This window comes from Callithrix jacchus, chromosome 12 (assembly GCF_049354715.1).
Source record: "Callithrix jacchus isolate 240 chromosome 12, calJac240_pri, whole genome shotgun sequence".
NCBI lineage: Eukaryota > Metazoa > Chordata > Mammalia > Primates > Cebidae > Callithrix > Callithrix jacchus.
Genome location: NC_133513.1, coordinates 92549112 through 92604402, shown reverse-complemented (window position 1 = coordinate 92604402; position 55291 = coordinate 92549112). Strand labels below are relative to the sequence as shown.

General features: G+C 43.0%; 1 protein-coding gene, 1 long non-coding RNA gene and 1 other non-coding gene across 9 annotated transcripts; 1 reads left to right on the top strand and 2 right to left on the bottom strand.

Moving 5' to 3' along the window:
* Positions 1–3014: 3014 nt before the first annotated feature.
* LOC144578723 (uncharacterized) lies at positions 3015–16355 on the bottom strand. The gene is made up of 3 exons (XR_013525061.1): positions 16278–16355; positions 3666–3734; positions 3015–3142 (listed from the first exon to the last, which is right to left on the bottom strand). It is a non-coding gene; the product is annotated as an uncharacterized LOC144578723 (long non-coding RNA).
* A 7838-nt stretch (positions 16356–24193) lies between these two features.
* Positions 24194–35525, top strand: SLC25A28 (solute carrier family 25 member 28). Of its 7 annotated transcripts, none has more exons than XM_078346240.1 (4): positions 24194–25304; positions 31803–32031; positions 33138–33194; positions 34681–35525. In XM_078346240.1, exons 2-4 carry the CDS (start codon positions 31809–31811, stop codon positions 35196–35198), a joined length of 798 nt encoding a protein of 265 aa, XP_078202366.1. In that variant the 5' UTR covers positions 24194–25304; positions 31803–31808; the 3' UTR covers positions 35199–35525. The 7 variants fall into 7 exon arrangements, with proteins under 7 accessions (XP_078202366.1, XP_002756695.2, XP_035124641.1 ...); XM_002756649.6 differs by lacking the exon at positions 24194–25304 and adding an exon at positions 25439–25824; XM_035268749.2 differs by lacking the exon at positions 24194–25304 and adding an exon at positions 26020–26142.
* Positions 35526–44311: 8786 nt separating this feature from the next.
* Positions 44312–44410, bottom strand: LOC118146599 (small nucleolar RNA U13). Its single transcript, XR_004732449.1, has one exon. It is a non-coding gene; the product is annotated as a small nucleolar RNA U13 (small nucleolar RNA).
* Positions 44411–55291: the final 10881 nt, after the last annotated feature.

The window sequence follows — 55291 nt, the reverse complement described above, 5'->3', positions numbered from 1 at the left end:
GGGCCCCTGTCTCCAGACCTATGCCCCTCCTGAGTGCCTCTTGATTCTGTTACCATTGGGAAATCTCATCATCCTACTTCCTGGTTTAAAATACTTCAGTAGTTCCTCTTTTTTAGCCCATCCTATGGTCCCATAGTAGTGTCTTATTCCAACAAGATAGAGTCCAAATTCCTTAGCATGGTCTGGCAGATCCCACTGATAGCCTACTCCAGAAGACAGTACTGTCTCTTTTACCTTGTTAACTTGACAAGTAACCACACTGCTTGTCCATGTGCTTGAAGGGTGCTAGGCTCCAACCTCACTCCCAGTAGGTAAACCGTGATAAGTTTACCTTATCGACCTAGATAAGTCAATCATGGTGGGTCAATACCCTCACAAAATATTGGTTTAAATGGGTATATGGTATAATTTTAGCTAGCAATATGGAAGGGAAGTCAGCTGTTGAGAGTAATGGTCAGGGAGGAGGGGAGACATTTCTAGGCAAAGTTTTCTTCATCTTAAAAAATGATACATTCAGCCGGGTGTGGTGGATCACGCCTGTAATCCCAGCACTTTAGGGGGCCGAGGCAGGTGGATCATAAGGTCAAGAGATCAAGACCATCCTTCCCAACATGGTGAAACCCTGTCTCTACTAAAAATACAAAAATTAGCCAGCCATAGTGGCAGGTGCCTGTAATCTCAGCTACTCAGGAGGTTGAAGCAGGAGAATCACTTGAACCCAGGAGGCAGAGGTTGCAGTGAGCAGAGATTGTGCCACTGTACTCTAGCCTGGGTGACAGAGCAAGACTCCATCTCAAAAAAAAAAAAAAGATACATTCATATCAAAGTTATTGAAAGAAAAAAATCATACAGGTATAAGTCAATGAAAACTTTACATAATGGGGCTGGGTGTGGTGGCATGCAGATGTAATCCCAGCTACTTAGAAAGCTGAGGTAGGAGGATCTCTTGAAGCCAGGAGTTCAAGGTGTTTTTGAGTTGAAGTATAATTCCTATTTTTTCAATAGGACTTAATTTATATGGTTTATGAAATATATTTTAAAAGTTTATTGAAATATCCTCTAATTTACATTTTATAACTACATCTCAAAACAGAAAAAAAAATCTACATTTTTTGTTTTTTTTTTGAGAAGAAGTCTCACTCTGTTCCTCAGGCTGGAGTGCAGTGGTGTAATATCGGCTCACTGCAACCTCCACCTCTCGGGTTCAAGTAATTCTCCTGCCTCCACCTCCCGAGTAGCTGGGATTATAGGCATCCCAACATTTTTAAATTATATTTCCTTTGTAAAATTTTGTCAGACTTATTTTGACAACACGTCCTTCAATAAATTCATATGCCCTCAAGCATTTGTCGAGCATGATTTTTTGCAAAAACCTGCAGTGCTTTATCTGATTATCAGCTCATAAGGCCAAGTTCTGGGGTTTTCAGTCAGCAGGGCAAATTAAAAGTATTGAGACTATTTCCCTATTTCATTTGCTGTAACTCAACATGTTGAAACAAATTATAGAAACCTGTATTTCAAAACAAGTTTTTAACTGCTCTTTAAAGGCTTGCCTTATAATTACATTTGTAATTTTCTCCAGATGTGTGCTATGATTGTGCCTACGAATAGCCACTGGTCTCCAGCCTGTGCAATATAGCAAGATCCCATTGCCTTTTAAAAAAAGTTACATAATGAGAGAGAAAGAAGAAAAGGCCCCCTTTCTACTTCTGGGTGTGATCTTTTTGTTGTCGTTGTTATTGAGGTGACGGGGTCTTACTCTGTTACCTAGGCTGGAGGACAGTGGTGCAATCTTGCCTCACTGCAACATCTGCCTCTTGGGCTCAAGCGATCCTCTCGCCTCCCAAGTAGCTGGGACTCCAGGCACGTGCCACCACACCTGACTAATTTTTTTGTATTTTTGGTAGAGATGGGGTTTCACCATGTTGCCCAGGCTAGCCAGTTGTAATCTTAAAGACATGATCCCTGGAGCTGCTGTAACCATCTTAATCATGAGGAAACAAGCCTGGGGATAACAGAATAGAAATACAGAAGCAAACTGGATTCTTAATAACATCATTAAGCTGCTAAATTAAGACATTGGAGCCATCTTACCTTGGGCTTATTATTTGAAATACTAAATTCCTTATTGTTCTTATTTTAAGTCAGTTGAATCAGGGATTTCTGTTACCTGTAGTCTCCTGATACATGTGGCTTTCAATGCCTGATATGATCTAGCCCCCAACACCTTCTGAGCTCACCAACAGATATTGTAATCTAGAACCCTGACATATTTAAAGTTCTCAGAATTGATTCTACCTTTTCTCACCTCTGAGCCCTTTTATTTGCTGTTAACTCTGCATAACTAACTTTCATTCACTTCTCTACCAAATGAACTCCTACATATCCTTAAAAACTCATCTCAAATATTACCTCCTCCATAAGCCCCCAGTCAGCTTACATGCTTCTTATTCTTTGCTCTTCTAGTACTTTGCCCATATATACTTCTATTAGGGCAAGCTGGCAGCTGTCTGATTGGACCTGATATCAGTGGGCCTGGTAGGAAGACAGAATATCTCTTTTGGACCTTAACAGGTATGTTTGGTCAGAAAAGTTGGGAGTCCTTGGGCTTAATCTAGATGGGAGAAGTTTAGACCAAGAAGATTTAAATTACTCTGCAAAGTAAAATACCGTAATTTTGAGCAATCCCTCTAGAGACTGGGTTTGGGAAGCTCTGGGAAGGAAAAAAAAAGGAGATGAAAGAGGAAGGATCAAGGCAAGATGGCAGGCAAGACTGAAGAGAACAGCCCATGAGAAACTCTCTGTATTACTTATCTATTGCTGCACAGCAAATTACTCCAAAACTTCATGGCTTAAAATAATAACAATAAGCATTATTATCTCTCATGGTTTCTGTGGGTTGGGAGTTTGGTTGCCCCTCAACTCAGGATCTTCTCATGAGGTTGCAATCAAGATGTTAGCTGGGGTTATAGTCTGCTAAAGTCTTAGCTGGAACTAGAGGATATCTTTCCAAGATGGCATGCATGGCTGGAAAGTTGATGCTGGCTATTCGTGGGAGGCCCCAGTTCCTTTTCACATGGTTCTGTCCCAGGGCTGCTTGAGTATCTTCAAGACATGGTAGCTGGCTTCCCCCAGGGTAGTCCTAAAGAGAGTGAGCAAGGTGGAAGCTTTATCCTTTGTATGACCTAGCCTCAGAAGTCAAGTATCTTCACTTCTGCCACATATTATTTGTTAAAAATGAGTCACTAACTCCTAGCATACATTCAAAGGGAGGGAAATTATAATTTTACTTGAGTGTGGATACCCTCCTCATGTGTATCATGTCATTTGAGGATTCTGACTCCACTCCTGGCCCTAAGAATGGCACATGCAAGCCAGGCCTAAAGTAATGGGCAAAATCTTATCCCTTGGTCAGAGCTACTGTTTCAGGAGTGGGCACATGGCCCAATTCTAGAAAAAGACATGTTTTCTGGGACAACACGCTTTTCTTAAAGAGCTTATGAGAGAACATTTCTCAACCACCTTCTGTGTTCTCAGGCCCCCCTGCTTTGTCTTACCAGGACCCCTACCTTGTTCCCTTCTACCTCTCTAGTCAGTCCCTGAAGACCTCTTATCTGGGTAAGAGGTCTTCCCTTGAGCTCCAGTAGGTGGAACCCAATGTTTACCTTCTCTTCCATCTCTGCCCCGACTCCATGCAGCACTTTGAGGAATCAAAAAAGAACCTGCTGTTGTACCTGGGGGGAAAAAAAAGGAAGCTCTTGGTGTACACATATGATAAGATGGCAGAGAAATGTTCATAAGTAAAAACTGACAGTGACAAAAATTCTAACATCACATATAAAAACTAACTTGAAATAGATCATAGTTCTGGATGTAAGAGCTAAAATGATAAAACTTGTAAAAGAAACTAGAGGAGAAAATCTTGGTAGCCTTGGGTTTAGCAAAGATTTCTTAGATTCAACAGCAAAAGCAAGATACATGCACACATAAAAAAAAACTTAATAAATCGGTCTTCATTAAAACTAAGATCTAGGCCAGGGTTGGTGGCTCATGCCTGTGATCTCAGGTCTTTGGGAGGCTGAAGTGAGAGGATTGCTTGAGGCCAGGAGCTCAAGAACAGCCTGAGCAACACAGTCAGACTCCATCTCTAACAACAATTTAAAAATAAAAATATATGCTATGCATGGTGGCATGCACCTCTCATCCTAGCACTCAGGAGGCTGAGGTGAGAGGATCAAGTGAGCCCAGGAGTTTGAGGCTGCAGTGAGCTATGACTGTGCCACTGCACTCCAGCCTGGGTGACAGAGTGAGACCCTGTCTCAAAAAAAAAAAAAGAAAAAAAAGACAACTAAGGTCTACTCCTTTTCAAAACACACTACTAAGAGAATAAAAAGATAAGCCACATGGTGGCTTATCTTATCCACTTAGCATTTCCTCTAACCAGAATAATACAAGGATGCCCATTTTTACCATTCTTATTCAACACAGTACTGGAAGTCTTCACCAGGCCAATCAGGCAAGGAAAAACAAAATAAAAGGCATCCAAATTGGAGAAGTGGAAGTCAAATTATTCCTGTTTGCTGATGATATGATATGATCCCACACAGTGGGTTATCCTTCTGTGGGAGAAAATATTTGCAAATCACATATCTGATAAAGGACTTGTATCTAGAATATGAAAAGAATTCTCAAAATTAAATAATAAGAATGCAAACAACCCAGGTGTAAATAAACGAAATATTTGGGCACTACACCAAAAAATATATACAGATGGCAAATAAGCCATATGTTCAAAAGATGTTCAAAATCATTAGTCACTAGAGAAATGCAAATTAAAACTACAGTAAGAAGATGGCTGACTAGACACAGGTAGTATGTGTCTCTTTCATGGAGAGGAGCCAGAAGAGTAAGTAGATATATTTTAAAGAGATTGTGTAGTAGAGAAGGCTAGGACTCACCAGGGAAGTGATGGGAAGCACCAGAAGTAAGTAAGGAGAGGGTTTGGGGACCAACTGAGAGCCCCGAGAAGCTCCTGGATGCAGGGAAACAATAAGAGAAATCCCTAGGGCTCCACACTCCAAAAAGAGCTTTTATGATCTTGGCTATGTGAGAAAACCCCAACCAACTTAGGACCTCAGGCCTGACCTATGGAGCTGCCTAAAATTGCACAGAGATGTTGCTCCAGAAAAGAAATCCACATGGAATTCTACAGGCATTTGAGACTAGAACAGCCTCAGTCAGGCATCATTTTGCTAGTCTAGATACCAGGGATCTACAGACATGGCTACGGCTATTGCACTGCTCCAAAAAGGGAGAGGGGAGACCAAGTGCTCTCATACACCCCTGGGAAAGTCCCTACTATCCTCCTGTGGGCTACTGTTGAGACTGAGACATGAACCCAGCCAAGGAGGGTTACGAAAACCAGGCTCTTCTATATATATCTAAGACAACACCGCTGTCCTGCAATGGGCTGCTATGTGACTGATATGTGAGCAGATTGCATTTCCCCACAGCTTCTTGCCCACACTGCTTGCCTGGAACGTGCCCCACCCTCTATGGTCCCAGGCCCAGGACACCATTTTGACAGTTTAATGTTGGGCTACATCCTGCCCTCAGGCTGAGTTCAGACTGATGTAGCTACAGCTACTGCCCAGCCAAAAACAGACAGGAAAACCAGGCTCTCCTACACATACCTAGGACAGTACCCGCTGCCCTGTGGGAGTTCAAAACCAGCCTGGACAACATAGTAAGACCCCATTTCTACAGAAAAAATTTAAAAATTTGACGGGCATCGTGATGTGCACCTATAGTCTCAGTTACCCAGGAGACTATGGCAGAAGGACTGCTTGAGCCCAGGAGGTTGAGGCTGTGGTGAGCTGTGATTACACCACTGTATTCCAGCCTGGGTGACAGAGCGAAACCCTGTCTGCAAAGAAAGAAATTAAGATGGAAATATTTTTTTAAAATTTGAAATGAATGAAAATGAAAGCACAACATACCAAAACCTGTGGGCTACAGCAAAAGCAATCCTAAGTGGGAAGTTTATTGCATTAAATATCTATATCAAAAAAGTAGAAAGATTACAAATTAACAACATAATGTCCCATCTCAAGAATAGAACAAGAACAAAGCAAACCCAAATTTAGCAGAAGAAAATATATAATAAAGATTAGATCATAACTAAATTAGAGACCCCCCAAAAAATCAATGAATGAAAAGTTGCTTCTTTGAATATGTAAACAAGATTGATAAGTCACTAGCTAGACCAAGAAAGAATAGAGGCGATCCAAATAAACAATTAGATATGAAAAATGAAAAATTAAAAATGATACCACAGGACTACAAAACATCATCAGAGACTATTATGAATAACTATATGCTCACAAACTAGAATATCTACAGGAAATAGGCAAATTTCTGGAAACACACAGTCTCCTGAGATTCAACCAGGAAGAAATAGAACTGAACAGAAGAACAATACTGAGTAGTGAGATTGAATCAGTAATTAAAAAAATGTCAACAACAACAAAAAAGTCCAGAACCATATGGATTCACAGCCAAATTCTACCAAACATTCAAAGAAAAACAATTATGAATTCTGAAGCTATTTTTAAAAACAGAGGAAGAGGGAAGTCTCCCTAACTCATTCTACAAGGCCAGTATCATCCTGATACGAAAACAAGACAAGGACATGACAAAAATAGAAAACTATAGACCAATATCCCTGATGAATATTGATGCAAAAATCTTTAACAAAATATTAGCAAATAGAATCCAACAACACATCAAAAAGATAATACACCATGACTAGGTTGGGTTTATCCCAGGAATGCAAGGGTGGTTCAATGTATGCAAATCAACAAATGTGATATATCATATAAACAGAATTAAGGACAATAACCTATATGATCATTTTATTAGATACAGACAAAAAATTGATAAAATTCAACATCTCTTCATGATAAAAATCCTCAACAAACTAGGCATAGAAGAAACATACCTTAACATAAATAAAGGTCATATATGACAAACCCACAGCCAACATCACAGTTGGTGGAGAAAAACTGAATACATTCCTTCTAATGGAACAATACAAGGATGCCCACTTTCCCCACTCTTATTCAGTATAGTACTGGAAGTCTTCACCAGGCCAATAAGGCAAGAGAAAAAAATAAAAGGCATCCAAATTGGAAAAGAGGAAGCAAATTATTCCTGTTTGCTGATGATATGATTTTATATCTAGAAGACCCCAAAGTCTTCTCCAAAAAAAACTTTTAGATTTGATAAACGAATGCAGTAGTTTCAGGATACAAAATTAATGTACAGAAATCAGTAGTGTTTCTATACAACAATGACAGTCTATCTGAGGACCAAATCAAGAAGGCAATCCCATTTACAATAGCTACAAAAAAATTTACCAAGGAATATATTTAACATAGGAAGTGAAAAATCTTTATAAGGAGAACTACAAAACATTGATGAAAGAAACTGTAGATAACACAAACAAATGGAAAAACATCCCATACTCATGGATTGGAAGAATCAATATTGTTAAAATGACCATAGTGCCCAAAGTAATCTGTAGATTAAATGCAATCCCTATCAAATTACTAATGTGATTCTTCACAGAATTATAAAAAACAATTCTAAAATTCATATGTAACCAAAAAAGGGACCGAATAGACAGAGCAATCCTAGACAAAAAGAACAAAGCTGGAGGCATCATATTACTGACTTTGAATTATACTATAAGGCTATACTCACCAAAGTATTGTGGTACTGGTATAAATATATACACATAAATCAATGGAATATGCTGGGCACAGTGGGGCACACCTGTAATCCCAGCACTTTGGGAGGGAGAGGGTGGATCACTTGAGGCCAGGAGTTGGAGACCAGCCTGGCCAACATGGTGAAACCTCATCTCTACTAAAAATGAAAAAAAAAAAAAATCAGCTGGGCATGATGGTGCACACTTGTAATCCCAGCTATTTGGGAGGCTGAGGCATGAGAATTGCTTGAGCCTGGGAGGCCAGGGCTACAGTGAGCCGTTACCACTCCACTGCACTCTAGGCTGGGTGACAAAGCAAGACTCTGCCTCAAAAAAAGAAAAAAACAATGGAATGGAATAAATAACCCAGAAATAAAGCCACATACCTATAAGACTGCTCTTTGACAAGCTCAACAAAAATAAACACTGGGAAAAGGACACCCTATTCAACAAATGGTGCTAGGAAAATTGGATTGCCATATGCAAAATAATGAAACTAGACCCATACCTCTCACCATAAACAAAAATTAAATCAAGATGGATTAAAGACCTAAATGTAATGCCTGAAACTATAAAGATCCTCAAAGAAAATCTGGGAAAAATTCTTCTGGACATTGGCCTAGGCAAAGAATTTATAACCAAGTCCTCAAAAGCAAATATAACAAAAACAAAATGGGACTTGATTAAATAAAAAAGCTTCTGCAAAGCAAAAGAAACAATCAACAGAGTAAACAGACACCTTACAGAATGGGAGAAATTATGCATACAACAAAGGACTAATAGCCATAATCTGCAAAGAACTCAAACAACTCAACAAGAAAAAAACAAATAATCCCATTAAAAAGTAGGCAAAGGACATGAACAGTCATTTTTCAAAAGATGACATACAAGTGGCCAAAGAATATATGAAAAAACGTTCAACATCACTAATCTTCAGAGAAATGCAACTGAAAACCACAATGAGATACCATCTTACACCAGTTAGAATGGCTATTATTAAAAAGTCAAAAACAACAAATGTTGGCAACAATGTGGAAAAAACGGAACAAGTATACATTGTTGGTAGGAATGTAAATTAGTACAACCTTTATGGAAAACAGTATGGAGATTTCTCAAATAACTAAAGATAGAAGTTACCATTCAATCTAATAATCCCTCCACTGGGTATATATCTAAATGGAAAGAAATCATTATATCAAAAAGATATCTGCACTATGTCTTTATTGCAGTACTAGTCACAATAACAAAGATATGAAATCAAACTGTGTCCATCAACAGAAGGTTGGATAAAGAAAATGTATTTTATATATACCATGGAATACTACTCAGCCATAAAAAGAATAAAATCATGTATTTTCCAGTGACATTGGTGGAACTTGAAGCTGCTATCCTAAGTGAAATAACTCAGAAAGTCAAATACTGCATGTTCTCACTTATAAATGGGAGCTAAACAAAGGTTACTTATGGATATATAGAGTGGACTATTAGACACTGGAGACTACAGAAGGTGGGAGGGTAGGAAGGGGGTGAGGGCTGAAAAATTACCTGTTGGGTACAATATTCACTATTTGGGTGATGGGTACACTAAAAGCCCAGCTTTTACCACTATGCAATATATGCATGTAAGAAAGTTGCACTTGTATCCCCTAAATATATAAACATTAAAACAAATTTTTAAGAGTAAAAAATAAAACCACAATTAGATACAACTACATATTCTCTAGAATGGATATAATCAAAAGACATAAAATAATTTGGGAGCTCTAGTGTTAGGTGCATGTATGTTTAGGATTGTGATATTTTCCTGATGGACAAGGCCTTTCACCATTATATAATGTTCCTCTTTGTCTCTTTTAACTGCTGTTGTTTTAAAGTTTGTTTTGTCTCATATAAGAATAGCTACCCCTGCTTGTTTTGGGTGTTCATTTGTATGAAATGCCTTTTTCCACCCTTTACTTTAAGTATATGTGAGTCCTTATGTGTTAGGTGAGTCTCCTGAAGGCAGCAGATGGTTGGTGAGTTCTTATGCATTCTGCAGTTCTGTATCTTCTCAGTGGATAAGTTCGATGTCAGTATTGACATGTGAGATACCGTGGCATTCGTTGTGCTATTTGTGGCCTGTGTACCTTGGTTTTTTTGTTTTTTCTTTTTAACTTGTATTTTTGCTTCATAGGTCCTGTGTGATTTATGCTTTAAAGAGGTTCTGTTTTAATGTGTTACTTACTGTACCTTAGGTATGTTAATCTGGCGTAAACAACATTAACTTTAGGAAAGTATATAATGGAACATATTGCAAAAATAAAATTGCTGCTTGGACATAGCCTAAGCCAGCCCTCCAGACTCCGCTTTTCCCTTTTCTTTCACTTCTGCGCACTCTCTCCCTCAGGTTGAACGAGACATCTACATTGGCAGTCTCAGGGACTCCCGCAGGTCGGTAGCCCCCCAGCAGATGTGCTGGACCCCAACATCTGGCACCCGAACAGGGACTGAGGTGCTGATTTAAAAATGAAACATGTTTCTAAGTTTTTAGAGATTGTTTATGAATTGTGCCCGTGGGTCTCTGAGGAGGGATCATTAGATGAATCTACCTGGAGTAAAATAGGAACTAAGATTGAGGAATACGCCGCCACTCATCAATCTTCCCCGCAGGCAGAACTGCTACTTTCGGTTTGGCCACAGTTGCGCCACGCTGTCTGCCTGCCTGCTGCTTCTCTTGCTTCTAATCCCTCTTCTTTCTTTTACAAATCTAATCCTGATGATGGAGGGGGCAGCTGTAATTTGCCACCTTGTGATCCTCGAAACGAGCCCAATTCCACCCTCGGAGTTGGACCTGGAGCCGGAAGTGGAGGAGCTCGGGACGAAGGGATCGGAACCGAAGTAAAAAACAGTGCTTTGGAGAACACGCAGTGTTAGTTTGGGGCAGAGGTCACGTTTGTGTCTTTCCTAGATCTGCCCCCTCACCTATCTGGGTTCCTGACTGCCTGGTCAAGCATGAATTCCCCATCAGGCAGTGCAAACGACCTGCTACCCCGTCTTTGTCATCTCTGGCTGACGCCGCCAGACTCTCCGAGCAGCTCAATCAGCGAACTCCCAGACTCTGCAATGGGACAGCCCCCTGCGCCATCTAACTGCTGAAGCAGCCACCCTGGTCGCATCTTCTGGACAATCCCGTTCCCCTACCTTATGTTACCCGTTAATGTTTCTGGGCCTTGGTATGATGAAAAAGCCCTTCTTATTTTCCAACAAGTTCATGATCTTATGATCCGCCCTAAATGTTTCCTTGGTATTCTCATTGCTAGCATTATTGCTGTTTCAGTTGTGGCCACTGCTGCTACCATGGCTGTTAGTCTTGCTCATAGTGTCCAAAATGCTACTTATGTTAATCACCTTGCAAAGAATATTTCTGTTACAATGGGAACTCAAATAGATATTGATAAGAAAATAGATGAAAAACTTAATGCTTTGGAACAAACTGTTATTATTCTTGGTGATAAACTTTATAATATTCAAAACCACCTGGCCCTTTGTTGCCATGCTGATTATAAATATATTTGTGTTACTAATACTCCTTATAATGACACTAAATGGCAGTGGCCTCTTGTTAAGGCCCATTTACAAGGAATTTGGACTCATGACAATTTATCTCTAGATGTTTTCAAGCTTCAGCAGGAAATTCATGCCATTGATTTTTCTCGTCGAAACCTGCCTGAGGATGACACAATCGCCCATGATATTGTGGACACCTTGTCTTCCTGGGTACGTGGAGTTCATATCCCATCCTTTTCCTCTTTAATTGGTATTGGAGTGGTTTTACTCCTTCTTATAGTCCTTCTCCCAGTACTCTTTCGCCTTGTGTTCTCCTCCCTTCAACAATTGTGGCTCAAGCTTTTTAAGTTGCATCTAAAAACAAAAGGGGGAACTGAGGGATCTGTGGGGATTGCTTCTGTGTGAGGCCCCTAGGAAATGGGCCTCACCACACGGTGAGCTTGAGCCCGGACACAGATCCCCAGTTGGGGGAGTCGAGCTGAGGGAAAGCAGGAACCGAGAGAGGGACTATGCTATTCAAAATAATTAACAGACATTACTTTATGGATTTGAGGACTTGGGAGGCATTGTGTCCACTTTCGGCTCCTTATGGTTTATTGCTTGATTGTGTTCATTTTGGACCCTTGTTACCTTCATTGTAAAATATTAACTTAAGTATTTACACTTGGTAACTTACTTACCGTAACTTACTGGGTGTAACCGTAACTTACTCACCATAACTTACTGGGCGTAACCATAACTTACTTACCGTAACTTACTGGCTGTAACTGACTTACTGGGCGTAACTTAGTGGGCATAACTTGCTTACTGTAACTTAAGTATGTTGATCCGGCGTAAACAACATTAACTTTAGGAAAGTATATAATGGAACATATTGCAAAAATAGAATTGCTGCTTGGACATAGCCTAAGCCAGCCCTCCAGACTCCGCTTTTCTCTTTTCTTTCACTTCCGCGCACTCTCTCCCTCAGGTTGAACGAGACATCTACGTTGGCGGTCTCAGGGACTCCTGCAGGTTGGTAGCCCCCTGGCAGACATGCCGGACCCCAAAACAAAGTGCTGGGATTATAGGCGTGAGCCACTGCGCCCGGCCTTGAATTTCTTTCTTCTACTTGTTCAATTCTATTGCTGAAACTTTCCAGACCATTTTACATTTCTATAAGTGTGTTCAATATTTCCTGAAGTTTTGATTGTTTTTCTTTATGCTATCTATTTCCTTGACTAGTTCTCCCTTCACTTTCTATATCATTTTTTGGATTTCCTTGAATTGGCCGTCACATTTCTCTGGTGCCTCCCTGATTAGCTTAATAACTAATCTCCTCAATTCTTTTCCAGGTAAATCAGGAATTTCTTCTTGGTTTGGATCCATTGCTGGTGAGCTAGTGTGATTTTTTGAGGGTGTAAAAAAGCCTTGTTTTGTCATACTACCAGGCTTGGTTTTCTGGTTCCTTCTCATTTGGTTAGGCCCTGTCAGAGGGAAGGTCTAGGGCTGAAGGCTATTGTTCATCTTTTGTCATGCAGGGGACATTCCCTTGATGTAGTACTCTCCCCCTTTTCCTATGGATGTGGCTTCCTGTGAGCCAAGCCGCAGTGATTGTTATCTCTCTTCTGAGTCTAGCCACACAGCAAGTCTACCTGGCTCCAGGCTGGTACTAGGAGTTTGTGATTACAGAGTCCTAAGATGTGAACTGCCTATTGGTCTCTCAGCCGTGGATAGCAGCACTGTTGCAGTGGAGGTGGCAGGGGGGTGAAAAGGACTCTGTGACGGTTCTTAGCTTTGGTGGTTTAGTGCTCTATTTTTGTGCTGGTTGGTCTCCTGCCAGGTGGTGGTACCTTCCAGAGAGCATCAGCTATAGAGGTATAGAGAGGAACTTGCAGAGAGCAGAGCCCTAGAACTCCCAGGCCCTAGGCTGGGTGCGGTGGCTCACGCCTATAATCCCAGCACTTTGGGAGACCGAGGTGGGTGGATCACAAGGTCAAGAGATCGAGACCATCCTGGTCAACATGGTGAAACCCTATCTCTACTAAAAATACAAAAATTAGCTGGGCATAGTGGCGCGCGCCTGTAGTCCCAGCTACGCGGGAGGCTGAGGCAGGAGAATTGCTTGAACCCAGGAGGCAGAGGTTGCGGTGAGCCAAGATCGTGCCATTGCACTCCAGCCTGGGTAACAAGAGCGAAACTCCATCTCAAAAAAAGAAAAAAAAAAGAACTCCCGGGCCCTAGAAGCTACCAAGGTGGATAGGGAAGGTGCATAGATCTGCCTAGGCTTTTCTTTTCTTTTCTTTTTTAGAGAGGATCTCGCTATGTTGCCCAGGCTGGCGTGCAGTGGCTATTCACAGGCACAGTCCCACTACTGATCAGCACGGGAGTTTTGACCTGCTCCATTTCCGACCTGGGCCGGTTCACCCCTCCTTAGGCAACCTGGTGGTCCCCCACTCCCAGGAGATCACCATATTGATGCTGAACTTAGTGCGGACATTCAATCAGCATAGCACACTATAGCCCAGATCTCCTGGGCTCAAGTGATCCTCCCACCTCAGCCTCCCAAGTAGCTGGAACTACAGGCATGCACCACCGCACCTGCCTTTTTTTTTTTTCTGAAGATGGAACGGAGTCTCCCTCTGTCACCCAGACTAGAGTGCAATGACAGGTGATCTCAGTTCACTGTAACCTCCTGGGTCTCCTGGGTTCAAGCCATTCTCCTGCCTCAGCTTCCCAAGTGGCTGGGATTACAGATGTGTACCACTACACCTGGCTAATTTTTTTGTATTTTTAATAGAGATGGGGTTTCCCCATGTTGGCCAGGCTGGTCTTAAACCCCTGATCTCAGGTGATCCATCCGCCTCAGTCTCCTAAAATGCTGGAATGTGAGTCGTCGCACCTGACCTGCCTAGCCTTTTATATGCTATTCTGTAATGAGTAAGTTGTGAAGGCACGAAAGGCCAAGTAATAAAGAGAAAAGAGCTGATTGATTAAAAGGAGGCAATGAAGAAATTAGCATTGGATAAGGCAGAAGACCAGGTATGAGTGTTGAGGATGTGCCTGTAATAAAAATATAGTAAAAATTTGGAATAGAACCTGGAGAACATCCAGGAAAATTACACACACAGGTAACTTGGGGATTCAAGGCTTATGGGTTTGAGGCCAAGTTTCTTTTTTTTTTTCTTTAGTGAAAATGTTGTTTCAATGTTTGCTGCCTCCATAACTGGCTAGTTGCTTTGATAATGCATCCCATATGTATAAAGGATTCAATACCACAGAGCACTAAAAATATATCCCATCTACTTCCATAAACAATTCGAAATTTATCCCATGCTGATAGCTTATCATTTTTGTATGTCAAGGATGACAGACCATTATGTTATTTGATAACAATTCAAGGAAAGCTTTATAATTCTAGCCCTTTCACTTAAGAATTTAGTCTACTGTTTATGATACGAAGTTCATGCAATAACTAAGGTCACATATGACATAAGCCAGAAGTAAGGATGCTATTGTTAGAAGAAAAGGAGGCTAATTTGTGAGACACCCAAAATTTGGTGCTGTAGTTTAGCAACAAGCTGATTGTCTAAACAAGCAAAAGTTCCTTGCTTGCAGTTGGCCTGAAAAAAAGAAGGGAAAAAAAAAGCAAAAGACAATAACTGTGATAGTTTTGGTTTCCTGCTTGGGAGTTAGGTGATGTGATGCCATTGATTTCTGTGATGGTGGATGGACAGATATAAAGGAAAAAATCAGTAATCTTTTTTGTTTTTTGAGATGGAGTTTCGCTTGCCTCCCGGGTTCAAGCAATTCTCCTGCCTCAGCCTCCTAAGTAGCTGGGATTATAGGCATACACCACCGTGCCTGGCTAATTTTTTTTTTTAGGACGGAGTTTTGCTCTTGTTACCCAGGCTGGAGTGCAATGGCGCGATCTCGGCTCACTGCAACCTCCGCCTCCTGGGTTCAGGCAATTCTCCTGCCTCAGCCTCCTGAGTAGCTGGGATTACAGGCACGCGCCACCATGCCCAGCTAATTTTTTCTTTGTATTTTTAGTAGAGACGGGGTTTCACCATGTTGACCAGGATGGTCTCGATCTCTTGACCTCATGATCCACCTGCCTCGGCCTCCCAAAGTGCTGGGATAACAGGCGTGAGCCACCGTGCCCGGCCAAGTTTTTTGTATTTTTTAGTAGAGATGGGGTTTCACTACGTTGGCCAAGCTGGTCTTGAACTCCTGACCTCAGGTGATCCACCCACCTCGGCCTCCCAAAGTGCTAGGATTACAGGTATGAGCCACTGCATCCAGCCATAATCATTACAATAATAGTAGTAATCCACATTTGTTGAGTTCTAACTATAGTACATAGTGTGCCTAATAGTATACTAAGCATTTAGCATTCTTTTTCTAATTTAATCCTCAAACAATCCAGTGAAGCACAGTTGTCCCTCAGTATCCATGGGGGACTGGTTCCAGGACACACACCCCCACCTCTACAGATACCAAAATCTGCAGATGCTCAAATTAATAATGTAACGTGGCACGGTATTTGCAAATAACCTACACACATCTCATCTACTTTAAATAATCTCTAGATTACTTATAATACCTAATACAGTGTAAATGCTATGTAAATAGTCATTATACTGTATTGTTTAAAAAATAACATACTGAGCATGTTAGGTGCAGATGCATCTTTTCCCATTATTTTCTCTCCCAGTTGGTTGAATTCATGAATGCAGAACCTATGGATACAGAGGGCATTCTCTGCTTGCTCTTAGAGTATTATTACTGCTTTATAGATGAAGAAAGTGAAGCTCAGGTCAAATAAGGGAACTTCAGCTACCCTAGGATACCCTTTCCATTCTCATTTTCTGATGGGGATTCATGGCCAAAGCAAAGATGGGATGAGTCAGAGATGAGGCTTTCTGTTTATAGTTTTTAAAATACCATTTTTACCAACTCTGTTTTGTTAGTTTGTTACCTTGATCTGGAGAGGCAGCAGACTGTATTTAAGAGTTTACACTCTGAAGTCAGGCAGATCAGAACAAGGATTTCTGAGAAAGAAAAATAAATAAAATGTAAAAATAAGATATAATACAAAATAAAATAAATGAAGTCAGGAGACCAGTGTTTGAAATCTGGCTTCACCTTTTACCACCTGCATTACCTCAAGGAAGTTATGTTTCTTATAGCTCATTTCCTTATCTACAAAATATGAATTATTAGCCCAGCTTTTAGGGTTGCTGCCCTCAATCTTTTTTCACAGAAACCAGTGACCTTTTCAAAATGCAAAATTGACCATGTTGCCCAACTTCAACTTAAAATTCCACAATGGAATCCCATTGTTCTTAAAATGTAAAACCAATCTCTTTAACATGACTTGCAAAGCCTCTCAAGGACTGCTCCCTACTTACTTGCCAGGACTCAGACATGCTTCACCTGGCTCCACAAACACTGTTCTTGTCCTATCACCACAGGACTTCTGCTGTTATGTTTCTCTTTGTCCAGAAGGTTCTGCCTCCCTTACTCCTTCCACCACCCCTCCCTCTGATGCAACCTAATTAACTCTTCTTATCTTTAAAATCTTACTTCAAATGTCATTTTCCTTCTGTGACATAATGCCTAGACTAAGTCAAATCCCCTTAACATATGCTGTTAGTATATTATGTGCCTTTCCTTTATCCCACACATCCCAGTTGTAGTTTTACATTTGTGAATCTTTGGTCTATGTTTATCTTCCCCAGAAGACTTTAAGCTCCACTAGAGAAAATACCATACGTGGATTTTTTCATCTTGTATCCCTGGCACTTTGTTTAAGGACTGGCACATATTATTTGAGAGAATAAATGAATTGGCTACCACTATTAAGCTTTGCTGCCCCCTGCTGAGTCATGGCCTTCAGCCTATTAAACTAGCACCAATCTGACATTCACACCTAGTATGATGATATCATAGCAGATCTTTTTCAAAATGTGGTCCAGGGACCACCTGTGTCAGAATGATCTTATAAAATGCATATTCTCATACCTTACTCTAAAAGATGATTTTTAGGCCTATGTTAGGGTTGAAAAGTTGGCGTGGGTTGGGCGCGGTGGCTTACGTCTGTAATCCCAGCACTTTGGAAGGCTGAGACAGGCGGATCACTTGAGGTCAGGAATTCGAGACCAGCCTGGCCAACATAATGAATCCCTGTGTCTACCACAAATATGTTTTAAAAATTTGTCAGGCATGGTGGTGCGTGCCTGTAATCCCAGCTACTCAGGAGGCTGAGGCAGGAGAATCACTTGAACCCAGGAGGTGGAGGTTGCAATGAACCAAGATCCAGCCAGGGTGACAGACAAAAATAGAAGAAATTTGCATGTCTGACAAGCTCCCCTGGATGATTTGAGAGCCACTGATATAAAAGGAAGGAAAGAAGGAAAGAAAGGAAAGAAGGAAAGAAAGGAAAGAAAAGGAAGAAACTGATTTACAGTCTCACTACCCTTTTCTTTTTTGAGATGAGGGTCTTCCTATGGTGCCCAGGCTGGACTTGAACTCCTGGGCTCAAGCAATCCACCCACCTCAGCCTTCCAAAGGACTGGGATTACAGGTGTGAACCACTGTACCTGGCCAAATTAATCATATTAAAGTGGACAATTTGGTGGCATTTAGTACATTCACAATGTTGTACAACCACTACTTCTACCTAGTTCTGACTCATTTCATCACCCTGATAGGAAACCCTATCCCCATTAAGAAATTACTCTTATTCTTCTCTGCCTGGTGCATCTGGTAACCACCAATCTGTGTTCTGTCTCTATACAGCTATCTATTCTGGATATTTAATATAAATGGAATAGTATGTGACCTTTTGCATTTGGCTTCTTTCAAGATTCATTCACATTATAGCATGTATCAGTTCTTTGTTTCTTTCTATGGTTCAATTATATTCATCGTATGTGTACACAATTTGTTTATCCATTATTTGGCTGATGGACATTTAGACTGTTTCTACCTATTGCCTAGTGTGAAAAGTGCTGCTATGACCATGCATGTACTTGCTTGAGTACCTATTTTCAATTCTTTTGAGTATTGTCTTAGTCTATTTTGTGTTGCTATAAAGGAATACCTGAGGTGGGTAATTTATATAGAAAAGAAGTTTATTTGGGTTACGGTTGTGCGGGTTGTACAAGAAGCAGGGAACCAGTATCTGCCCAGCTTCTGGGGAGGGCCTCCGGCTGCTTCTGCAGAGATCACATGACAAGAGATGAGGCAAGGGGTATGGGGTTGGGGGTGGTGCCAGGCTCTTTTTAACAACTAGCTCTCACTGAAACTAATAGAATGAGAATTCACTCACACCTTTCCCCCAAGGAGGGCATTAATCTATTCATGAGGGATCTATTCCCATGACTCAAATACCTCCCAGTAGGCCCACCTGGAACATTGGAGATCATATTTCATCATGAGATTTGGAGGGGATAAACATCTAAACTATAGCAGACATATACCTAGGGGTGGGATTGCTGGGTCATATGGTAATTCTATGTTTAACTTTTTGAGAAACTGCTAAACTGTTTCCCATAGTGGCTGAATGATTTTACATTCTCACCAGCACTGAGGGTTCCAATTTTCTCAATGGTTATTTTCTTGCCAATGGTTGTTATTTTCAACAATGATTTATTTTTGTTAAAGCCATCCTCATAGGTATGAAGTGGCATAGCCAATAATCTTTTGACAAAGAAAAATGAAAATGTTTTTATTGCAAGCCTGAATAAATATTCAAGAAAATATAAAAGACAAATTTGCTTTTGACGTATTTTCCTTTTACTTGATGGCATAATGTTGATCTGTGAAAACATGTGAATATCTACTTTCCTCATCCTTCTAGAAATAATGCAAAATATAATATTGAAACTCAAGTTGAGCATGAGTAAATGAGGACTATTACTCAGCTTTTTCTTGTTTCTGACAAGAAAGGGATCATTTCCCTGTATTACTTTCCAGCATAAAAATAAAAATTATAAATCTTGAATATTGTAGTCCCAAGAGAGATAATCCACAAACCATGCCATGAATGTGCCACCCTGGTTCAAGCCATTCTCATGCCTCCGCCTCCTAAGTAGCTGGGATTACAGGCATGTACACCTTGCCTGGCTAATTTTTGTATTTTTAATACAGATGGGGTTTCACCATGTTGGCCAGGCTGGTCTTGAATTCCTGGCCCTAAGTAATCTGCCCACTGTGGCCTCCCAAAGTACCGGGAGGTGTGAGCCACCATATCCGGCCATAAAATTAAATTTTAAAAAAAAGTTCAAAGAGGAGGATTAAAGAATGAAAGTGACTCATCAGACAGATAAAAGCGGAATAAGAAATCTGGGAAGAAGGACTAACGTTGGCATAGAAAACTGCCCTCTACTACTTGTATTTTCCTCAATAAATGGTAATTACAAATTTTTAAAAAACTGCTCCACTGTACAATATTTATGTACACAGAATATCCCACATGGGCTGATATATCCATTCTTAAAGCCATGTTTTGCCCTTAACTGGAATATATGTGAGTCAGGAAAAGACATGAAGTCTACCGTTGTATCTCAATTGAAGCCCTTGCTAGCACAAGGATTGTTTGAAAACCTAGATGTTTTTATGCACCCAGGGTATAAATGATAATAAGATGAAAAGTGAGCCAGGTCACACTTTTCTTTTGTAAGATGAAAGGATAGATTGAGAATGGGGAAGAAGGAAAGAAGAATTGTCTCAATGGCTTTTTCTGGAAGATTAATTTTAGGAAAGAATTCATCCAGATGAGGAATAGCAAATTGATTCCCTTGAAACAATGTTTCCTAAATACCCCTTGGAAAGTCTTCCTGTGTACATTCTCCAGTTTGAAAACTGCTAAAATAAATAACGGTATCTCCTCATCCTTTCAGTCTTCATTGATTACCCCATCTCTGAATTCCTGCAGCTCTTACATTCTATTTCTTCACCATTTAGGAATCAGTTTCTCTTTAAGTGACTGTAAGGTAAGCAGTCTTATTTTGATGTGTGGCTGCTGGAGTCAATCTCATTTCATACTACACTCATACCTCATGTCAGGTATAATGGCAGTTCAGGGAAGGAGGGTAGTATAAGCTGGAGGCAGCAGTGGGATATGTTTTGAACCTTCAATAATGAGAATTTTTATAAGAACAAAGGGAAAAATGCATTCTAGGGAAGAGCAGTGTCTGCTAAGACATAAATTCAGCTGCTGTAACAAAGATTCTGATTAACAGTAATTGCTTAACAAGCTCTCTCATGCCTGAGCACAAGTGGTCTGAGGTGATAGGATGCCCCGTGGTGTTAAGGACACAGGTTTCTTCTAACTTCTGCCACCTGCTAAGGAACAGGCCTTGTCCTCATGGCCAAAAATAGTTATCTTCCAGGTCTGTGTTCTGATGAGAAGGGAGAAAATGAGCAAGAGGAGAACATTCCCTTTTCTTTTAAAGGCACGCCCCAGGTGTTTCAAACAGCACTTTTACTCACATGCCTCTAGCTAGAACTTAGTCACACAGCCAATGTTAGTTGCCAGGGAAGCTGGGGAAAATATATGGGTTTTAGCTGGGAAGCTGCATGCCCATACTGAAACGTGAGATTTCTATTACTAAAGAAAAAAAAAAAAGGAGAGAGAGAGAGAGACAGAGAGAGAGAGAGAGAGAGAGAGAGAGAGAGAGAGAGAGAGAGAGAGAGAGACTTGATGGTAAGAAAACTAGTGGTCTCATAGAGAGATGTAGAAAATGATGAGATAGAAGAGAGAATGTGAAAAACAATTGTACTGGGAATACAAGAAAATATGATTGACTACAGTACCTGAGCAGCTGCAGGTGCAGGAAACTTTTGAGGGTTTGTGAAGAATATTACCAAGTACTTTGCCTACTATTTTTTTTTTCTTTGAGACAGAGTCACATTCTGTCATCCAGGCTGGAGTGCAGTGTTGCAATCTCAGCTCACTGAAACCTCCGCGTCCCAGTTTCAAGTGATTCTCCCATCTCAGCATCTGAGTAGCTGGGACTATAGGCACATGTCACTATGCCTAGCTAATTTTTGTATTTTTAGTAGAGACAGGGTTTCACCATGTTGGCCAGGCTGATCTCAAACTCCTGACCTCAAGTGATCCACCAGCCTCAACCTCTCAAAGTGCTGGGATTACAAGCATGAGCCACCACACCTGGTCTGCTTACTATTAAATTTTTTTAGAAAGGTTTAGTGCTGATGAGATGTACGATAGTGTGTATGGGTATGTGTGTAGATGTGTTGAAATAGTCAGAATGGGTCAGGTGCTTACTATTCAAAGTGTGGTCCAAGGTCTAGCAGCATCGGCATCATTTAGGAGCTTGTCAAAAATGCAGAATCTAGGTGGGCATGGTGGCTCACAACTGTCATCCCAGCACTTTGGGAGGCTGAGAAAAGAGGATTGCTTGAACCCAGGAGGTCTAAGGCCATTCTGGGCAACACAGTAAGACCCTGTCTCTAAAAAAAGAGAGAGAAAGAAAAAGAGGAAAGGAAGGAAGGAGAGGGAAAAAGGAAAGGAAGAAAGAGAGGAAGAGAGAGAAAGAAATGTGGAATCTTAGGCCCCACCAAGACCTACAGAACTGCAATCTGCATTTTAACAAATTCTTCAGCTAATATCATTTACCATATTTAAGTCTCGGAAGTACTGGGCTAGTTTATGCTATGGTGTGGAATAATCCAGAAAGCGCTGTGTCTTAAAACAACTAAGATTTATTTCTCACTGATGCTGAAAGTCTGCCTGGGAGCAAGCAGGTAGCAAGTAGGGAACTCTGCTTCATATCATCATCGCCAGAGCCCCAAGCTGATGGAGCCTCCACCGTCTGAACAAATAATCACTAGTCATGTGGCAGAGGAGGAAATGTGTGACTCTTCTGCTTCCCTTGTATTTTGCTGGCCAAAAGCAAATCCCATGGCCATGCATATCTTCAAGGAGGTGGGAAAAACATCTATGTACCTGGAAGAAGAATCAAAATACTGCTGAGACTAGGGGATCCTTGAAGCAGGTAGGCCTTTCAAGGGGTTATGACAATACAGATGTAATCAGATTCAGGGAAAGTATATCAATACGAAGGAAAGGGGGAGCATAAACGAAGAAACAGTTCAGAATAATGATGGTTCTGAATGGGCAGTCAAGGAAGACTCCAGCTTTAGAGTCTCATTGACCAGGCAGATAGTGAAGACTTTCATGGAAAATGAAAAGTTTGGAGGAATGGGTTGGGGTGGGGAGTGGAAAGGCTAAGTTTGGAATGGTAATGCTGAGTCGGAAATTAAGGTGGATATTCACCCCTTATCTTTCCAACCGCATGTTTATCCCCTTCCCCCTCACTCCCCATGCTCCAGTCACACTGGCCTTCTTTCCGTTCCTCATGCACCAACCTTGTTCTCACCTTAGGATTGTTGTACCTACTGCTTCTTCTGCTGGCATGCCCTTCACCAAGTCTGTCAATAACTGGCTCCTGCCTGTCATTCAGAACTCACCATACATGTCAACCTCCTTAGAAAGGCCTTCCTTGGCCATAACCATGTAGCCACCTAGTCACACTATATCATACCACCCTATTTCAAAGATCAGTACAGCATCTAGAGCTATTTGACATTTTTTGTGTTTTTCTCTGTCCCACCTCCCACCCCCATCATGAGAACACGGACTCTGTCTGTCCTGTATCCCAGCTTCAAGTTGGTACTCAAACATTACTGAAAGTTAAAAGTATGCAATAATGGAAATATAGGGTTCCAATGAGGGCAACTGGTTTGGAATGGCAAAGTTCTCCAAGGTATTAAAGATGACTAAGAAGCACTAAACTCTTAGGAATGTTCCACTTCAATGGCTAGAGAAGTGTAAGCAACTGAGAAGTCTTAAAGGTAGAACAGAGTGGTTTCTGAAGCTAGGAAAACGTTTCAATGAGGGGGTGGGTCAATAGGGAGCCCAGTGGGGGTGGGGGCAAGTATTATCTCTGTTAAGGAAAATGAGAATAGGAAAAAAAACCGTTGGATTTGGAAAGGTATTTATGACCAATGAATAAAGGAGTAAGAAATGTAAAGAGCTTAAGGAGAGAAAGGACCTAGAGGTGGGTAGGTCATTACTGGAGCAATCTGGCAGTAAAGGGAATTAGTACTCTAGCAGGATTGAATGGGTTTTTGTGACACCTATTCATTTCTCAAGCTAAATATGCTAGAGGAGAGACTGAACATGCTGTGGAGGAGGAGTTCTTTTCGAAAAGTTTTTGAGACAGTCTTGCTTTGTCACTCAGGCTGGAGTGTAGGGGCATGAACATGCTCACTGCAGCCTCGAACTCCCTGGCACAAGCAATCCTCCCCCAAGTAGCTGAGACTACAGGTACACACCACTATACCCAGCTAATTTTTGAATTTTTGTACTTTTTTGTGTTTATTATTATTTTGTAGAGATGGGGTTCTGCCATGTTGTCCAGGCTGGTCTCGAACTCCTGAGCTCAAGCAATTGGCCCACCTCGGCCTCCCAAAGTGCTGGGGTTACAGGCATGAGCCACTGCACCAGGCAGAGAGGTTAGCTAGGTTAATGGACCCTTAGGGTATCCACACAGCACCTTCAGGGTCTCTGAAACACAGAAATGATATGCAGATTTTTGTGTGCACACGGGGAATGGGAGGTGGAAATAGAAGAGAATTTGTAGCTTTATTATTTTCCAAATGGTCGCGACCTAAAGGTTAATAACCACTGCTGAAGAGTACAAAAAGTTTTTAAAAAAAGAAGCCCACACAAGGGCTAAACTTTAGGGGGAAAAAAGGAAAACCTCTTTCCTATCTAAGGAAAAGCTATAAACAGATGGAGAAGTCCATCGTTGCATCATCTGGGTAAAACAGAGAAGACAAGAGCTGGAAACCGCGGGCGGCTTGTGCCAACACGCTCGGGGGAGACGGAAGAAGGAGCCCGTGCTCCCTAGTGCAGGGAGTCCTGAAGCCTGGTAATCGCTGGCCTTGCCTCACAGGACCCGGGCTGACCCGAGGGTAGGAGAGGGCTTCATCACCAGGCGGGGGACCCATCAGCGCGCCGGTTCAGGGACAGGATGCTGATACTTCAGGCTTGGCCAGGCCGTGCCTCCGAGCTTCCACAGAGCCGCTGCACCTCCCTGCTGCCTTTGGGACGCGGCCTCCAGCCCCCGCCTCAACACCGGCAGTCATCTCTGAATCATTCCGCCCATTTCTACGTCTTCCCGTCTCGTCTCCGGCTCTCGGCCTGGCGCAGAGCCCAGTGACAGCCGGGACCTGAGGGACCTCATTCATTCAACACTTGCTGGGTTTACTGGGCGACTTTGGATGCGAGGCTCAGTGCCGGGCGTTGGGACCTAAGGAGCTCTGGGTCCGGCCCGAGACCCCAACACTCCAAACCCGACCAGAGTCTAACGGGCCGTCGCGGTACCCCCGGACGGTGAGGCAGTTCCCCGCTCGCATGTCGCAACGGCTTCCCGGACAGGCTGCGGGTCGCGCCAGAGGATGACCGGCGCAGGCCGACTCCGCCTCACGCCCGCGAAGAGATCCCGCGGGAACACGGCCTCTCGGGGCCAGGGCCGTCAGCTCTCCAGACATGCGTCTCAGAATTTGGGGCGCGCACTCAAGCGCGGGTCGTAACGGCAATCGTCAGCGGTTTGACGTGAAGGCCTGCCACCGCCCCGCCCCCAACGCGATCCAGCGCCCGGGAACGCAGCTCCGCAGTCTCCAGTGAGGGGCCCAAAGTCGGCCCCTAGAGTCCATGGGCGCTTCGTTCTTTCTGTAGCCAATCGGGAACCGACGTGGTGCTGGCCAATGGCTGCGGTCAAAGTATCAAGAGTGGTTGAGCCTATCAAAGTTCAGCCTTAAGTTTCTCCCGCCCTTCTAAAAAGTCAGAGGCGGGTTGATCGCACATGTCGGCCAATCAATGACCAATAAACAAGAAGCTTCCAAGATCAAAGGGGAAGGGGTGGGATCTAGGTGCTAGCAACACCTCAGGGCGGAGGAATGACAGGTGACTTCGCTAATAGTACAGGCTGATTTTTTTTACGTAGTGAAAGGGGTGGGCCTAACTTAGCGTCTGCACCAATGGTTGGTTGAGGGGCGTGTCCGCGGGGCCAAGCGGGAGCCGGAGGCCCCGGGCTCTCTGGGCCGCGCCTGAGGCGAACACTACGGGGCTGGGGGGCGGCGGCAGCAGTGGTGGCAGCGGCGGCGGGGGTGGGCGCCGCAGCTGGCCCGGGTGGATGGAGTTGGAGGGGCGGGGTGCTGGTGGTGTGGCGGGGGGGCCGGCGGCAGGGCCCGGGCGGAGCCCCGGGGAGTCGGCGCTGCTGGACGGGTGGCTGCAGCGGGGCGTGGGCCGGGGGGCCGGCGGCGGGGAGGCCGGGGCCTGCAGGCCCCCGGTACGACAAGATCCGGACACCGGCCCGGACTACGAGGCGCTGCCGGCTGGAGCCACTGTCACCACGCACATGGTGGCGGGCGCCGTAGCAGGGATCCTGGAGCACTGCGTGATGTACCCCATCGACTGCGTCAAGGTGAGACCTGCACTGGGCTTCGAACCCGACCTGGGGCTGACCCGAACCCTGGGTCTTGTCCGGAGCCAGGATCCCGGCTGAGAGCCGGAGCCGACATGGGTTCTTTTCTGGCTCCTGCCACTACCACACGATTCGAACCGACACTCCATTCAAGCAAGGTCCCAGCTGGGAGTTGATCCCAGTCAGGAACCAGGACCTGTTTCTAACCGTCAGTGAAATCTGAATCGGAACTCAGGATCGAAAACCTGTCAGCCAAAGCTCTGGACCCCACCTGGGACCTAACAGGAATAGGGTGGGATGGGGTGTCCCGAAGCTCAGGTAAGTGCTACTAACTCGATTAAGGTGAAGCCAGCTGGCATGAACCAGACCCTGAATTGGATTTAATGACTTGAGATGTTTTCTGGGCTAGTGCTTTTACAAACTCCTTACTGTATCTTTCCTTACTGACGGGGCCGGAACCCGAATCTGGGATCTCTCAGCTAGATAAAGGACTTACATGTTAAATCTTAACACATGAGTGATTGGAAATCATTGTGCAGTGAGAATGCAGAGTTCCAGACTGGAAGTAATATGGGAAAGATTGTATTCAGGAAAAGGTTTCAGTTTCCCTGTGAAGCAAGCATGATACCCCACCTATTTCCTGAACATGAAAATTGAGCTGGGATTAGGACTGTATGTGCAGGGAGCACATCAGCCTCCAAACAAGAGAGATGAAACTGATAGCGTATTTCTTTGGCCACCTGAAGTTGACAAAAAGGGAGAAATTGCCTAGCAAGAAGCGACAGTTTTAGAAAGTAGATGTAAGTATGAAGAAAATGGAATGGGATCAACAAGAGGACACAGTCCATGTGAAAGTAAATGGCATTCACAACCAAGCAGGATGATTCATATGTACAGAAGTCATCAGGTCCTTCTGAAGAAAACTGGGTGAAGAAAGAAACAGATGATTGTTCTTTACAGTCTTATACATTAGTAAAGGTGCCAGCCACTAAAGGTGAGGACTGAATTGAGGGATAAGTAAAGTAGAGGGGACTGTTGAAATAAATATGACAGAGACCAATGCCTCCTTTACATGTTAACGGTAATAGTCAAACAGTCACCTGGCAGCTTCTTGTTGTATGTTTTCTCTTCAAATCAGGAAAGTGTTATGTATTCAAAAGGAGGAGAAAGTCAACTTGGGAAATGCAAAGTAGATCTCTTTTACTTCCTTCTGGTTCCAGTACCATTTCATGTTTTCATTAGTAATGTGGAAAGTGCTCATTAAGCTTTGTGAATGACATCAAATTGGCAGGAGCATTTTAGCACAAGGTAACTCCTAACAAGGACCATATCCACTGAAAATGGGCTAAATGCACTTGACTAAAATGGACATTAGAATGTTAAATGCCCTTGTCACTTGGAAGAAATAGAAATAAACAGTAAAATCCATGAGAAAGTAACACTGAAATGTAAAACGAGTAAGTACAAATAAAAAGATGCAGACATTATATGTATAGACTCTAGGTTGAATGACTTGTGAGTTAATAATGCCACATATCCAAAAGTTAATAAAATCTAGCTGCAGAGTAACCTCCTTAGACTTAGACTGTGAGTAGAGTGCAGGGTTTAGGATGAATACTGAATGAAAAATAGATCAGAGAAAGCATTGAAAATTATTGTGGCTTGAAAAATACAGAGTAATAGTTTGTCTTAGAAATATTACTGCAACTTAACCATTTAACCACTGTTTCATTATTACATAATGGAGGTTATCTCCTTACTCCATATAATTTACATAGTGCTATTGTTGCTATAAACATTTTATAAATTCCTGTTAAAAATGCTTCTAGAATATTTGGGTGTATATCCTTAATGGAGGCAAATCTTTGCCCTGTGACAAGATGGAATTGATTTTGCAGGAACAGAGACTATTCAGAATCAAATATGGTGAAAAAAGTGGGCGGTCAAAATGGGTAATACTGCTTGGTGTCAAATAATGTGGGATTGGAAAGCAAGGAGACTGCTTTACTTCTGAGGCCGATAAACCCATTGAGGAAACACTTCTGAAAGAGAAGTTCCAGAAATGTTTTTGCATAACCACAGCATTGCTGGAATAAGTCAATTGTAGCCTTCCAAGGTAACTATTTTGAAGAACAGTTCTTACTCATTTACATATGCTTTGGAATTTTTGTTTTTTAAAAATTAGTCATACAACGCTGCAGTTATGCCAGGAAGCCCTACATTAAGGAAATAATGTTTTGAGAAAAAAATGCTGAGGAGTCGTCAACAATACAAAAGCTTATTTTAGAAGACTCGTGTTCATTTGCACTTAATACTGGGATTTAAATGACTTAAAGGGAAGAACTAGGTGAGACCAGTATGATTTGTGTCAGTGAGTATGTTAAATGCTTTTGTGCAGGCATGAAAGTAAAGTTCAAATCCCTTCCTTCAGAAAGGGCTTCCCAGTTTACTTGTCCCTGGCAGCAATCCTTCTTTTAATAAGTGGATGATGGAGAGGAAAAGCAGCCCAGTCTTTAAGACTGGAGGCAGGTATCCATGTAGTTGGAGCCTAAAGGGCAACCACAATGTTTGGAAATGAAAGCTGACATTGCCTCTTGGCGTGCAAGCCTGTCCATCCCCAGCAACTTATCAGGGTCAAGTTGACTTTAAATATCCTTGAGAGGGACCATGAGAAGTCAGCATAGCCTTGTTGGGCCATGGTTATTCAACCAGCTATTTTCATGGTCATAATGAAAGGCTTGGGAACCCAGATAAATCCCAGTTTCCTTTTTGGGGCCTCAGAGGCAAGCGGCAGACTTTATCTGTGGGGACTGATTTCTGCAACCCAAAACAGCTGGAACCCTTTTCAAAATCATCTAGCCAAGTACCCACCTATCATCAAGCTGCTGTTGTTGGTTCTGAAGTGGTGAAGCAAATATCCACTTATATAATAAAAAGGGGACGCAGAGGGAGATAAATCTCCAATTTTCAGATGTAAACGATATCTATACATATTCACCTGTGAAAGGTTGGGAAATGAGGACATTAGCTTATTTGATTTTCTTGCACTATCTGAAGTGCCTTACATACATGTATTCATTTACTCTGTGAAGCAACTTCATGAAGTAGAAACCATTTTCATTATTTTACAGTTGAAAGAAGACTTAGAGAACAGTTGTATAACTTGTCCAAGGTCACAGTTTAAGTGGCACAGTTATGATTTGAACTCAGTGTAACAGACTCTCAAGCCTTCCATACAGCTTCCCAAAAGCAGATTACAAGAACTGGGCAAGGCACAAAATTTCACAGTAAAGTTTATCCCTGAACATATGACCTTCAGATTAATAGTGGGACGTGTAAATTATTATAGCCACAGAGAAACTTTAAAAGAAAAACAAAAAATACAAAATTAACCCGATTTATTAGTGGCTAAGGACAGTTAGTTGCCCATGTTTATTTGTGAAATGACTTATACTGGAGGCAATGCTACCATGATCTGTAAATTCTTAGATATGGACAAATATGTCTTAGAATCATTTTGAATACAATACAAATCTTTATAGCACCTTATAAATTACCAGTGGCTTTTACATGCCTTATCTCTTTTAATCCCCACAACAGCCCTATGAGCCAGCCATTCTTGGCCTCATGTTATAGATGATAATTTTGAAGTTTAGAGAGGTTGAGTGACATACCCAAGATCACACAACTAGCAAAGCTGAGGCTCGGACTCAGGCTTTTTGACTCAAATGTGACTTGTCTTTTACCAAACCACTTACCTCTCTACTGGGCTGTTTGGCTTTTTACCAAAGCCAAGTAGAGGTTTTGCACATTGAGGTTTTTCAGAAATTTACTTAGATATTTCATCTCTCTGTAAAAGGCAGATTTATTGGTCCACAAATTCATTTTTCTATTTGGCATAGCTTATGCCCAGGTCCTTTCCATGAGGGTATGTTTTCGTTGAGTTAGAATTGTTGAGTTAGATTTAGATATGTGTATAGAATGTTCAAAGTAGCTTATCCAGAATCCAGTTTTCTCTTGGGGATGAAGAGTTCCAGGCCTCCAAAGCCAAACGTTACAGAATTGGTGGCCAAATACACCACTGACTGCAGCAGAGCAATATAATTTCTGAACATTCCCCTATACAAGATTCGTTTTGAATAAATGTATGGAAACACGTTAAGCCAAGAGGCTCAGTTTATCTTTGCTTATTAGTAGCTATAGCCAGCATTTGACCTGTAGTCTCTATGAATAACTCTTCTGATTGATTGTATATGCCTTGTGGGATACGAAAGATCAGTAAACAAATCCTTTATTGGAAATACATGAGGTTTGGGGGTGGGGGTGGGGGGAAGTAGGAAAGAATGTGTCAAATTGTGATAAGTAATACTGTACACATCCAGTAACTAACCTTTTAAGCTTCCGGTTTTTTATTGGTAGCAGGCAAGAGAAAATAACCAGAGGAATGTGTATTTCTTGCAGCTAACCGAGACCTGTTCATCTGGTTAGTTTCTTTTCTCCCATGCTCTTGAGAAAAGGTATTACTCTTGGATTCCAGCTGGCCAAGAGGAAGGTTCAAGCTTTTTTTTTTCTTGAGACAGAGTTTCACTCTTATTGCCCAGGCTGCAGTGCAGTGGTGTGATCTTGGCTCACTGCAACCTCCGCCTTGCAGGTTCAAGTGATTCTCCTGCCTCTCGAGTAGCTGGGGTTACAGGTGCACGCTACCATGCCTGGCTTATTTTTCTGTATTTTTAGTAGAGACAGGCTTTCACCATATTGGCCAGGCTGGTCTCGAACTCCTGACCTCAGGTGATCTGCCCATCTCGGCCTCCCAAAGTGCTGGAATTACAGGTGTGAACCACTGTGCCCGGCCAAAGGATCAAGCTTTTTAGTCCAAATGGAATCCAGTGATTAGATTGAAGCAGAAATTTAAACTATACTTGGGCATCACTTGCCCTATTGGCTCACCAGTGATTGTAACTGATACAGCTATGTGACAAAAGATTCATTAATTCAGCAAACAAATCATAAGTGCTTATTGTATGTCAGGCACCAGACATTGATTTTATATTAACTATTAGTTTCCATGTTACTTTACCTTGAAATGGGTCAGTAGATGAGAAACTTTGCTGAGGATACACACTCTTCAGAAAAGGTCTAACTTAGGGAGGTGTTTCAAATAAGATTAATTTCCCAAATTTCAACAAAACTCTCCAGGAACATCATACAAAGTATCTACCCTACACTTTTATTTGAATCACTGGATCCTTTAGAGAGATTCCAAGGATTGTGTTTCACTGAGACTGATTTTATTTGTTAATGCCAATTTTGGGATTCAATAAATATAGATTAGAAATCTGGAAGGGCACTTCAGGATTGGAGACTAGATTGGTTTCTAGCTAGACACTCCCACCTTTGCAGTTTCAGGGTAAACTTTCTTTGCCAAGAAATAAAAGCAGCATCTATTAAGAATGCCAAGACTCGGTGTAGACCCAGCTGCCATTGCCAGATAGTCTGAAAAAATATCAAAAAATTAGCCGCCCCTCAGTGTGTGATCACGAAGCAGGGCTGGGGGCAGTCTTTAGGTATAAAGCATAAAGTATGTCATTGACAGTCAATACTTGAATTTAGAATCCATTTGTAAAGAACTGTCAGCTTGAGTGTATTAAGGTGAAAAAGCAACTTCTGAAACACAGGCTTGATATTTGTTGCTGAGGCTCTGAATCATTTTGGAGTACCAAGACACTTAGCAAGTGGTAGCATTATTTTTTCAGGGAAAATAATGGTGTTCCATTCTTAGGGTCATAGATGACTAAAAAAAGAAAGTTCCAAGGCTGAGAAGAAAGATCAGCTATAGATTTGGACATAAGCTGAATATTCCTCTCACAGATTGGCACAGCTCCATGTAGAAGGTCTGCCCAGTGCCCAAAGCCTGTGTGTTGAGGTGGGGCAAGAAGTTAGCTTTGCTGACATTGTGCTTCTCCTTGCTGTAATTTCAGACCCGGATGCAGAGTCTACAGCCTGACCCAGCTGCCCGCTATCGCAATGTGTTGGAGGCCCTCTGGAGGATTATAAGAACGGAGGGCCTATGGAGGCCCATGCGGGGGCTGAACGTCACAGCAACAGGCGCGGGGCCTGCCCACGCCCTTTATTTTGCCTGCTACGAAAAGTTAAAAAAGACATTGAGTGATGTAATCCACCCTGGGGGCAATAGCCATATTGCCAATGGTATTGAGCCTTCCTGTGCTGGTTCCCCCACTTTCCCAACTCTTTGGGCTTTGCTGCTGTCAGTGCTTTCCAGTCTCAGCATGGTTTGGAGCTGAAGCTTTGGGCTGGGATAGGCCAGATTATAAGGGAGGGACTTCCAAACCTGATGTTCTCAGACAACGGGCCGCTTCAACCCCACTTTTTCCTTTGGGGCACCTCAACAAAGGGTTACAGTATCATCCTCCCTTACCTACCAGCTTGACTTGTTCCTCTCATCTTCTCCCTGGCATCAACTTCCAATGCCCTGGTAATGTGGAGACACACTGAACTACCCCCAGTGTATGTCTGATAGGTGGGTAGTGTCCTGCTCCTCGGGGCAGGATTGGAGGTAACCCAGCCAGCCACCCAAGGAAGATATAATGAAGCCCCTGCTCTTCGCCTCACCTGTTCAGGATTCCAACTCACCAGAGGCAGTTTGTGTTGTTGAGAACATGACAAAGTGGGTGGGGGTGGAGACAAGGAACTACATGAAGAAATCAGAAGGTTGTGTGGAAGTAAGAGGAAGGATAGCAGCCTAGGGCTTCAGGACTGCCTGGAAACAAGTTGAGTGTGGAGAGGGTGAGGGGTAGAGTCGTTTAGGACCTGAATGAGAGATCTTTCTAGACAAAGGTTAGGATCTGCATACGGGTCTGGCAGCAGGACAGAGGTGGGATTCTGTGGTGAGATTCCATGAGATCTGACTACCTGGCTCCTATATTCTCCCTCCACTGGCAGCAGGTGATGTGCTGGAATCCTTATGCAGCAGTGTATCTGCTTCCTGTCTGGGCTGTAAGCTGCATTTATTCCCAGAAAGATGTTTATTGATAAGATCTGAGCTGCTCTTTCTGGCCTTCCTATCATAGATGTGGAATACATTTGTGACCTTACAAAGTTGGTGGGAACAGATATCTTCCTTTCTTAAACAGGAGTTTAGGAGCAGTGGGTCCCCATCTCTTGGACTCGCTCTTAATGTTCCCTTTCTCCACTGTGATGTAGCATAGCCACTCCCCTTCACTGGAAGACCTCAGTGAGTTGGTCATGCTCTCTTGGCCTTACACGTGGCAGTTATTTTGTTTGTTTGTTTGCAGGTGCAGCCGGGTGTGTGGCAACATTACTTCATGATGCAGCCATGAACCCTGCGGAAGGTAATGATTTCTCAGCCTATGCCTTTGTGGGCAGCTGCATCTGTAGTTCCAGTTTGCAGAAGAAAGCACATCAGTTTTGGTGGGAAATCCTGTTACCCTGTTTTACCACTAGAGGGTGCCCCCTCCATGTTTTCAGTACTTAGGAGGCACCCCCTTGGACAGGAAGCAGATTCACTGGGATTTCATTAATCCTTGGGGCTTCCCTGAAAAAGACATGGCTCCCTGTGGCCTGTTCTTGGGTTTTCCTGGTGTAAGTCTCCTTTGCAGTAGATTTGATCTGTCCTGGAAGTTTAGCAGATTGGTTTGTCTTCAAAGAGGTGAAGATGGATTCTTTTTTTTTTCTGCCCCCCTATGATTTGCGGGAATTGACACTTAAATATATTGCCTTTCTTGGCCAGGTGCGGTGGCTCACGCCTGTAATCCCAGCACTTTGGGAGGCCGAGGCGGGTGGAACAGGAGGTCAAGAGATCGAGACCATCCTGGCCAACATAGTGAAATCCTGTCTCTACTAAAAATACAAAAATTAGCTGGGCGTGGTGGCACGTGCCTGTGGACCCACCTACTCGGCAGGCTGAGGCGGAAGAATCACTTGAACCCAGGAGGCAGAGGTTGCAGTGAGCCGAGATTGTGCTACTGCACTCCAGCCTGGAGACAGAGCAGGACTTCGTCTCAAAAAAAAAAAAAAAATTCCTTTCTTATTGAAATTAAGCTAGTTGAGATAGGAATGAAAGGTTAAATTGTAGAACTCAGTCCCTGCATTTCTGCCGGGATCTTAGGTTTTCAGTTGCAGGAAAATTCTCCAAAAACATTCTCCGTGTGAGAATGAACAAATATGAGGGGATAGCATTGTTGCCATGTTCATTTTCTGTCTGGGCAAGGCCATGGGGTGGAAGGGGCCAGAGCTAAGCTGAAGTTCCACAGAGTGCACACCATGTTATCTACTTGAGGGAATGGGAGGTGTCTGCAAACTAAAGCCAACTCTGGCTAAGAATCTTTTCTTTGGTAGCACTTCTCTCTCCTCCCCTCTAGGAGGATCACCATCTCACATCAAGAGTTAGGTGCTTTTTGTTCCTGAGGATTGGGATTGTTAGGGGCCCGTGTTCATGATGATGTTCACTGTCACGGAGTCATTTCTTGTTGGGAATTGTAAGAGGGTAAGATCAGAGATAGGTACTTAGTTTAGGAAGACTCTCTGGAGCTCCCAAACTATAGATATGTCCTATATGTGAATTGTCTGGCTTTACAGAAGTCCTGATCAAAGTGGGTTTATTGTTTTTTGACTGGTTACCAACCCTCTGCCTACTCCCTCCCCTCAAAAAAGGAAACTGACTTCTCAGGTTAGCCAGCAGCTCACTCATACTGTTTTCTCTCTCTGTTCCCTTGGCTGTTTTGCTGACTTGGGACTCTGAATCTGGGCACTCTCCGACACTCTCCATCACTGGTTGGCTGCTGTCACCATTTCCTTCCTCTTTGATGGCACTACCAGTGGTCAAGCAGAGGATGCAGATGTACAACTCACCATACCACCGGGTGACAGACTGTGTACGGGCAGTGTGGCAAAATGAAGGGGCCGGGGCCTTTTACCGCAGCTACACCACCCAGCTGACCATGAACGTTCCCTTCCAAGCCATTCACTTCATGACCTATGAATTCCTGCAGGAGCACTTTAACCCCCAAAGACGGTACAACCCAAGCTCCCACGTCCTCTCTGGAGCTTGCGCAGGAGCTGTAGCTGCCGCAGCCACAACCCCACTGGACGTTTGCAAAACACTGCTCAACACCCAGGAGTCCTTGGCTTTGAACTCACACATTACAGGACATATCACAGGCATGGCTAGTGCCTTCAGGACGGTATATCAAGTAGGTGGGGTGACCGCCTACTTCCGAGGGGTGCAGGCTAGAGTAATTTACCAGATCCCCTCCACAGCCATCGCGTGGTCTGTGTATGAGTTCTTCAAATACCTAATCACTAAACGGCAAGAAGAGTGGAGGGCCAGCAAGTGAAGTAGCACTGAACGAAGCCAGGGGTTTGGATGATACTGCTGCATCCTGCTCACATTCGCTGTCTCCTGGCATGCTCCAGCCTCAAGTGGAGTTAGAAGGAAGGCAGAGGGGCTCTCCCCCAGGATTTTGGTGTTTTGGCTAACACCAGTTCCTGCCAGCCTCCATTGCCACCATCTTTCCTTCCGGGCCCTAAGCACGTGCAGCAAAGCACACTACAGCACCTTTGATAACCTCTCTCCATCCTGGGCCTGACGACCTGCTCTAGACTGTTATAGAGGGATAAGCAGCTCATTCCCCTGGTTCCTAATAAAAAGCCTTTAAATGGTTTCACTGGGTTTGTCTTGCTAAAGGGGAAGTGAAATGCTGTTAACTGTTTTGACTTTCCTTGAAGCTTAAATCACTGGACCCAAAGGGAAGGTGTGTTATGTGTGTAGTTTTTATTTTCTGCTAATTTTCATGAGGATTTAAGACATTAGTAGTAGGCCCCAAGGAGTCTCCCTGATGTCTAGAACAAGAAGCCTTTGACAGATCCCAACCAACCAGATGCTCCTGAACCCCACTATCTTCCCTAGGGCAGTAGCTCAGTGCAGAAGAGGCAGATCTCTGCTCTAATTTGCAGCTCTGCCTGCAGCACTGTTTACACGTGGCACTTCGTTTTCCATTTTAGTTGTGAAACTCAAATTATTCCGTGAGGCTGCAAGTCCTGAAGATTACATGGTAAATGATACATTTCATTTTATTTTAGGGTTTTCAGAGTACTTAAGCATGTGTGATCTCATTTGAACCTCACAAAATCTCTGAGGTAGGCAGTGCAGGTGTCATTTCTATTTCACAAGCAAGAAAGCTCAGAGGCTGTGGCTGGTCCAAGGCCTCAGTCAGTGCAGAACTGGGACCCTAGCCCAAGTCTTTTGACCTCACAAAAGAAGTGTGGCATCCTATGGATAGGAAATGAGTGGAAGGGATGTTCTCCAACCTGCCATCTACTGAGGAAGCTCTCTGCCTGATGAGCACTTGGGCTCTGCTTGGAGACTTTCAGAGATGGGACTTTCCCTATGCTTGGTAGGTCAATGTGTTCCTTTTTTTTTTTTAATATTGTCAGTTATTAGCAAGTTCTTTAGTACATGGAAATGTACCCCTCTGAATCTTCCACGTATCCTTGTTCTGTCATCTGTCATTTCTTCATTAACTATTGTCTCTGTAAGCACTGGTGTTGGAAATACAATGATACATAAAACAATCCCAGTCCTGAGGAGCTTATTGTCTGGAGAAGAAGATACATAGAAACAGGCAATTAAAAGATAAAATGACAGGAGAGAAGATAAAGATAAACAATACTTGGAGGACAGAAGGATACCCAGTGTAGCCTTGGGTGACCAGGGTAGACTTTTGGAGGAAGTGACATCTGAGGTGACACCTGGAAGGCAAATGAGATAACTTGGTGAAGAGGGGAAGGGTTATGTTCTAGGCAAAGACCTGGAGGTAAGAGAATTTAGAAGTATTTGGGATTTGGTATGCAAGTGGTTTGGTAGGACTGAAACAATCTAGGCAAAGCATGCAGCTGGAGAGCCAAGCAGAGGCTGAGTCTTAAAGTAATGATACGGAGTTCAGATTTATCCTGAAGGTCCACGCAAAAGCATTATGGAGTTTTAAGCAGAGGTGTTCTGTGATCTAAACAGAACACTTAGGCTCTCTGGAGGAAGGATTAGAGGAGCAAGACTGGACAGGCAGGCCAACTGGTTAGGAGGCTGCTGTGGTAATCCAGGCAAGTGCATGGTGGTCTGGAGCAGGCCGGTGGCATGGAGCCGGCAGCCATGTTCGGGCTATAATCCAGGCAAGTGCATGGTGGTCTGGAGCAGGCCGGTGGCATGGAGCCGGCAGCCATGTTCGGGCTATAATCCAGGCAAGTGCATGGTGGTCTGGAGCAGGCCGGTGGCATGGAGCCGGCAGCCATGTTCGGATTGTAGAAGCGATAGGATTCGGTCACAGAGTAGATCTTGTCCTCCTCCCACTTGACAGCCCTTCAATATCTATGGAGAATCATGTCTGAATGCACTTGAAAAAAACTGTCAAGAAACTAGCAGGGTCTCCTGTTCTAAGCTTTATTTAAGTAGGCTATGCTGCCCATTTGATTTAGCATGGAGAGAAGAGATTTTAATAGTGCTAAGCGGTGGTTGCTGAGTAAAAAGAGTGTGATGATATCATTGCAGAGGTCATTTCAGAGGGTTTACTAGTAAAAATATAATTGAGTAGCTGCCTCCCAATACGGACTGAGTGAAAGAGCAAAGGGATGGCTATCAGGACCTAGTCCTTGCAGCCACCTTTACAGAGCTGTCTGGCACACAGTAGGGCAATAACGCTCATTTTTCAAGAATAGAATGTGGGGTGATTTCTTAAAGATTGGTAGCTGCTAGAGACCATCTCAGCTCTAATGCTGTTCACAAATGATGAGAAAAGAATACAAAAGTTCAGGGCATGGTGCTTCACGCCTGTAATCCCAGTACTTTGAGAGGCTGAGGCAGGCTGATCACCTGAGGTCAGGAGTTTGAAGCCAGCCTGACTAACATGGAGAAAACTTGTCTCTACTAAAAATACAAAATTAGCTGGGCATAGTGGTGGGCACCTGTAATCCCAACTACTTGGGAGGCTGAGGCAGGAGAATCACTTGAACCTGGGAGGCAGAGGTTGTGGTGAGCCAAGATCACACCATTGCATTTCAGCCGGGGCAACAAAAGCAAAACTCTGTCTCAAAAAAAAAAAAAATACGCAAGTGATCTTCCAGTCTCTGATTGTGCCCTAGCTACTGGAGGACATTTAGTGTGTAATTTGGACAGACCATTAGATTCTGCAGGTCTCTTGGCCCTGTAGCTAGAGGTCAAAGAGGAGATAGAGGCAGAATAATGCGAGAGGTTGATCATTAGCAATACCAGTGACTGGATACCTGGGTCATCTCCATGGGGCTCAGCAGGCCCAGGAGAACTGTGGGTGTTTGGAGGCATCCCCAGGTCCAGAGCCTCTGTGGAAAGCCAGGTAGTTCATGTGACACCTGAAGGATCCAGTACCAAGCCATCATCAAGTGGCCAATTCCTGCACAGTGCTATGTGTCAGGGAAAATGAGAAAATAAGTCACAATTTGGCCAGAGGAAAATTTTCTTCATGGGCAAGCCAAGACCAACATGAATGAAACAAACTTGTAATAACACCAGACAGGATATAGACATATACTGAATTATACAGAATCAACAATGAGATTTAGAGACAGGAAAGAAAAGCGTAGGTCAGAGTAAACAGAGAAGAAGGTGGCTTTGATGAATTAAAAAATACTTTTGTAAAGACAATAAAAGTTGAATCATGTTAATTTTGTAAAATTTAGAAAGCATAGATAAAAAGAAAATACGTCAAATCCCATTACCCAGAGAACTTGATCTTGTAACAGACAGAGCTTTGCAGCAATGACATGGACAGCCTTGCACAGCAGCGAGCTCTTAAATACAGGAGCTGGGGCTGGTCAGGCCTGCCAGGGATGCTGTACAGTGAAGTTGAGCTCCTGGAGGGATGCAGAGCAAGATGACCTCTAAGAAGCCTCCTAGCACTAGATGTTCTCAGGGCCAGCCTCAGCCCCACTATCCTCTAACCTGCATCCTGGTCTCCAGGCCAGATCTCTTCAGTGCCTGTCAGGAGGTGGGGTCAGACTGTCTCATACCTCAGAACTTTCTCTCCATACCAACCTATCTACTCTCCTTTTGGTCATTCAGATTCTACCTACCCAGAACAATGTTTCTGATAATAAATTATTATAAAGGTGCCACAGGGGGCCAAGCATGGTGGCTCAAGCCTGTAATCCCAGCACTTCAAGAGGCCGAGGCAGGCAGATCACTTGAGCCCAGGAATTCGAGACCAGCATGGCCAACATAGTGAAACCCCATCTCTACCAAAAATATAAAAATTAGTCGAGGGTGGTGGCATGCACCTGTAGTCCCAGCTACTCAGGAGGCTGAGGCACAAGAATCACTTGAACCTGAGAGGCAGAGGTTACAGTGAGCCAAGATGCTGCCACTACACTCCAGCCTGGGTGACAGATCAAGACTCTGCCTCAAAAAAAAAAAAAAGTGCCACAGGGGACTTATTGAATAAGCTATTGATATTATCAAACATTCATGCAATGAAATGTTGCATGGCCATTTACACTGCAGTGATAGAAGAAAATTTAATGTGGAAAGATAGACATTGTATGTCAAAGAAATTGATTACAGTGAAATCTCATTTTTGAAAATTACAAAAAAATTATACATAGAAAAAATAATGATGTATACATCAAAATAATGGATGTGCAGTATTTTGTTGCTTCCTGCAAACTTAGACTCACAGTGAATGAAGCACAAGTTCTGTTGGAGTCACACACAGTATTCCATGCATTGTCACCACTGCCACCACCACCTCTGCCACCCACGTTCATACACTAAGTAGAAAGGAAAATGTTTACACTTCGAGGCACTTAAATCTTTCTGTAATTTCCACCTATGATAGTAAGTTCTGCTTGCTGGGGCAGCACAAAATCAGACTAATCCTCTCTCTGACAGGCCTTCAAAAATATTAAGACAGCTGTCATGTCACCCTGGGAGGGGTCAGGGCAAGGAGATCCTGAAAGCTAGGCAGAGAAGTTTAGACTTGACTTGGCAGCTAATGAGGAGCTCTTGTGGTTCTTGAGCAGGGAGGGAGATGACTAAAGTAATACCTAAGGATGATTCAATCATCCAGTTACAGGAGACACTGGAGCCCAGTTACAGGAGACACTGGAGCAGGGAGAGCCTGAGATGGAGATGGGGACTCCAGCAGAGGGGCTATTGTCATCATCTAAACAAAGATGAACCTGAGAAAAATTGTTGCAAGAAGATGAAAAGCACCTGATAATGGTTTAGACATTAATGTGGGAACTTAACCTGTAGGTTGTCATGCACTCATCTGATTGTGCTTTCTCTCCCTAGTTAGATTAGAACCCAGAATCATGTCTTTCAGGAGTCACCCTCTGTCTGCTCTGCAGTACTGATAATGGATGCATGATAACTACTTGTTTCCCATGGTCAGACACCAAGACTTGTCTAGAACATGATAGTACTGGGGTTAGAAATGAGCCATTTCATTTCACAGACATAGATTGAGCAGATGGGGCACTGGAGTAGATGCTAGACCTATGTGATGGTCAGTTTTATGTCTCAGCATGGCAAAGCTGCAGTCCTCAGTTATTCAAACATGAATTTAGGTGTTGCTGTTGCCCAGGTGATGATGCAACTCAAGCAGAAATTACAGCGCCTAAACAAAGGACGTGACAGTAAGGAGAGGAAGAGACAAAGTGGAGGGATATTTAGGAAGTTGATCAACTGCACTTGGCCATCAGATTGTACTTGGGGTTACAGAGAAGGAAGGCTCTTGGGTGGCTTGCAAATTCTAAGAAAACAAGTTTTTTGGATAGGAATAAGAAATATAGTTATGAACATGTATTTGAGGCCTGAGCAGAGTTTCTGGATCTGTATGTAATATGGATGCAAAAATCTACTGTACCGAGGTTACAGCTTAGCCATAGAGGGGATGGAGAAGGTGAGTGTTTAGAATAAGAACTCTTTTTTTAACCTCTTTAAAAAACATCCATAAAATGCACAGCTGGATGAAATCTGACGTATATTTGCTGCTGCGTAACTACCATGCTGACACATACTTCCAAAATCCCAGAAGACTCCTTTGTGTCCCCTCATAGTTAATATTTATCCCTCAAAGGTAACCAATATTCTGATTTCTGTCATAATAGATTAGTCTTGCTTGTTCCTGAACTTTGTAAAAATTAATTCATACAGTATATATTCTTTTGTTTTATGAGTCAGAAATAATGTTGTGTCTGACTCAACATTATCTCTGCAAGATTCATCTATGTTTGTGCATATAGCCATTTGTTCTTTTCCATTGCTGTGTAGTTTGAATATTTATGCATTTTATGTATCAGTTCTCTCACTGACTAACACACAAACCAAACTACTTGGGTTGTATATTAGTGTCACAGTTCTCCAGAGAAACAGAACCAATTATATATGTTATATATATAATTATATATAACCAATTATATGTGTAAGAGAGAGATAGAGGAGGGATTTTTTTTAAAGAAATTGACTCACATGGTTGTGGGGGCTGGCAAGTCCAAAAGTCCTTCTCCTCTGTGGAGCAGCAGGCTGGAAACTCAGGCAGGGTTTCTATGTTACAGAATTCTTAAGGTAGAATTACTTCTTCTCTGGGAAACCTCAGTTTTTGCTTTTAAGGCCTTCAACAGATTGGATGAGGCCCACCTACATTATGGATAATTCTCTTTACCTAAAGTTAGTTGATTGTAAATGTTGATCACGTCTACAAAATATTTCACAACATCCAGACTAATATTTGGCCAAACAACTAGGCACCATTGCCTAGCCAAGTCAACATAAAATTAACCATCACAGGTTGCTTCCAGTGTTTCACTATTTCCAGTTTTTACTACTATAAACATTCTTGTACCTGTCCTTTAGTGAAAAGAAGCACTATTTTTCATTGGTTAAATATGAAAGCAAACTTGCTGGGTGATAGGGATATATGTGTATAGCCTTAGAAGACACTACCAAAGTTCCAAAGAGGTCATATCAATGTGTATTCCCTCCAGCAATCTATAAGAGTTCCAGTTTTGCTGGGCTCAGTGGGATTATGCCTGTAATCCCAGCACTTTGTAAGGCTGAGGTGGGCAGATCACCTGAGGTCAGGAGTTTGAGACCAGCCTGGCCAACATAGTGAAACCTCATCTCCACTAAAATACAAAAATTAGCCAGGCGCAGGGGCACATACCTATAGTCCCAGCTACTCAGGAGGCTGAGGCATGAGAATTACTTGAACCTGGTAGATGGAGGTTGTAGTGAGCCAAGGTTGCACCACTGCACTCCAGCATGCATGACAGAGTGAGACTATTTCCAACAAAAAAAAAAGTTCCAGCTTAGAGCAAATAAATATTATTTTTTTCAACTTTTAAAATTTTATACAATTTTACACTTTTAAAGAAAAGTTGCAAAAACAGTATATTCTTTACCCAGATTCACTAATTGCTAACATTTTCCCCATTTGATTTATTGTTCTGCTTTGTTTTTGTTTTTTTGAGATAGAGGTTTGTACTGTCACTGGGGCTAGAGTGCAGTGGCACCATCTCAGCTCACTGCACCTCTGTCTCCTGGGTTCAAGCAATTCTCCTGCCTCAGCCTCCCAGGTAGCTGGGATAACAGGCACTTGCTACCACACCCAGCTAATTTTTTTGTATTTTTAGTAGACACGGGGTTTCACTATGTTGGCCATGTTGGTCTGGAACTCCTGACCTCATGATCTGCCCACCTCAGCCTCGCAAAGTGCTGGGAATACAGGTGTGAGCCACCGTGCCCGGCTGATCTATCATTTTTCTACCTATACATATAGATATGCATACACATGTTTTTTCTCAAACTGTTTATGCCCCCTTTATCCATAAATATGTCAGTGTGTATTTCCTAAGAATTTTCCCTTACACAATCCCAACACATTTATCAAAATCAGGGAATTTGTAACATTGATACAAAGTTCTTATCTGATCTATAGTTTATATTTAAATTTCACCATTTGCTCCAATAATGTCCTTCATTGGAGCAGTTTTTTTCTGATCCAGCATCCAATTCAAGATCACACATTGCATTTACTGTTCATATCTCTTTAATCTTCTTTCATCTAGATCAGGTTCTCAGCCTTCCCTTATCTTTCATGAAGTTGACTTTCTTTTCTTTTCTTTTTTTTTTTTTTTGAGATTACAGGCCAGTTGTTACGTAGAATGCCCTTCAGTTTGGTTTGTTTGATGCTGCCTCATAATTAGATTCAGGTTTTGGCAGGTGTACCATAGAAATGATATGAAGTCCTTTTCAAGGCATGTGAGGTCAGTGCATCTCTTCATTGGTATTATTAACTGTGATTAAATGGCTATGGTTGTGTTCACCAGATTAACTCACCATGGAGTTACAAATTTTCCCTTTGTAATCAATAAGTTATTTGCTTGGAGGTGCTCTGAATCTACATACATATCCTCTTCTTTTTTTTTTTTCACTGTATAGAAAAGTCTTCTGCCAGACATATTCTCTTCTTTATCAAACTTCTACCACTAGTTTTAGCATCCATTGATAATTCTTGTCTAGATCATGGTTGTACAATGATGATATTCTGACTCCATCATTTCTTCTATATTTATTAGTTGATATTCTACTATAAGAAACAGCTAACCCTTCTCCCTTATTTATTTATATTAGTATGAACTCATAGATTATTTTATTCTATGACTATTTTATAGTGATATTATAATTGTAATATTGTGGTATAATACCACTGTAATGGTAATAAAGAATTACCATTATTTATTATGATTTTCAAATAGTCCCAGATTTGGCCAATGGGGACCCCTTCTGATTCCTATGTTCTTTTCTCATATCTCCATTTTTTAGAAGACATTTCCTTGCTCTCTGGCACAACATGATATTCCAAGCTTATCTTGTACTTTCCCTCTCTCAGCCTGAGAATTAGCCATTTCTCCAAGGAGGCTTAGTTTATTTTTCAGTACAAAATGGTACTTAGAAACCAAGATCTGAGTGACAGGTGTGCTCAATGCTACTGTAATGTCTACTTTCTAAGCCCTTTAGCAGACAGAGTTAAGAAATATAGATATTTTATCTTAATTTATTTCTACATCTGTACACACACACACACACACACACATAAATTCATGAATTCATATAGATACCTCCAGTTCCAACTCAACACCACAAAATTCATTTTAGTCCTCCTTTTCTCCATATTTATAACTCTCCTCTCCAACAGCAAGAACTAGCTTCCAATATTCTCAGTACATATACTCATTTGCTCAACTCTACAGCACACAAAGGTATTTCAGAATTGCTAACCCATAACACTACAGAAAAAACTCCTTCTAACTAGAATTAAATATTTGTTGAACTTGTCTGTTTGGTTTTATCCTCCCTTTGGTGTGGTAATATTATTTATTTTAAATAGAGTTAGGTTCAGTTGTTTCCTTTTTTTTCTCATGTCAGACAGGTAATGTGCTGATGTCTCATGGTTTATGGGAGGCCCATCTCACATGTGTGTGAAAACCCGATCATCACGTTCATGAGCCATAAAAGGATGCATGTGTTTCAATTTGTAGTTCATTTTAAGTTTCTTCCCCCTTCTCATCCTTACTGACTTTTTATTTTTTAATCGAGCTTGTGGGTTTTGTGGATGGCCTTCATCGGGTCTATAAACCCCTGGAGTTTTATGCAAAGTATTGAATATGTCTGCATTTGGGGCAAGGAGAGAGAATCCATAACTTTCATAAGATTCTTAAAGTGGTCTTTAACCTCAACATTTGGAGAGCAAGAGAGAAGAGCAGGAGTCCAAGGACCCTCTAAGAGGCTTCCCACTAGTTGGGTAGGAAGTTCCACCAGATTGTGAGACTCTCAGAACAGACAGGATCTTCCTTCTTTATCTTATATCTCCACTGCTGAGCACACACATAAATGCAGAGGGAACAGAAACCAAAGGAAAATAAAAGAGAAACATGGGAGCAAATCTGTACCTTGAAGCAAATTCAGGATTGCCCTTTCTTTCTAAGCATTTCCCCACCAGTGACATCAGCTCAGACATCTTAGATTCTAGGCCTCCCAGGACATACCTAGAACCACACCAGCATGGGTGTGGGGACACAGCCTGGGCATCTGTCTATAGGTGTGGATAGAAAAATAAACTAGAAGAAAAACCCCTGTTCACTGCAGAGATACTGACCCAACGCTCTGACTTACTCCCTGCACATGTTTCTTTTGGCTGTAAGGCCCCTGCCAAATTGAAGAACAAGAGTACTTATACCTGAATAGAAAAGCCAAGCATCCTAAAGAATTAGTGTCCTGCAGGCACTAGCTGAAAGCTTTCCCTGGGTATAGTGGGAGGTAGGAACCCCTGCTACATCTAAAATAAGATGTTTCACTGAAGGGCGCACTGCTCCTTGGGGAGCTTCTGCTGCTAGACAAGGGCCTAGGAAGGCAAACAATAGGATGAGGGACTCCTGGTCAAGGGATAGTCTCCCCAGATTGCCTCCTTTAAACAGCATCTTCCACTAAGTGCAGGCGAAGACAGAAGATCCAGTCCCTGCCACAGGGCTGAAAGAACGTTTAGAAAATCATGTGTGAGCAAAAGTCAAATTATACGACACAAACTGAGCCCACATGAGTTGAGTGATCTGTAGGGTGGGGTAAATCAGAGGAAGCTCCCAGAGAAAGGAGCAGTATGAATTTTGAAGGGTTGAGCCTGAACAAAGGAGAGGTAAGACAAGGGCATTCCATCTGGCAGCAATGGCTCAAGGAAGAAGCAGAGGTATGGAGGGGAGGTGGCTTGACCCTGAGAGCACAAAAGGGAGGTTACTTCAAAGACCAAATTGGAGGGGGCCGAAGTCCTATGCCTGTAAGAGGTGTTGCTCTTCAGGAGGAACAATGTGGTAAAAATGGTGTTTGAAAAAGAGACCATGGCCGGGCATGATGGCTCACGCCTCTCATCCCAGCACTTTGGGAGGCTGAGGTGGGCGGATCATGAGGTCAGGAGTTCAAGATCAGTCTGGCCAATATGGTGAAACCTTGTCTCTATTAAAAATACAAAAATTGGCCAGGCGTGGTGGTGCATGCCTCTAGTCCCAGATACTCAGAGGCTGAGACAGAACTGCTTGAACCTGGGAGGCAGAGTTGCAGTGAGCCAAGATCACACCACTGCACTCCAGCCTGGATGACAGAGTGAGACTCCAATTCAAAAAAAAAAGAAAGAAAGAAAAAGAGGCCATGTGTGTGGCTGACTTGAGGAGGAAGGAGGATGGCAAGGAATTACTAAGTTCCCCTGGGAATGGAAAAATTTACCAGGCTAGACAGGTGACTGTGGGGACCATGTACTAAGGCTATCTGCTAGCAGATGAATAAAAGATGAAAATAAGAATTTCACTTTATAATACTCTGTGTACTTATATTGCATTTTCAGATGTAGTATTTTTACAAGCAACAACTGAATTATAATTCTCACACATCTATTATGTTCTCATTATTGTGGGCAGCTGCTCGGGTGAGCCTCACAACCACTCTCTGCGGGAAATGTAAAGGAAGCCATATACTATCCCTTGATATCAGGTGCTCTAAATTTGCTCAAATGTGAGTCTCATGAGAACCCTCTGAGTCCAATGTGGCAGGAATTATTATTCGTATTTTGTAGATGAGAAAAGTGATACTAAGAAAGGTGAAGGCACTTGCTCACAGTCATACAGCCAAAGACTGTCAGCCCACCCTTTTTGACTCATGCTAGGATCTGAATAGCTTACTTCCACTTTGATTTTATAGGCACAGTGTTAACAGAGACCTCATGTTTTTGGAACACTATTCTGGCCTAGGGCTGCTGCCCACTTGAGCTAAACACTGTCAATTCCTGGCACTGATTTACCAAAAGTTAGTAATTCAGCTTGTTGAGGGTCCCAAGGTCACCATTATTTCTTCATGCCAGGGCTGGGTCTCAGGAAAGCACACAAAATGCTAACAGTCACTTGGAATCTGAGCAAGCAAGGAGGTAAGCCTTCCTCGGCTTCGTCTACCACATACTCCTGCCAGCCGCTGGGAAGCCACTTCCACTGCCCAGCCACCTCCACCCATCAGCCTACTGTCAGAATCTAAGCACCTATGGCTTCTTTCCCTTTTCCTCAACCTCCCCCCGCCCTTATCCAGGATGATGAGCTGCTGCTTTCCGTTTTTCCAACCCACACAATTACATGGCCAAGATGGTTTTTGCAGGTCTCACCCCCAGAACATGAGAACTTAGGCTAAATCCTGGGATTCCTGCTTTATCTTCTGCTTGGCTCACCTTATTCTAAGACTGCTTTCCACAAATCTCAGCAGTGGCTACAGCACAGTGCCAGGGATGGGTGGGGTGAGTGCAAGGCCCATACACAGCTCCAGAGGAGGCTAGTGGGAGCTGGAAGGCAGCCAAGGATATGATGGGAGTGAAGGCTGCTTCTTAGCTTTTAGCGAAGAGCAGACACTATAACTGTTCATATCACATTAATGGCTTGACAAGGTTTCTATCTAAGAACAGGACATCAGAACAGGCTCTGGAGCAAGGGGTCAGATTAGGCAGTTAGGTCAATGTCATGTCTCACAGGTGTTATCAGACAGATGGCTGTACCCTTCCCTGGGCACATGCAGGGTAAGCACATCCCTCAAAATAGCAGCAGCTCTAACATGAAATTCTTCCTGGAGGATTTTATTACTCTAGAGTTCTGTTCTACCAAATTTTTTGAGCACTTACTGTCAGGCATTCAGAATGTGAGCAATAAAAACAAGTAACCTACACTTTTGCACTTATGATATGCTGGACCCAGTTGATTCTCAAAGCAGCTCTGGGAGTTAGCTATAAAAATGTCCCCATCTGGCCAGGTGCAGTGGCTCATGCCTGCAATCTGAGCACTTAGGGAGGCCGAGGCGTACAGATCATGAGGTCAAGAGATGGAGACCATCCTGGCCAACATGGTGAAATCTTGTCTCTACTAAAAATACAAAAATTAGCTGATTGTCGTGGCACACACCCATAATCCCAGCTACTCGGGAGGCTGAGGCAGGAGAATCGCTTGAACCCGGGAGGCAGAGGTTGCTGTGAGCTGAGATTGTGCCACTGAACTCCAGCCTGAGCGACAGAGCAAGACTCCATCCCCACCCCCCAAAAAAAAAATTGTCCTTGTCTTTCAGATGAGGAAGCTGAGGCTCAGAAAGGCAAAAAACATGCCTGAACTCAGGCAAGAACATGACAGAACCAGCATTCCAACCCAGAATTCCAAAGGCAGTGTGGCTTGCCAGTGCCCTGCAGGGTCCCTGAGAAGTGAGAAGCAGTCCTGCCTGCAGGAGCCCGCATCCCAGGGTGAGACTGACTTGTAAAGGGATCATGAGATGTAAAAGCTCTAATAGAGGCATGAGGAAAGTTGTTTCCATTCTCTTTCTGCCTGTTCCTGGAGCGGTGCTCGTGGGAGGGAACCCAGGATCTTTGGAAATGTAACATGTAATACTTAGGTTTCTGTGATTGGTCACTTCTTTGCCAGCTGTCAGAGACTCAGGAGGCCAGTGAGGAGTGGCCAGCTTGGAGGGTCCTTGTGTTTACATGACAGGCCAGGGCTGTCCTGTCCATTGTCTCATGATCACACCCTGCTGCATGTGCTACTCCCTCTGCGACAAATGCTCTTTCCCCAATACCATCTGGCTCACTCTCTCCATTTGGTAAGGAAGGAAGCAGGCCTAGAGACGTTATAAGGCAGGTCCAGGTCAACAGTGCACACCCATCAGCCTGAGTACATGCCTGGGTCCCCTTCTTTCCCACCACTCTCTTTGCCCAACACTGTATTCCTCTCCTCCTATGACTCAAATACTCCATAGTTCTGTGGTCGAGAGACTGTTAGTTCATTGTAGAAAGGAAAGAAACCCAACAATACCCGGGAGAGCCATTTATAATCCCTGGGCAGGGCAGGTCGTGTCCTCTGAGGAGCACAACACAGCGTCAGTGTCACCAGCTCTTTGAGGACCTCCCTGCCAGTTGCTTCCTGGTGTGCAGTTGCAGGGCAGTGGGCTGAGACCAGATCACACTCCAGGTGGCAAAAGCAGCTCAACCTCATGCTTTGCAAGGGATACCTGCTTGCCTGCACCCCTCCAGGCCTTTCATGGGGATTCCTGGAACAGCATACCAGCACACCTTCTCATAGGCCAATGTCGAGTGAAAGAAAACATCTTACCCGTGTGCAGATGGACACCCAGCAGGGGCAGCAGGCTGCTCCCAGCACTGTAAAGACTGAGTACTAGGTAAAGACCCCCTCCTGGGTTCCTTCCCACATAAGTGTCCAGGGTTGTGCTTGGCAGAGGCCACATAAAGGAAATAGCAAGGAAGGAGACATGAGTGTGGGACTATAGAGGTGTGTGAGTGCATTGAGAGAAGGCTCAGAGCTCACTGACTCAAACAAGCAAACAAACACGGGGTCTCAGAATGAAGAGATATCAAAGCAGTTGGGATATGTGGGCTTGTGTAAGCCCATCAAAGTCCACCTCTTGTAAAAGGTGTGGTGTGATTTAGGAAAGTTACTTCCTTTGTTAAATGGGGATAATAAAATAACACCTACTCAGAGTGCTTCTTATGGTTTAAGAACCAAATCCAGGCTGGGGTGTGGTGGCTCACACCTATAATCCCAGCACTTGGGGATGCTGAGGCGGGTGAATCACTTGAGGCCAGGGGTTTGAGACCAGCCTGGCCAACATGGTGAAACCCTCTCTCTACTAAAAATAAAAAAATTAGCCGGGAGTAGTGGTGCATGCCTGTAGTCCCAGCTACTCAGGAGACTGAGGCAGGAGAATCGCTTGAACCTGGGAACCGGAGGTTGCAGTGAGCTGCAATTGTGCCTCTGCTCTCCAGATTCCAGCCTGGGTAACAGAGCAAGGCTCTGTTTCAAAAAAAAAAAAGAAAAAAAAGAAATAATGACATATTGAAATTATAATGAATATAATCAATATGTTAAAAGCCAAAGAAGAAAATAACAATTCTTCTACTATTCATAATCACTGTCATTATTTGGTATATCCTCTTTCAACTTTTATCCAAAGCACATGCATGCAAATATATATTCTATATTCATATGCCCCTCACCATAAGGCTAGATTACATAGACTGTACCTCTAGGACTTCTAATAATTTTTATCTTTTTTTTTTTTGAGACGGAGTTTTGCTCTTGTTACCCAGGATGGAGTGCAATGGCGCCATCTCAGCTCACCGCAACCTCCGCCTCCTGGGTTCAGGCAATTCTCCTGCCTCAGCCTCCTGAGTAGCTGGGATTACAGGCACACACCACCACGCCCAGCTAATTTTTTGTATTTTTAGTAGAGACGGGGTTTCACCATGTTGACCAGGATGGTCTCAATCTCTTGACCTCGTGATCCGCCGGCCTTGGCCTCCCATCTTTAATATCATTAGAATAGTAACCTCAGCCTACACTGGAACTTTATCATTGTTCTGGAAAAGTAAAACGTTTTAGAAACTTATTGTTAATAAATCCTCTGTCCTTTAGTTTAAGAAATATGTAGTTATCTGCAACATGGCACACTGGGAAAAAGCAGATCAGAGCTCCTTTCCTGTGTGTGCCAATAAAGAGCAGAAAATACTCCAGCAAGAAGCTTCTACATCTCGGTTTCCCTATCTGTGAAATGAGGTAATAGCCCACACCTTGAGGCTTAGATGAGATCATACATGGGAAAGCGTCAAGAAAAAGCACAATCATCCACAGATAGGAAATACTGTTGTATCCATGTCTATATAGGTAGGTACAGCCAGGGAGTCATCCCATCCCATTTAGCAAGTTCTAACAACCTAAGGCAAAGGCTACCTTGAGAGAGTTTGCTGGTTTCTAAGATGCTAATGTACACTTCCCTTTGCCTCCAGCACTTAATCATGAGTCACTCCCATCTAAACCAGAGCTAAAGTGGCCCCCAAAGTGGTTTACTGCTATTTCAAGAGTTGAAGGAAACCGTATAACTCCCAGATCAAAAGTCTCATCCCTGAGGAGTCAGAGCCACAGCCTCTGTGGGCCATCTGTTCCTGTTTTCTCAAAGTGAGCTCTGGCATCTTCTGCAGCTAGGTCAAGAAGCAGCTTGTTGGTTGGGCACAGTGGCACATGCCTGTAATCCCAGCACTTTGGGAGGCCAAGGCAAGTGCATCACTTGAGCTCAGTAGTTCAGGACTAGCCTGGGCAACATAAAACACAAAAAATACATAAAAATCACCAGGGGTAGTCCCAACTACTCAGGAGGCTGAGGTGGGAGGATCACTTGGGCCCCACAGTTTGAGACTGCAGTGAGTTGTGATCATGCATGCCACTGCACTCCAGCCTGTGCTACAGTGCAAGACCCTGTCTCAAAAAAAAAAAAAAGAGGCTTGTTAAACATAAAGCTTCCCAGAGCCCCAGCACAGGGTCAACGTCCAAAAGGGGTGGGGTTCAGGAATTCAGGAATGTCCCCAATTAGTAGCTTCCCACCGAAGGGATTCTGATACACTCAGAAAGCCTGAGAACTTGTGATCCAGTCTAGCCTCTCATTTACAACGTGGAAAGTGAGGCTCAAGGTTACAAAGCCATGATTGGCCAAGTCAGAGACACAGAACCAGAGCTCAGTTTTGTTCTCAAACTCTCTCCTTTTTTTCCTCTATCCTTCTTTCTCCTCACCTGCCTTTTCTCCTTCCTCCATCCCTCCCTTCCTTTCTCTCTTTATTTTCAGAACATAGCCTTTTTTTTTTTACTACAATATGGTTCAGCACAGAGGTTCAAGTTTGTTGGACAGTTCTGCTCCACATGGTTAAAATTCAGATTTCTTGCTTATATTTAAATATATTCTAGTTTTTTTCTTTTACAGTCATAACTATTAAAAATCAGCAATGAGGACAGATGGTTTGAAGTATAACAATGAGAAGCCATAATTTTTTTATATACCAGCTGAAGCTAAGACATGTCAAGAGAGAAACAAGCCCGGTGCTGTGGCTCACTTCTGTAATCCCAGCCCTCTGTGAGGCTGAGGTGGGTGGATCACCTGAGGTCAGGAGTTCAAGACCAACCTGGCCAACATGGCGAAACCCCTTCTCTACTAAAAATACAAAAATTAGCTGGGCATGGTGGTGCACACCTGTAATCCCAGCTACTTGGGAGGCTGAGGCAGGAGAATTGCTCCAACTAAGGAGTCAGAGATTGTAGTGAGCCAAGATTGTGCTACTGCACTCCAGCCTGGGCGACAGAATGAGACTCCATCTCAAAAAAAAAAAGAGAAAGAGAAACAAGTTAGACTGCAGGGTTCATTGAAAGAAATTTTATTTATTTTATTATATGAAAATAATTATTATATAAAATAAAATATATCTAAAAGTAATAAAAAATATATAAAAATATCTCTAAATACATAAATTATATATAATTTTATTATACATTATATATTGTATATGCAAATTATATATATTATATATTTTATATATATATTATATATGTATTTTATATATATATATAAAATTTTCAGAGACAGGGTCTTTCTCTGTCACCAAAGCTGGAGTGTACTGGCGCAATCTCAGCTCACTGCAACCTTTGCCTCCTGAGTTCAAGTGATTCTTGTGCTTCAGCCTCCTGAATAGTTGGGACTATAGGCATGCACTACCATGCCTGGTTATTTTTTTGTATTTTTTGTAGAGATGGGGTTACACCATGTTGGCCAGGCTGTTCTTGAACTCCTAACCTCAAGTGATCCCCCTGCTTCAGCCTCCCAAAGTGCTGGAATTAGAGGCATGAGCCACTGCATCCAGCTGGAAAGGAATTTTATTCATTTGTTTATGCATGCAGGCATTCATTTATTCATCAAACTACCCCCAAACATCTAGCAGCTGTGGTGCTGCGAATACAACAGCACTTACGCCAGGGCTCTACCTTTGACTGAAGTCACAGCACTACTCTGGCTGAGAAAAATGAAACCATGAGTTAGTAAGGAAATGCTGGGGCCAAAGGGGCTGGCAGCAGCCCCAGAGGAAAGAGAACATGGCCCAGCCACACCATGTTAGCCCATCTGAAGGTCACCCTGAGTCTCATCTTCCCTGACATTTGGATCTGTGGTCCAGACGTCACATCATGTTTCTATTTCCAAACTGTGCATGTCCTTGTTTCAAGAGTAAAATCCAGTGTGGGGAAGGATGGAGACTCCCCCTCCCAGAGCCTCATTCCCCAGCATGCTGGGAATACCAGGGAGTTGATACCAGGTATCCCTCAACAGACTGCAGGCTGAGTAGGCCATGCAGAACCCAATAAATGTCATCTCTCTGGTCTTTAACAAGGTTTTCAATGGGTTCCCACTTGAGTAGTCCTTGAGAAACTTGAAAAATCCAGCTGAATGTGAAAGTTTTATTAAGCAGGATGTTGTGAACATAGTGCCACTTAGCACATGCCAAAATCATTCTTGGCATTGATTTGCTTTGCTCTAGGTGGTCTTCTAGCTATTCTCATCTCTTTTCTTATCTCAATGACCCTTTAGAATCATATACTGTCCTTCAAAGAGACTCATACAACTTTAAGCAGGGTTGTAAACTGGGATTTGCATAAAAACTGGGGTCAAGTGAGGTAAAACAAAATGATTAACAAAAACAAAGGCCACTTTATGTTCAAACTTAAACGTCTAAACCATAAAACCATTCTTAAATACATGTTAGCTGAGTATATGGAGAATAAAACTCTCTTTTGAAAACAAACTTGATCTTCTATGCTCAGTTCATTTGTACACCATAGCCAAGGTGTGGTCTTGGCAAAGGGAACTGCACTGCTAGGGCAGATCAAGCAGCAGGAATTACCTGGTGGGTTCACAGTGGGGAAAAGTCTCGGTGGCTGTAGCATATGGCATGAGGTGGCTGAAGCCTTGGACACTGCTTAGGGTTCTGTCTCTGTCCTCAGACAGTCAGCTCTACAAGTTTACAGCTATCCACTAAAAGAGGCAGAAAACAGAAATGAGAAAATAATAGCTATCTATATTTACAGTCACTGTTTGCTGTGTGTCTCTTAAGTGCAGAACACTGTGGTAAGAGATTTTCATCATTCTCTCACTTGATCTCCCCCAAATTATGCAAGGGATGTATGATCATTCCCTGCTTCAGAGATGATCTTGCCATGGTCATCCAGCTAAGGAGGGATTAAACTTAGCTTTCTCCCAACAAGCTCCAAAGCCTACCTCTTTTTCTTTTAAACTGCATCATAGAGAAGATAAATAGTAAGTACCTGTGCTGGTGATGACATGAGCATTCGTCATGGTTTCTTGAATTTATTAGTATTTTTGTTTTAGATAGGGTCTTGCTCTATTGCCCAGGCTGGAGTGCAGTGGTGCAATTGTGGCTCACTACAGCCTCAACCTCCCAGACTTAGCCCATCTTCCTGCCTCAGTCTCCTGAGTAGCTGGGACTATAGGCATATGCCACCACACCTGGCTATTTTTTAAATTTTTCTGTAGAGATGGGATTTTGTCATGTAGCCCAGGCTGGTCTTAAACTCCTTGGCTCCAGCGATCCTCTCACCTTGGCTTCCCAAAGTGCTGGGATTACAAGTGTGAGCCACTGTGCCTGGCCTTATTAGTATACTTTATCTTTGAAAAATTATTTATTTTTAAAAATATACAAGTAGGACATATTTAATACATTTTTATAAATGTAAAATAACTCAGAGTGAATAGAATGAAAAGTAAGAATTCTCCTTGACATTCACTATAAATACAAGTATACATGTAATGAAAGTATAGTGAAGAAAAAAAAATTTTTTTGTTTTTTCCGAGATGGAGTTTCGCTCTTGTTACCCAGACTGGAGTGCAATGGCGCGATCTCGGCTCACTGCAACCTCCGCCTCCTGGTTTCAGGCAATTCTCCTGCCTCAGCCTCCTGAGTAGCTGGGATTACAGGCACGCGCCACCATGCCCAGCTAATTTTTGTATTTTGAGTAGAGACGGGGTTTCAACATGTTGACCAGGATGGTCTTGATCTCTTGACCTCGTGATCCACCCATCTCGGCCTCCCAAAGTGCTGGGATTAAAGGCGTGAACCATCGCGCCTGGCCAAAAAAATTTTTTTTTTGAGACAGAGTTCATTCTGTTGCCCAGGCTGCAGAGCAGTGGCAGGATCTCGGCTCACTGCAACCTCCATCTCCCGGGCTCAAGTGATCTTCCTGCCTCAGCCTCCTAAGTAGCCGGGAGTACAGGCATGTGCCACCATGCCCAATGAATTTTTTTGTATTTTGGGTAGAGATGGGGTTTCACCATATTGCCCAGGCTGGTCTTGAACTCCTGACCTCGAGAAATCTGTCACCTGGAGAAAATTTTTTTTCTTTTTTTTGAGACAGAGTCTCACTCTTTCTCCCAGGCTTGAGTGAAGTGATGTAATCACAGCTCACTATAGCCTGGAACTCCCAACCTCAAGTGATCCTC

Coding starts and splice junctions, on each gene's coding strand:
- SLC25A28 (XM_002756649.6), top strand. CDS start 25,534: ATGGAGTTGGAGGGGCGGGGTGCTGGTGGTGTGGCGGGGGGGCCGGCG. Junction 32,032..33,137: donor CAATAGCCATATTGCCAATG/GTATTGAGCCTT, acceptor GTTTGTTTGCAG/GTGCAGCCGGGTGTGTGGCA. Junction 33,195..34,680: donor AGCCATGAACCCTGCGGAAG/GTAATGATTTCT, acceptor TGGCACTACCAG/TGGTCAAGCAGAGGATGCAG.